This window comes from Cavia porcellus, unplaced genomic scaffold, assembly GCF_034190915.1.
Source record: "Cavia porcellus strain 051 isolate PalLab524CR breed Dunkin Hartley unplaced genomic scaffold, mCavPor4.1 scaffold_16, whole genome shotgun sequence".
NCBI lineage: Eukaryota > Metazoa > Chordata > Mammalia > Rodentia > Caviidae > Cavia > Cavia porcellus.
In genome coordinates this window covers 63,472,346-63,544,434 of record NW_026947499.1, presented here as the reverse complement: position 1 = coordinate 63,544,434, position 72,089 = coordinate 63,472,346, and the positions used below count along the sequence as shown (strand labels likewise).

The 72,089-nt window shown below is 35.5% G+C and overlaps 1 protein-coding gene and 1 long non-coding RNA gene across 2 annotated transcripts; one reads left to right on the top strand and one right to left on the bottom strand.

Annotated features, from left to right (window-relative positions):
- Window positions 1-16,248: 16,248 nt before the first annotated feature.
- On the bottom strand, window positions 16,249-32,162 carry LOC134470762 (uncharacterized). Its single transcript, XR_010039923.1, has 2 exons — window positions 32,094-32,162; window positions 16,249-19,429 (listed from the first exon to the last, which is right to left on the bottom strand). It is a non-coding gene; the product is annotated as an uncharacterized LOC134470762 (long non-coding RNA).
- Lca5 (lebercilin LCA5) lies at window positions 19,297-71,644 on the top strand. The gene is made up of 7 exons (XM_023560791.2): window positions 19,297-19,492; window positions 24,552-25,081; window positions 56,656-56,793; window positions 57,714-57,810; window positions 58,919-59,061; window positions 61,021-61,144; window positions 63,008-71,644. The coding sequence occupies exons 1-7, from the start codon at window positions 19,297-19,299 to the stop codon at window positions 63,871-63,873; spliced, it is 2,094 nt and encodes a 697-aa protein (XP_023416559.1). The 3' UTR covers window positions 63,874-71,644.
- Window positions 71,645-72,089: the final 445 nt, after the last annotated feature.

The window sequence follows — 72,089 nt, the reverse complement described above, 5'->3', positions numbered from 1 at the left end:
AAGCCCGCCCTTGCTCGGAGCAAACAGAAGTTCGGTTGGGAACATTAAACACGAGGTGCAAGTCTGTAGGCCTCGCAGAGAGGCTTGAAGACTTCAGCTGCTGACCTCTCAGTAACCTTCTTAGCCAGAAACAGACACCCAGGGAGGCTCGCTCACTCTGCCCTAGTGGCTATTCTGATGCTTTCGCCTTCTTTTTTTCCTTTCTTCTTATTTGGTGCTCTGGCTCTAATTTTAAATAATTTAAAACATGTATAATTTTAAATTTTTAAAAATGACATTCTCCTGCTTCACCAAATATTAAAAATCAATCCCCATATAGCTGAGTAGAGCAAATAATAGCTTGAGAGACTTGCAGGAATCAGAATCCAGTGGACTATAGGAAGTGCTAAATACTTGCGAGGAAAAATGCTATTTTAGGTGTTAATTCATGACAATACGATTTCTATTTGGGTTTATTTTTAATTTGTTTTTGTTTTTTGAGACAGAGCCTTGAATCACTATATAGCCCAGGTTGGCCTCAAACTCGCCATGACTCTACTCCCTCAGGCTCCCTGTCCCGGGGTTATAGGCACGCACCACAAGGCCTGACAAATCTTTTAAAGCATAGGAACCACTTCTCTGTTGAAGGGGTATAACATGGAAGGAAGATGGTGTAAAAATGGATTGTAACCCAGTTAGCCTACACCTGTAACTATACCTACACACAGAGAGGCATCCTCTGAGAGTGCTCTGATGAACCCTTTGTACATATCTGAGAATCCTTGGAAGAAATTATCTCTAAGACCCTTCCCATTTTATTATGCAAACCTGTGATTCTGTGGATAGTACTTCATTCACATATGGTTGTCTCTTTCAGCCATTTTTTAAGTAAACTTAAATCCAGTACCACAGGGATTAGTACACTGCTGTTTGAGTCAATTTTTATTTCATAGCATCATCAGCTTATATATAAATATGTATCACTCTTGAAGTTATTCAAGTGGTTTTCTAATGCCTTTTTTCTTTAGTAAAATAGAGCTTTGTCTTCAAACAATATACAGAAATCTAAAGTATTTGATGATTAAAATCAGTTAAAATCAGACTGTCTTACAGAATTGACAACAATGAAGCATCTCCCAGACACCTCCTTCCATAAATGACTCCCAAGAATTTCTCTCAAATCACTTAAACCAAACCACCGCACAATTTAACAACCAAAGATAAAGTCCAGCTCCTACCCTTTTATCAAGCAAGGGAAGAGAAGCTTGACCTGGTGCTCAAAGTTTAATACCCAGATGGCATCCAGAGCTGGACTCAGACCCCAGCAGTGAGCTGCCAAAGCCAGCCACTATGGCTGGCAAGCCTGTGTTACATTGTCAGGAGTTCTGCAAGCCAGGTGAGGTCACACTGTTCCAAATCAGCTGTGGTGAAAATACTTACACTACTGAAATCAGCAAAGGCCACAAATCAGGAAGTTGTTAAGCTTTCATCAGAACACCTCTGGCTTCTGAATGCCGAGGTTTATGTTTTGCACAACCACCTGAGGAAAGATGCAGTGAATTTTGACAGGAAACAAAAAGTTAAGTTAATTTTAAATATGCCTCTGATATTTTAAGTATGGGGTTTCCAAATAGGATTTCATCTGAAAATGGATCAAGTGGTTGGGGGAGGAGATAAAGACAACTGATTAATGCCATTTACTTCAAACTTGCAATTGGACAAAAATTCCAGAGACCAAGCTTTACAGAACAAGCTTCATTCACTGCTTCACAACTAGTAAAAGGCAAAGTTGTGTGTTGAATTAAGATCTCTAGGTTTCCGGTCCAGCCTTATTTATCTGGGACCACTTGTTCCCATTATATACCTCTGAGGGCATAATCTAAATTTGTGTTGTCACATTAAGTATCACTAGTCACATATGACTAGTGATAACTTCAAATATGGCTACTCTGAGTTGAAATCTGTTGTACATAACTGTAAAAGGCAAACTAAATATTAAAATCTTAGTAGAAAAAAAGAATAAAATATTTCACAAAAACTTAAAAATATTGATTACAAGTTGAAGTGATAATAATTTGAGTATTTTACATTAAAATAAATTTTGAAACCCAATTTTACTTTTAAAAATCTTATTTTAATATGACTACCAGAAAAATTTAAGTTAAATATGTGGCTCACATCCTATTTCTATTAGCTAAACATGCTGTAGCCACAGGGTCAGTTTTCTCATAGTTTTAAAAAGCAGAAAATGTTCCTTCCCATATTCCAGGGCTGTGTGGAATCATATAATCTTCATTAAAGTACCACCCTGCAGAGTGCAACATAAATGTGATCCCAAACTTCAAAACATTTTAATATTTGAATGGTCACTATGTTTGTTATTCCCTGTAAAGCTGTAAAAGTTTTGTGTGTCTTTTTCTTGACTTGGTTTATGTGGCCTTGTTTGTTTCTTTCACTAAGGAGCAGGAGGGAGGAAGTAATAGCATAGGATAAAACATTAGAGCAAACATTCATTCAGTCTCTCTACGTATATACCATGAGCAAAAAAAGAAATGTTAGAGTCACCTGGTGCTGGATAGAAGTAGTGACATCAGGAACCCTTTACCCTGCTTTCCAGCCTCTCCTCAGTGCTTGCTTTTGACACAACCCACCAACAAGCCAATCAGGGAGTCTGGGAAACATAGTTTGCTATCTTAGCTCCAGCATCACGTACTGGAATATCGAAGGCCAGGCTAGGATCTGGGAAGTGATAGACATACAACTGGCTCAATTACAGGGCAGTTTTGGCCTTGATATAGGTGGTGGCACTTAGTGACTCAGTGGCAGGAACCAGTAGAAATGTCTAAGTTCTGGAGAGAAGAAAAATAGAACATTTTATGCTAGAGCAGAGGTCCTGCTACCTACCTTACAGTGAAGAGAGCCATCTTCATAGTTATGAGACACTTTCTGGGAGGTCCAGAAATTATTGGTTGGGAAGTCTTTTGGAAATGGAATACTAAAAGGCAGAGAGAGTCAAAAGATGACAAAATTTCATTGAATTTAGATCCTTATTTACAGACTGGGGAACTCATAGACCCATGATTCATAAATTTGAAAATAGGCCCCATCAACCTGGTCTGTGAAAACATTTGAACAAAATTACATCACTTTTGGAGACACATGAGATTGGTCAAGTTCTTCTAGTAAGTCTTTCTGTTTTCCTTCGGAGAACCCTCTCTCAGCTGTTTCTGGAGAACATGAAAATTACGCTGACTCATTCTCACGCTTACCTCTCCTCCTAGCAAGCAACTACATGGCTCCAGCAATTAGTTCATGTTTGAATAGAGGCAGAGTTTGTACAAGTATTTTTTCTGAACGAATTAGAAATATACATTCTTTTTCTATTGGAATTCCTAGGTGAATTCAGTGTAAATTTGGAGGCCAGGGACTATAGCTAGAATGGAAAAGTTTACCTGAAATCAAACTAATACATAAGCAAATATATTTAAAAGATCAAAAGAGGACAAAATTTTAATAACATTGAGCATTTGGATCCAACCATATTTAGAGCTAGTATACTTGCAGACTTCTCTATTGTGTAAGCCAATATAGTCTCTTTTAAAAAAAAATCAATTTTTAAAAAACACAGTAAAGGTTGTATATAGCAGAAAGCACATATACTAAGGGTATATTTTGTTGAGTTTGGATAAAAGAACTTTGTTTTAACCACCATCTCAATCTAGATACAGCAATTTTATATCATGTCAGAAGTCTTTCACACTTTTTCTAGTTGATCATGCTGACTTTACCAGGATAGGTTAATTTTATCAGTTTTTGAATCACTTGTTAATGGAACTAAATATGTTCTTTTTAAATTGAAACATGATAATCATACAAATATCGGGGTACAGTGTGATATTTCATTAGAATATATTCTTTTGTGTCTGACTTCTATTCAATATCATATCTTAATTCATGCACATTTGTGAGTAGTTGACTATGAGCAGCATTATGTTGTAATATTATATTTTAAAAATCTATTTTCATTTTTGAGTGATACTTAGTCAAATTTACTTAAAGATGTAACTGTGGAATATCAAACTCTGTAATAGGCATTTAAAAATAGCTTAAATCAACTTTTGGTTTAATTCTTTTTAGGTAAGATAAAGCAAAAATAAACTACATGAAGTAAAGATATTATAAGTGATTCATTCTCCAATTATAAAAGAAGAGAATCACTAGTATCCATCTTGATGGTTTATTTTTTACACTAATGAAACAATTTACTTGTAAAGTTCATTAAGTATTCAAAAAATCCTTAAAACAAAAAAATCAAGGTTTATTGTTTTTGTAACAAGGAAAATAATAATAATCAGATTAGACTGTTTGCTTTTATAATAATGGCCACTTTCTAGGTCTTCAGTGAAGCTGCAACTCAAATCAATTTTTCCCTAAGCAATACAATTTCTTTTAAAAATTTTGCAATTTAGATACTACTCACAAGTTAATATGTGTTAACAACTTACTATCTGCTTAGAATCTATTAACAAAATTCAAAGCAATATGGATGCCAAGAAGTTAGATTTTAACTTGTTGAATTTTGTTATTTAACATATATTGGGTAAAATATATAAAATTGTGACAGTGCTTCTTTTTAAAAAAAGACCGACGTTAAACTGACAACTGAATTTTAGCTAACACTAAATATACATGTATGCATTTATATATGTATAAACAAAAACTTGTTTTGAAGTTATTGCAATTTGTGGATTGTCTATTAAGTAGAAAGACTACTTTTTACTCTCTGAATTTGATGAAACTCCTGACTGTTCAAATGGTTCAAATAGTTTCCTATAAGAAACACAGGAGCAACCCTATTGGTAAACATTTGTAGGAAGATTTTATGTTATCTGTATATTGTATGTAATCTACCACATAACATTGAATAAGACAAAGTCCTGCAGAACATCAACATTCATTGAGGAATAAAGCAAATTTCAAGTTATTGCAGTATCAATAAGCTCAGGAACATTAAAAATAAAACTTCAAAGAACCCAGTGCTTGTTAGTAATATGATAGACAGCTAAGTTAGAAATTAATACGCATTCATAGAGGTATTGCACCCTTAGGGAAGTCAGCACAGAAAGTGGGACACAAGAATTGTTGCTGGAGGGCTGGAGATTTAGCTCAGCGGCATAAGCGCCTGCCTTGCAAGCAGGCAGTCGTGAGTTCGATCCCCGGTACCGATAAAAAGGAAAAAGACAAAAAAAAAAAAAAAAAAAAAGAAGAATTGTTGCTGGAGACAAATCTGAAGAGCACCAGACCTCAGGATGTGAACCTTCCAAGAGTTAAACAGCAAATTAAGATTATTCTGAAATTAGCACCACCTGGTCCAGCAAGCCCAGTCAGGTATCAGACACACAGGTGGGTGACCAGAGCATTTGGACTCATCCCTTTGTAAGAATGTCTTTGTTCTTTCTCTATACTCTTGCAACATGACTCCTGTCCCTATTAGCTAAGCTGTATATATACTTGTAATCCGATAGGTTGACTGTAGTTTTATCCATGTTGTACCCATGTTGTGATTTTGGTGTATAAATCACCTCTGACAAAAAGCCTCCATGGCAAACCACTTTTGGGAATCCCGTCTCTCGAGAGCTTTCTCCCACTAAACTTTTCCTACTTTTAACATTCTGTGGGTCTCAAAATTCATTCTGCAGTATTTGGGAGACATAAACTTGGCACAGTGGCTATCTAATAGGTTGGAATTATTTTCCCTTCACAGAATTTACTCCTTAAATATAATTTTTTTAAAAAGACTGATCCCTGTTAAATATAATCTCAAATGGCAGAACTATTAAAAGGTCGTTTTGTTATCTTTGTTTTCTCTTTTCCCTGAAAAGTAGAATCTTACATAATACCTAATGAAATGAAAGGCAAATCTGAGAAAATTCTAGTCCTTCCAAAAATGCTTTTTATAAAAATCATATATTACCATGTAAAAACTTTTGAAATTGTAATATTTTGGCCTAACATTTTTAGAATTATTAACTAAACTTATTTTTAATTCTGGAGGCTTACAACTTCTTTTGATTTTTTTCAAGTTCAAATAAAGTCATTGTTTTGAATATGATAGGGTGGATAAATTGCACATTGTAAGGATAGTAAATATGTTGCACATAATTAGACTTTTTTTGTTTTTGAGATTCTTGGCCTTTTAAATATTTTCTTACCACTTTATTAACATGTATTTGAAACTTACTAAAGGTGCTAAATTTAATAGTGTTGTGCTTATATCTTGGTTTTCCACTATTTAATATTTACTGATTGATTCATTAACCTTTTAATTGCTCTAAATATAAATGATGACTAACAAAAGCTAGAGTCATGCATGAAGGTGAAATGAGATCACACTGCCTGGAGCATCCTGAACACTGAATAAGTATTAGTTTCAGCCCCCACTGTCCTTGAGGGCCTGTCTTCTAGTGAGAGGCATTTGTCCACAGATGCTGTGTCCTTGAGTTTTCCTCACACCTTCCTTTAAAAGCAATCTACTACTATATTTATTAAACTACATAGTATTTACTCTATCAGAGTCAATAATAACAAAACAGTAGACTATAGACTAATTAATGCAAAGTACTTCTGTGCAATTTTTTCTTTTCACTAACAGATAATTACTGGTGTCTACTGGTAAATTGTATGTATAGAAAATTGCACTTAATTACAATATGGCTTACGTGGATTGGAACAACATGTTGACAGGGTACAGCAAAAGCTTTGACTAGTTCTCAGGTGATAAACATTGAAAGCGTGAATAGGTGGAAAAACGAGGTGAAGTGAGAAACAGCAATGCCACAGTTAATGGTCAGAAGATGGATTTCAACGCACTTGCATTCAACATTAGGTTCTCTGCAGAATAGAGGTAAAAATCCAGTGGCGAGAGCGCAGAGTAAAATGTGAGACCATCTTGCTGAGAAGGCTCAGAGAGGTTTAAAAGCCCCATGGCAAAGAGGATTTTCTTTCCCCCTTCCGTCTCCTGCAATCAATGCTGTTTAACGCGCTGATAATTTTTACAAGGGAAAAAGCACCTGATAGCAGCTCGTCAGCACTTTCCTTTAAGACACTGGTGTGCAAACGTTTCAAAGACTTCTTCATCCCAAACCCATGGCACAGCCTAAATTTCAGGCCAAAAGAAGAAGACTGCTTCACCTGAAAGTCAGCAACGTCTGTTCTTTGCAAGCCATTTATCATTTCTTCATAGTTTATAACCAACTGATAAGAGGGCGACACTTTCCAATGTTTTAATGTTCAGGGTGGACCATTTTATTAATTTTAGTTGTCCCCTTGCCCCACCCGCATCCTTCTCCTCCATCAGGCCAGGATCAGCTTCCGAGCCGGCCACAGTTGCCCGCCTCTTGTTCCCCTGTGGCCAATAAAAACAATCACTTGGATACAGCGACCAATAGGAGACAGGGTAGGGGCGTCATTGGCTGAGGCTAACCCGTGGTGCAGTCTGGACCTCCGCCTCCGTTTCCAGGGTTACTGAAGTCGCCCAGGCCCCAAGCTGTCTGGGGTTCAAACTTCCACGGTCTGCCTCTGCGCGCCCGCCTGCCCGCCCGCCGCTCCTGCCTGAGCCTTTCGCCGGGTCCCGGAGGGCAGGCAAGGGGGCCGCGGCGGGCTGCAGGGGGCTCGGGGTGGGCGTGGGGGACGGAGCGGGGATGCGGCTGGGCGAGCGGTGCGGTTATTGAAGGCCGGAGGATGAAGGGATTAGGGAATGCAAGGATTTAAGACTCTCGACTACTGTCCAGGGGAAATCAGCCCGGCGCACCCGGGGGAGGGTCGCAAGGAGGTGGAGGCTGGCCCGCCCTCGCGTGGGGAGGGGAGTTGTTAGGAGGGCTAGGAAGGGGCTGTTGGTAGAGATCTGGAACAGAAAGGAAGGAGACAGTGCAGGAGATTTGAAAAGGGGCCGAAATTACTAAAAACAAACAAAAGTCTAGGAGAGATCAAGGTAAGGAAGGTTTTGGTAGCTTAGGGATAATTATTGGCTGTGATTAAACCGAAAGGCACTTTTGTCCAGCCTTTTTTTTTCCCCTGGTAGCACACCTTTCAGAGATAGGATGAAAGAAAGAAAGAAAGAAAATTAGCAGGAAACATGCTTTTAAAAAATCAGATTCATTAGTATGTTGTATTGGTATATAATGATCACATTAATCATAGAGAATTTGTACCTGTACGTGATTTAACTTGATTTTTTTCTCACTCTTCTCCCCATTTACAAAACCTTTGTTTCCATGTTTTATTTTTCTTTTTTCCCCCTCTTCTTTCCTTTTTCCCTCCCCATTTGAACATTTTCCTCCTATTTCGTAATACCTGTTACACATTTTGGTCCTTATTTACACTTCCAGTTTCTCACACCAGAGAAACAGTGCGGTATTTACACATGTGTGTCTGATTTATTTCAGTGACTAGTATGTCTCAAGGTGCCTTATTTACCTAGGAATGTCTCAAGCGAAATGTACTTTATTGACTTATGATGGAGCAAGTACTCAAGTACCTGTTTCACCTTCGGTGAACCAGGTGAAAGTGTTTAACAGTGATGAATTAAACCCCACTTGTTCACTTTATGGTCTTGAACAAAATATAGGCATCAATAGCAAGTTACTAGTATCATTTTTTAAAAACGTGGAAATAGTGAGTTGGTTGGGAATTAATTTTATCAAAATATATCTATATGTAGATAAATGAAAAGTGTTGGACAGTTTGATTAAAGTGGGTTTGGTTTGTGGGAGGTGTTCACTGGGCTGCATTGACTGGCAGTTTTCTTAAACTTTCGTCTTGGAAACTTCCCATGAAAGTTTGATGATTTGGGTTCCTCTCCCTAGGAAATACACTTGGGCACATACATGTTTATGCTCACCTCTGAGATCTAAAGTTATTTACATAACTTTGAGGTGAAGGGTTTCATACAATATGAAAAAAGGTGAGCCCATAGTTTTAGTCTTCTCTGGCTTTGTGAGTTGTATGTTGACTAGTAAGTTTATTCAAACTTAAAATAGCAAGTAATTGTTTTGATCCTACAAGTTGATAGTGTAACTGCAAATATCGAAAGGCAATTGGAGCCTTTAAAAAAGAGTTATTTCGTATCAATGTTGTAGCTCTCGTGTTAAGCCAGAAAGCTGTTCTTCAAGACATAGTCGGAACCCATTAAAATAAAGATGCTACTCTCTCTCCTGTTGCTTCTTTCACCTGTCTTCTGTGTGAGATCACTTCTGCCCACAATTTAATGTTTCTTCTCATAATCTTTCTTCTATTTTTTCACTCTGTGTACTTTTCTTAGGCTGAGTTCTATTGGGTCCTGACCTAGATCTCCAATCTCCCAAACGAGTGTATGGCAAAGGCTTAAATAAAATGGGACAAGTGGTAAGATTCTAGGGCTCTAGGAGGGTCAAAACCCTTCAGCTGAGTTGGAGACTCTGAGGGCTAAGACTTCTTTGGACCACCCATCTTTATTAGGTCCAAAGCAGAGTGGGGAAACTGAGGAAAGGGCAGGCAAGGAACAAGACCTTGGCAGTCACTGAATTAGTAGTAGAATTAAAGTAGTAAATCATGTCAAGTTAGGAGAACCATCTTATCTTCATGATGACATGGTAAAAGTGAGACTGTAAGAGTAATTCCTGCAGCTGCTGTCTCTATCTACTTAATTGATGTTTGAGCCAAGTGTCCACAGCTGTCGCTTTTTGTCGCTGGTCGATAGGCCTCAGCCAGGACCAGTGATTCATAGAGGTTCACTTACTATGAATCAGTTCCTGTCACCAGGCAAGGGGCCTAGGTGTAGGACAGACACAGATAAATGTAAAAAGCCAATTAGTTGATTTTAAATCCTGCTCAGAGCAACTTTGTAGTGGTCTCCAACATTGTTCATCCTCTCCTTGGGCTCCAACCATCTATATTTTAACATTCTGAATTGTGTGTCACTGTCCTGAAACTGTTAAATTGTCTTTAAACAGTCTAATTTTTGATATTTCCAATGTAGATTTCCCAGAAGTGTCCCAAACTTAATATGTCTGAATAGATTACCTTTCTCTACCAAACTAACATATTCATCTGGTTTTGCAAGTCCAAATCTTTGGAATGCATTCAGGTTCTTCTCTCTTGCCATACTCTGCATTTAATGTCACCAAGTCCATTTTACTTGATTTGATAAAACATTTCTACAATCAGTTTTGTATTCTGTATCTCTGGTTACACTGCCTCAAATCTCTGTTACGTATCTGTCTCTATTGTCTTCTAATTCTTGGGTTACAGGTGGATCTCTGTCTGTTAACTTTAACTTTCTTGAAGAAATTTGTTTCCAACCAGCTTCTTAGTATGACATAAAGCTCTTCATGTGATTGTCTGTTCCACCTGATCCAGCCTTCAATATTACTTTGTCACTCTCCCCCAGCAATGGCACTCATTCTAAATGAGTGCTGTCCAATGGAAATATATATATGTCCTTTCCGTGGCCACAAAAGAATATACAAATAAGTGCAACTGATTTTAAAATCTATTTTATTGAACTCATATCCAAAAATATTATTTCAGCATATCAATATAGAAAACATTATTAAAGAAATATGTTGTGTACTAAAATTTCAAATCCCACATATGCTTTACACTTGCAGAGTATGTCAATTTTTCTTTCTTTTTTTGGTACTGGGGATCAAACTTAGGACCTCACAGTTGCCAGGCAGGCGCTTTCTACTGAGCTATATCCCCAGCCCAGTGTATGTCAGTTCTGACTACATTTCAAGTGCTTAGCAGCTCCTGTGTTGGACAGCACAATGGTAAGCCACTGTGCAGAATGAAGCCATGCCATTCCTTTGTTATACCTGTACTTTTACATTGAAAGTATTGAAGCAAAGACCTCCCTCACCAACTGCATTCTTTTACTAACCTCATTTACACCCTTCATCCAAAATGTATACTCCCCCACCCTAAAACTATACTTTTGCTTAAAATTGCACTTAACTTAGCGTCTGAGTGACTTAGTTTAAGCATTATCCCTCTGGGAAACCTTCCCAAACTCCTGTCTGTCCTCTAATCTTAGTTTTGAGTTTATTTAGCCTCTAAGTATGTTAGAAGTCAAAAGAAAGAAAACCTCTCTTTTTGTTATTGGTGCGTATAGTCTATTGATTCATTTTTCTTGGCTGGGGGTTTCTTAACAGTAGAGAATCAGTGCTATCTTACTGTTTTTTTTGTGATCCCAGTTTCATATTTATTTCAATTCCCAACAGTAAGCGTTTAGCAAATGTCCTAGGAATCAGTGAAGGCTCTGTGCGATTTACATTTGACTCACTAAACTTTTGGAATGTTGTACTGCAGTTAAGATGTTTTCATTTGACCTCATGTTTTGAATTGTTTGAAAAAAAATTGATTATGCCTTAAATTTTAAGGCTAGCATTTAGGTGTAATCTGACCAATCTGTATTTAAACTTACCCTTAAAAACCAAACATAGTTTTTAAAATTAAAAAAGTTAATTTTTATTTTGCACATAGTTTGATTAATATGGGTAGGTAGTATGCAAATAAATTTAGTAGGATAAGAAAATTGTTTAGGCCAGGCATCGTGGTGCATGCCTCTAAGCCCAGCACCTGGAAGGCTGACACAGGAGCATAGCTGTGAGTTCAAGGCCAGCCTGAACTGTGTAGGGAAACCTTACCTCAAAAAGATGGAAAAAAATTGTTACGTGTTTAGGGACATGTAGTAGAGGAGAAAATTTTACTTAGGTTGTTTTCTTCATCACTTTTCCTTAACAGTTGTAGTTTTAATATAGCAATACAGTTTTTACCTTTATTTTGTCGTTAGCAGCTTATTTTTGTTTAAAGAAAAGAGGCCATATATGTATTTTTCGATTTATTTGACTTGCTTCTCTACCTGTTCTGTGAACACCCTACCAGCAGCACAGGTAGGCAGGAAGCAGTGTTTTATACAAGAAAGCTCTGAGCACAGGGCTGTGTAACGAACTGGACAGTTCTTTGGTCATATAGGGTTTGTTTGTTTGTTTGTTTGTTTGTTTCCAACTGAAAGCCTTTCTTCCAGATGGTCATCATGAGACAGTGGTTTTTATTGGGTAAGATTTACTTTATGATTCATTTGAAACATTATAAAGGAAACATTCCAGCACTGAGGGAATTTATAATAATTATAGTAATCTTTTTTCTGTTGTTTGCTGTTTGTGTGTTTTTAAGGAGTTTAGTTTTGATTTAAAATGATGTTTTAGATCTGATCATTTTGTAAGAACTCTTGGCCACCTTTCAAAAAGAAATAGTGCTTAGGAGTTAAAATTGAACTAGATTAATAATTTTCTTTTTTTCCTGTAGCTAATTTTTGCATATCATTGATAGCTAATGAAATATGTACCCCCTCACACACATCACTAGAGAATATAGATGAATACCTACTTTATTCTTGGTCACAATGAATTAAATTAGCTGGAAAACCATACATGGAATCTTCACTATTTTGCTATCTAGATAACTGTTTTCCTTTTAAGAGAAAGTAGTATTCATTTAACAAGAATGTTCAGTAACATGTATTGATTGTATTATTTTTGATTTGCTAATTTTCCCTCTTAGGTATTTTAGAGATTGAAGTGAGTCTTATGTTATTATTTTGAGAGAGGAAAGATTTAACATTGCCTTTCAAACAAAAAGATATTATATAAATTGAAACTGTTACTGTTTTGTTTGGGAAACACTATAATCATTCATTTCACAAATAATGAAAGAATAGTGCTTTCATTACCTGATGAACTAGACAGACAAAATTTCTATTCTCGTGGGTCTTAAATTTAGTAAAAGAAGTACGACATAAAAGTCAGATTTTTTTCCCAGTGGCAACACAGTCTTTGAAATGAATAAAGGACTTAAAGGATAGCATGGCTGAGCTCACTTTAATAGAATTATGAAGTGAGCCATCTTGAGGAGATGTGATTTCTGCTGACCGAGAACTGAAGGAACAGATGTAGCCAACTCTGTGAAGCTCTGGCTAGAGGGTGGAGCAAGTACAAGTCTTGACATCTTGGAAGCACAAAAGAAGGCGAGTTCGCCTGCAAAACATGCCATGAGATAAGACTGCAGAAGGAAGCAGAGGTGCTGGATTTTCTCTTCAGGTTTTCTAACTTAAGGAATTAGATGGTTTTAGAATTTTGAAGTAAATTAAACAGGAAGCCAGTGCTCTCTGATATCTGTTTCAAGTTAACTTTTGTTGCATGAAGAACTGGCAGTGGGAAAGTAAGTGAAAAAGCAGAATACAAGGAGACTACTGCAGAAATCCAAGTAGAACAGCTTGTGGCTTGGACGGGGCAGAGGGTAAAATATGGTCAGATGTGGACTATAGTTTGGAGATTAAACCATCAGGTTTTGTAGATGATTTGGATGTGGGACATGAGGAAAAAAGGACTCCACGATGATCGTAGATTTGTGACATAATTAGTTTAGTAGATGAAGATGCCACTTAAGATCAGAAAGGTAGAAGAGAGAAAAAATAGAAAGGAGACAGATTGTGATTTCAGTTTTGAACATGTAAATGTGAAATTATTTGTCAGGTGGGAAAGTAATATCTGAGTCAGACTTAGATGAGATCACCCTAGAGTGTAAGTAAAGGAAAGAGGACCAGCACGTGTGCCCTGGTATTCTGACACAGACATCAGGGAGAGGAGGCAGGTTCATTGAAATGACGGTGAGAAGACACAGTCAGCAGAGGAGAAAGAAAACAGAAAAGCCTATGGCTGTGGACACTGAGTAAGAGGAGAGAGGATGTCTTAGGACAAAGGGACCCATTAGCTGTGTCAAACACTGCTGTGAGATCAGGTTGGCATAGGATAGAAAGTTGGCTGTGGATGTAGGAAGATGAACATCATTGGTAATCTTGCCAAAAGCTATTTCAGTGGGATGGTGGGTATGAAAACTCAGCTAGTTTGAATGCCAAAAAAAATGATTGGAAAAGAAGTGCCGGTAGCATTCTAGAGTATAGATTATTCTTTCAAACTTTTGCAATTATAAAATCAAAGTAGTTGGGTTGTAGATACAGTGAGACAGAGTCAGACAGCAGCTTCATTAAAGCCCCCTTTGCGGATAGGAATGGTCCTGGAGAGAGGACTCAGTGGCAGGAGCTTTGTCTTTGATATGGAGAGAGAGTGTGAGAAAGAAGGCATGTAAAAGGTTTAGGTTTCAAAAGGACCAAAACTCCTTCAGTTTTACCAGAGTTGGTAGGACAGAGGGTGTGTGTGGACTTTAAAGATGAATGTAGGTCTTGTCAGATTGTTGTTCTCGACAGCTGAATATTGGAAGGGAGGGTTCATTGGAAAGCTATATAATGAAACCGGTGCCACCTTTTCCACCCAGGCCCATGTACCGTTGCCATGGTGTCCCTGCTGCTTTTCTGACCCTTCTTTCCCAGAAAATGTACAGACGTTATTTCTTCTGGAGATAACATAGACAGTGTAAAGAAAAGTAGTAGCCCATTTTGGACATTTGAAGTGGTGATAAGCCCTCCTCATTGTGGCTTTTAAGGAGTTCCCTATGTAATGATTCATTGTTTAATCCTAGAGCAAAATGTGCTGAGCCCTGCCAGCACACGGCTTCAGTCCACCCTTTTTCTTTCTTTCTTGTTTGTTTTGTTTTTGAGACAGAGTTTTGATGTGTAGTTCAGTCTGGCCTTAAATTCACTATGTGGCCCAGGCTGGCATCAAATTCATGGCAATCCTCCTGTTTCAACCATCCAAGTGCTGGGATTATAGATATGTGCCGTCATGCCTGGCCTCCTTTTTCTTCCTTTTTTTTTCTTTTAAATTTTATTTTGAAGGTAGTAAAAAATACAACAGAATAAGACAGAACAAAGCCAATCGAGACAATGCAGTGAAATTGGTACAGAACTTCACAGCAGGATACTAGGATAACAGTAATGGGTACCATAGTGAATTTCGTTATCTTCACAATGGTTGCCCATTGAGTTAGGTATAGGGAGATCAAACCAAAAACAGAACATTATAAAGCCAATTGAAAGAGAATATTGAATAGAGCAAAACAATTAATCACAACAAAACAAAACAGTGAAAACAACATTTGTCTTCAAACAGAAGATAGAAGGAAATCCCCTATATTTGCTATATTGCATATGATCATCCTCCCAAGATCCTTTTTCTTTCTTAAGATCAATATTCAACCAAAATTTATTTTTAAGGAAAATTAGCATATAAATAAAAAGGCTAAGATAAATAGAAAAAATTGACACCATATGAAACATAAGTAATTCTTGGATCAGAAGAAATCTTAAACAGAAAATGTACATTTAATATTCTCAGAGAAGTGCAAATATGTTGCCCCAGTAAGGTAAGAACAGAATAATCATTTTAAAAATCAGAAAAGAAAGAGTTTGTGGAAATTAAGATGTTGACACAACTTTTAAAAATTGATTGTTTAGAGGATAAATCAAATAAAATTCTGAAAATAGAACAAAAAGACAGGAAATGTTATTTAGCAGAAGTTTCAGGAAGAGAATGGAATTCAATTATTAGAAACGTAATATAAGAAAAGTTCTAGTGCTTAAAGATCCGTTTTCAGATTAAAATGAGAGAAGCCCCAAGACAGTGATAAAATACACACACACACACACACACACACACACACACACACACACACACATACTCATACTATTGTGAAATCTTAGTATAAAGGAAGTTCTTGTAACAAAAGAATCTTGTAAAGGAATGAGAATTATGTGACCATAATTAGAATAAGAATACTTCAAAGGCAGACGATTTTTGTTGTTCATTACTGTTACATAGTGAGGGCTCAAAGAATCTTTTTAATATAAAAAACTACAACAAATGTCTTACAAGCAACATGGAGGGTTTAAAAGATCATGGGACAGTATACTCAAAAGTTCTGAGAGAAAAGGACTTGGGGTAGAACTTACAGCCTATGAAAATGAAAGTTAATGTAATCCTCTCAAATATCTCATATGAGTTCTTAGCATAAAGGTTTTTTTTCTTTTTTCATTAAAGAAAATGATTTCTTTTGGACATGTCCAAATTTCTTCATCTTTATTTATGTATTACTGAGCCATGCAATGTGAAAATACAGGTTACTTAACCTTAAGCAGTGCGGTACTGCTACAGTTGATCTGTTAACCAAGACAGCTGTTAAGTGACTTACGGGCAAGTAGTATATGTATACAGTGTGAGTTTACTGGAAAAAGGGGTGGCTCACATCCCTGGTGGAACACAGTAGAATGTCGTGTGATTTAGAACTTATCAATTGTTTATTTTTGGAATCTTTCATTTAGTATTTTCAGGTCTAGTTGACCGTAGATAACTGAAACCATGCAAAACAAACATTATAGACAAAGGGGAATTACTGTGACCCTAAAGGTACATGCCACTAAAATGCTTCTCTTACAGAGGAGGACCTGGTGGTGGATAGCACGGTAGGTAATTTTGTTTGTAGATACATTTGGGAGGAGGAGAGACAGTGCTGTTTGGCTTCTTTCCCTTCGCCATCATCAGTAGATTGACATCTCTGACTAGACGCCATGGGTCCCAGGAAGTTACTTCTCTCATGCAGATGTAACCAGAAGGAATCTTCATCTTTACCGTGTAACCACCTTTTAACTTAATTGTGTGATAGTTATCAAGTTGTCCCATTTAATCCTCACAATAATTCCCTAAGGTAGTTGATAGTTCCCTAGGATATTGACAGTTCTGTTTACAGATATAAAAACAGTGAGATAGAGATTCAGATTGCAAGGTTGAGTAAACTTCAGATTTCCACAGTTAATGTGTGGTGGAGCAAGACTTACTTGCTCTTTCTATTGTCCTTTAGTCTCTACATTTTTTCATTTGTAAGTATTATCTTTTGTGATTATAGTGGAAGATTCAGGCTGATTTATATTTACTTTTAAAATATTAGTATAGTAGTTAAAATATTCCACTGGCCATTAAAATTGCTGACTTCAGATCCATTAGCAAATTTTAATAGTCAGATTGCTAGACATTACTACGTCAGAAGTCAAGATCAGAGTTCTGAGTTTCAGCTGGTGATGTAGCTCAGTAGTAGAAGTGTACAGCATGTGCAAGTTTGGGGGGTTTTTTTGTTTTGTTTTGTTTTGTTTGCCATTATAGTTTTTTTCTTTGGCAGGGGAGATCAAACCCAGTGCTTTGTTGTATCCCCAGCCAAATGTTTGTGTGTGTGTGTGTGTGTGTGTGTGTGTGTATTTAAATTTTTTGAGAATCTTAACTAATACATTAAGTTGCTCAGGCTGGGTTTGAATTTATGAGCTTCCTGCTTTAGCCTCCCAGAGTGTGGGACTGCAGGTGTATGCCGTCATGTGCAGCTAAGAAATGTCTTTTTTACTCAGAAAAATATCAAATCAATATGAGACATATCAGAGTAATGAAGCCTTTAGTCATTACCCAGTTTACAATGTTGTCAACTCATAGCCTTTCTTCTTTCATCTGTCCTTCCTTCTACCTGAGTTATCTTGGTTTACTTAGAAAAAAACAAAGTTCAGGCATTGTTTAATTTTATCTGTATATGAGTAAATATGCTTAATGGACAAACACTTTTAACAGAAAATAAACCACATATTATTGCCTTGCCAAAAGCAGTGGTAATTCCTTAATATAAAGTATCCAGTCACTGCTTAAATTTTCTTGACTATCTCGATTTTTAATGTAATTTGTTTGAATCAGAATCAAATAAGGTTCATAGGCTGCAATTTTTTTTTGTTAAGACTTCTTAATATTATAGGCATCCTGTTTCTCTTTTGTTCTACTTAGGATTTATTTTTTAAAGCAGTGTTTTTCTTATAGCATTTGCCTTGCCTCAGTCTGCATTTTGCTGATAACTTTCTTATATTGTATCTCTGCCCTTCATATATTCTTTAAATTGACGTTTATATTTAGAGGCTTGATCAGATTTAGATTTATTTTTGGGGAGGAGGGCATATTACTTCAGAGATATTGTGTCCTATCAGGAGGCACAATAATACCTGGTTCTTTTTTGTGGTGTTACAGCCATTAGTGATCATTATGTAGCTTCATGATTTCATTAATGTTTTCAATATTCAAATTCTTTCATTTTAATATTTCATTTATCACCTAAAGTAATTTTATAAAGAAATATATACTTTCATCTCAATTTTGTTGATAGAGCTTATAGCAGTATGGTTAATACTGCTATAGGTATTACATACCTAATCAGGTAATACATACCTGATGTTTCCTCTTTATGTTCAGTTTCAAATTATTGAGTTGGTTCCCTAGCATCTACAAAGAGCACTAGTTGCTTTAAAAAAAAGACAAAAAACAAAAAACGTGCATTTGTAGATTTAAATATGTTGGATACATGTTATCTTTTGCTGATGTAGATGGGATTGTCTGTCCTTGACTAGCAGGATCTCCTTCACTTGGCACCTGAACCCTTTGACACTCCATCAGTGCATCTGATAGCTTTCTTGCTGATACCATGATAGTGTTAAAATGTACCTGAGGTTTAATATTTATATGAGTCTGTCATTTACATTGCCTTTTTGAGGTCTTATCAGGTATTTAAGTTTTCATTTCATGTTTTTCTTGTGGGATGGTGTGACATACTTGTTCAGGATGATCATCAGTATTCTCTCATGTCTGCAAATGTCTTTATTTGCAGACATTTGCAAATGTTTTCCTTTCATTTTTAGAATTCTTTAGTTTTACATTTTTGTAGTCAATCCGAGGTATTTTTTTCCTTTGTTCTTACCAGAACATTATTCCCTATCACCACCATTACTTTTACCTTTTCCCACCATAAAAAAATCTAGCAACTTGATTGTTATTATCCTGTTAAAATTTGGCATTTGCGTGTATTGTAACTCTTACGATTCAAGATTAGTTAACATTCAGAAGTAGTTATATGTCAGGTACTTCCCATGTTATCCTCTTAAGAGGTCATGATAGAAACTGTCTTTTCTCCTAAATTGTATTAATTTATGTATAAAAATATAGATAAATTATAGCCTATTCTTAAAAATTTAAGTTGTTCATTATTTAGCTTTTGGTATTTTTAATTATAGCTCATTGTAGAATTTTGTTTCATGATTATATGATAAGTCCTCCCTCCTGCTTTCCTTAATTATAGAAAATAAAGTGGATCTTCCATTGGTTGATATGAATTGTGGACTACAGATCTTTTGTGGAGAAATAAATTGTGCAGAAATAAATATTATCACCAATATATGAAGACTAGGAAAATGCTCTTCAGTATTGTCATGAATGTGTGAAATTATGTGAATAGAGATAATTTTTCAAAATAATGGGGGAAAGAGCAAGAAGTTCAGATAGCGATCAAGAAAGTAAAACAGGCAAACGTCATTCCTGTTACTATTCATCTGATTTTGGAACGACACCACAGTCTTCTGGCCAGTCGTCGCCAGTCGATCCTTCACCTGTAAATATTAGGGAGAAAAATCCTAAAATACAAGTATCAGATAATCAAGTGCATCACCAAGGTGAGTATTCTTTTGAGAGTCCAGTGGAGTAGACTTACATTTTGGGTAGGCTGTATTTTTATAAATTTATGTAAGTATTGTTTATAGGTATAACACCGTTTTTATATTCAAAGTCATACAGTTTACAGAAGAAGGTAACATAAGGTTGCTCATTCATCTCCTTCCCAAATAAATGTCTTGGCATGTCTGAGGTACTTACTGTAAAGGTAAAACCAAAACAAAACCTATAAAACAATTCTATTTGTTTTTTTAAAAGCCTTGAAAGACATAAAGTGGTTAAGGGGATTTTTGTGGATTAAGTAAAATTTCTACCCAACACCGTGCTTATTGTTAACATACAAATAAATTATTACAATAACAAAAAACATTTCTTTGAAGCCTTTCTCCACAACCCTATACTATGGATTCCATAATGTTGTAATAGACTTACGTTATGAAGCCTCAAAGCATCAGAACTAAATTAGTATGATATTTTTCAACTTGGAAAAACTGCCTAATAGAATGCTGTTGTAGGATGAATTTTAATTCATCTGTAAAGCTAAAGGAAAAATGTGCAATACTTGATACAAGCCTCAAAAGGTGAACTGTGAATCTTCATTTCTAACATTAACATAACTTTCTGTATTGGATCAATGTGATACTGAAAATGGTAACCTACTTAATTTAAATGTTAAAATTTTAAATTATGAGGTTTACATTAAAACCAACATTTCACAATGCACTTTTTTAATGCATAAAAAAGGTTTATATTCTAGATAATGTAATGCTTTCTTAGCATCCATAATGCAAGTAATAATTCAGAAATAAGAATGTTACTGCTATATGGGAATTATATTTAAATTTAAAGACATTTTTCATTAAGCCAAATACAGACCTAGTAGGTTTGACATATTCCTTCAGCTGTCTTTATATTTCTTCTGAAAAAATACAGATCATGTTTGTATCAATGATAATAAATTTTATATAGACCCTTAGTCTAATTGCATTTAAAAATATGTTCTATTATTATTACATAGTAACACAAAATTAATTATCACTCTGAAAACTTGCTTTACCCTAAGTTCTGGCTAGATAAAGCACTTCAGAAGATTTTACCATGGATTATTTCTATAAAACTGCCATTGCTTCTAGTGTTTTTAAAAATTTTTTCTGTACTGTGTCTTAAGAAAAGTAGTCCCTCCATAATTATGAGATTGCTGAGGTAGTGTTTGGAATTCTCCATGTGAGCCAGTGAATATATAGGGGTGTGTGTGTGTGTGTGTGTGTGTATACATATATATACATAATATATGGAGTTGTAAACAGTAACCCAGTGAGGCCTGAAGCCTGAGTCTACCTGAAAAGGATGTAACCAATTTCAATATCATGTTACAGATAAATAAGCATTGAAAAATAAACCAAAGAATCATGGCATAGTCTACCTTTAAGTTTTTGTAAACCATATTTTGTGAATAACTTAAGTTTTACTGGAAGGCTGATATATTTCAATATTTTAAACTTCCATTATGTTTGGTACAAAAGATATACCTTTTAATAAAATTTTTAAAATGCAAAAAAAAGTTAAATCTAGGAATGAAATTTGGGACTTGGGATTACCAGTCTAATTTGTTTTCTATTAAGCCATATTATAATGCAGAGTTCGTTATTAAATGTTACTATTCTGGAGCATATTTGGCTATATAATACTCTAAGTCTCTTGTCATTTTAATAAATCTCCATTCCAGAAAGCCCTATCATGCTGAGAAATACAGCATGAAAGTTTATAAAAACAGTGTGGGAAGAGGAGGGAAGGCAAACGGATGATTTTAGTGTCCTTTCATAAAGGCTGTGCGGTTGTCAGGGCAGTGGCTGTGACCGGTAAGAATAGACTACAGGGCTGTGAGTGGTAAAGTCAGGGCCGAAAGGAAATGGACTAAACACTTCTCATCCTGTGCTAATATAGTGTATTGACTGTTTCCCTGAGGGATGATCATTTAAGCAGAGGTACAGTATAATTAAATTTGCCTTTATAAAGATTTACTTTAAAAAGTAATATTTGCATATTAAAAACTGCAAAGAATATATGTAATAAATGTGCAAAATCTATGCAAATTTTAAAGTAAAAATTTATAAAGGGAAATTTGTATATATCTATATAACAATTGAGTCTTTCTTTTCTTCTCATTTTCCAGGAATGATTTCTCTCTCCCTTCTCTCTTTCTCTCTCCCTTCCCATTCCCCCTCTCCCTCTGTCTCTCCTTCTCTTTTGCCCTCCCTCTCCTCCTCCTCTTCTCTGTCTTGGACCTTCCCCCCCAGATATCACTGAATGTGTCTTTCTACAGTTTTTTAGTTGACAGCATGATTTTAAGCTTTTTAAGACCGAGCCTTTGAATATGTCTATTGTTTATGCAAAAGTAATGTGTGTACCTAGTATTTTACTGGTAAAGGAATACTTTTAAGTTTTTTCTACCTTCCCCCAAAGTAGTAAGTGGCCACTTTGTTAAGGAATCAGAACCATGTAAGCCTTACTTCATTGGTGAATACAATTGAGAGAGGACTTTGGAAAAGATTCAGCATTGACCACAAAATTAATTTACTGTCTTTTCTCTGACTTACACTGTTTTTTGCTGTGCACTTCTTTTGAGTGAATTAAAATCTATGGTAATTTGTCTGTTTTGACCAAACAATAGGACTGAATTGATATCTTTCTTTGAACACTAATTTCTCTCAGTTAAAATCCCATCACCAGTGTAAACTGGAAAAAATAAATGTGAGTAAAAGCAGCATTTTGGACTCTTGATTCTGAGGATTTGTATTTTTAAGAGCAAATCTGGCTTCTCTCTTCATATTTTCAGTATATTTTATTTTTCAAATAAAATTGATGCTCTAACAAAATTTCTGCGTATAATAGCAAAATATAATGAGGACTTTTGGTTACATTTTTATATATTATATATTTATTCATTTGTTTTTTAAATCAGCAATATGAGCTTTTCTTGATTCTTTTTGTTAGATGCATACTTGATTTTTAGTACATTAAAAATAAATCATTTTATTTTTAACACTTGAAGTAAAATAAAATGTTTTCACCCAATTATTGATGGTGACTTAAGGGGGAGATTAAGAATAAGACAGGGAACTATCTTTCATCTATTAACACAACTTTTTTTTTGATAGTTTCAAAAATAAAAATGAAAAGTTATGAAAATTTTTTTGATTTTAGGTTAATGATCAGTTTGTAGTCATAATAATAAAACTTGCTAAAAATAAGCATTCAGATTTTTAGAGTGTTAAAATGTTGGTTGTAGAAACCCTTTGTATCTAACTAAATAGTTGAATAAAGTATCAGTGAAGAACTTTTACCCTGATTATTAGGATTTTTAATTAAGCTGTAGTTCTACAAATGAAATAAATTACTATTTCTATGAAATCTTATTTTCTGAGCAATGTAATTTTATACATAAAAATCAGACATTTATTAGCATGCATGAGGCTCGGGTTCAATCCCCAGCATAAAAAAATCAGAGATTTAATTAATTGCTACCCATCTTCATATATAATCATTTTATATATGAATATAGTTTCAGTCAAAAATATGTCCATATGATTTAATGTTTTCTAATTATATTTAAATAAAGAAAAAAGTGAAATTGTTTTAATTTGTTCAGCCTAACCTATCCAATACTTTATCATTTCTGCATTTAGGCAGTAAAATCATTGTGAACTTCTTTGCATTTTTAAAATCAACTACTCAAAATGTAGCATGTTTCACAGTTACAGCATTATCTCAATTTGGAATATCCACATTTCAAGGCTTGCAGCCGTATGTGGCTAATGGCTACCATAATGGATTACATACTTCATAGTCTCAATTAGGCATTCCCTCATTTCTTTTGATCACACTTCAAGTATTCAAGCATTTATGGAACTGGAAATGCAAATCACTGGATGGTCAAAACAGTATCTATAAATTTTTTTATCTTTTTAATGAAGCTTTGTAATGTTACATTGTAAAAATGGTTATTTTCTTGTAAATTTTTACATAGCAAGCCAGGCAATCAAAATAGGGAGGGAAGGTTGCATCTTACTTTCTTCTTTTTCTTTTTTTCTTCCTCTGCAACTCTTCCTTGATAAAATGCAATGACCTTGGAGATTTAAGTTCTTTATACTTAACTGTGACAGACTTTCAGGTGCCTCTTTTTAACGCTGATGCTCTACATGTTGTGGCTTAACTTTAATGAACTTTTAGTAAAACTAAAAATGTTGCAAATATTTGAGGACTATTGCGATTTGAATGTACACTTTAAATGTTTCATATATTTTTAGGATGTGATTTTTTTTTTCTTTTTCTTACATTATATCAGATACTGATTTGAACAAAACACAAAAAAATTCTCTGTAAAAGCATTAGAAACACACCTGTACTGCTGTGTTCCATTTTCAGTTAGCTTTCACAAAACCTACTTACATATGCAGTGTTATCCTCATTCTGTGAATCAGGAGAATAAAATGGGAAAACCATTATTAATTGAATTGTCTAATGAGTTGCTAAGTGAGAAATCTGAGTCCAAAATCTTTTTACTATATAATATGCTGTCATCCTGTTTCCCAAATAAAGAAAAAACTGAAGTAAATTTAGGAGAAACATATTGTTTAAATTTCAAATACTGATCCCAGCTATTTAGGCACAAATGACTTGACTACTGTCACAGTGCTTTTCCAGTGTTTATTATGCAGCTTGCTGATGTTGCTCATGTTTGAATTCTGATTTGTCACCTTATTTATAAAGTGGCTAAAATCTGATACTGCTATCTTTTAAAGCACTGTAGAATGATTTCATATTAACTACAGGATATCACTTTTGATGGATCATAATATTCTCAACCTTTCTTAGAAAATCCCAAAAGCTTCTCAGTAGAAACATACTAAAAATTTTAATGAAACTATGGGTAATGAAATATTATTAAATCTCTTTTTTTAAAGAACAAAATTAAACCATGTTATAGACCCACTTGTGTTTGGATAAATAAAAATTACACCTTATGATTTTCATTGTATCATATTGCTGTTTCTTTTTTAGCTCCTAGGAAGCCAAGCCCTAAGGGTACACCAAACAAAAAGGGAGTTCGAGTGGGATTTCGTTCTCAAAGTCTCAACAGAGAGCCACTTTGGAAAGATCCTGATCTTGTGACAAAACGGGTTCTTTCTGCAAGACTGCTAAAAATCAATGCACTACAGAATGAAGTATCTGAACTCCAGGTCAAGTTAGCTGACCTGCTGAAAGAAAATAAGGCTTTGAAAAGGGTTCAGTACCGACAGGAGAAAGTCCTGAATAAGTTTGGAGATGCGGAAAATGAAATCTCACAACTTATAGTTCGTCATAATAATGAGATTACAGCTCTCAAAGAACGCTTGAGAAAGTCTCAAGAAAAAGAACGAGCAACTGAGAAAAGAGTGAAAGATACAGAAAGTGAACTATTTAGGACGAAATTTTCCTTACAGAAATTGAAAAAGATCTCTGAAGCTAGACACCTACCTGAAAGAGATGATTTGGCAAAGAAATTAGTTTCGGCAGAGTCAAAGTTAGATGACACTGAAAGAAGAATCAAGGTAAAATTTTGGTGCCTTCTAATTGTGCTGTCGTGGGTAGTTTCTACTGGGTGTTTGTTGTGCTCTTATTAAACAGCTCTTGTCATTTGGCCTTTACTTAGAAATGAAAAATACCATTAGTATTAACTTTCTGAATATGAAATTAGGGAAAATTTAAGATTATAAGTTTAAGAGCAGGTTGCTAAAGATCATATATATTAATGAGCCATGTGTTGATAAGAGGAATGCTTAATTGTATAGATCTTAGTTATTTAGGGAGAATGTATTTGGTTATTTTGATTGTTTCTCTGACATTGAAAATGATACTGTGGTAGTCATAGTATATAACACTGACCTTTTGGGGCCACTGTATGAGAAATCCCATGTAAATAAGCCCCCCTTTTTCATTGGCACACTTGTGGCAAGCTAGTTAGAATACACCTGGGGAAGGATGTGATCTTACTTTGCAAAGTAAAAACTGATAAAAAGTGGGTAGGAGAACATTGAATAACCAGTCTAGGAATACAGAATAGCTTTTTAAAATATTTTTTTCCTGTGGAGAGCAGAAGGAACAATCCTACTTCATTTCTTTTACACAGGAAAAATATATTAGATACTACTTGCTGTCTAACGAACAAAAGACCTGAGTCAGATTGTGTTGCTTAGAACTGATAAGTAGTTTGGAAAGCAAAGGTTGGGGGAAGGGATGGAAATAATGCTTGTTGTGAGAGCTTTCTGAACACAGTTGAAACCTATAAATAAATTGAGTTTATGCACAATATTAGATGTTTTTAACATATAACAGATTATGCTACTTACTTTGTATATATGCCATACCAAATATACCAGTGCCATACATACAAATCATGGCCCTGTTCTAAGGCTGTTGCTTATTAACTATGTTGAAGTACTTTAATAACCAGGAGAAGAGTCTACTTTATTCTCCAAATTTTGCAATTGTTGTTTTGTATTTCATTTCATAGAAGATAATGCTAGTATATAGGTTCTGCCATCAGTGACCTCAAAGTAAAAAGCATAAGGGTCACTTAACCCGTGAAATGGGATAGGAATGGCTACTGGAAGCAGTTATCACCATAAACAACAAATAACGGACATTATAATTATTTTTAAAAGGACGTATAAAACTTGCCACATAGTACATTTTAAAATTAGAAACAAAGAGTCCAGAATACTAAGTAATACATATGGTAAATTACTGAGAGGGCAATATAAAGCTAAATGTACACTGATAGCTCACAAGCTTTCCACAATTCTGGTCACAAACCAAATTGGATGATAGCTCACTGATATAAAGCTAAATGTACACTGATAGCTCACAATTCTGGTCACAAACCAAATTGGATGATAACCAGATTAAATTCAGTGGTTAGTCTTAATGTTGACCTTAGGAGGAAATATGGTTTGATTCTCATCCAATTCAGTTTGCAACCAGAATCATAGAAAGAATTAAGTTCATGAACTGAGGTACTACTATATCAAGAGAACATGAAATTGCAGTGCCTTCACATATAAACACACAGGTACTACAGTTTCCTTTTATCTCATTTAGAACAGGGCCACAATTTGTATGTCTTGCTGCTACCCAGCTCTTATTTAAATTTGGTTTTCTGATGTTATACAGCTAACACAAGTGTACAGGTCACCTGTGGGACAGTCAGGCTGACAGGAACTTGTATAGCCAGTTATAAATGAGTTGACAGGTTGTTGCAGAGGGGAGAAGATAAAATTAGAGGCAAGCCTGTGGATTCAATTGTAGATGGATGTCCGTGGCTGCTCACTTGGGGGCCTGGAAGTCAGTCATCTGTAATGATGTGTTTGAAATAGCCATATAATGTCTTACATATTTTTCTGTATTAGATTTATATATGTTTGTTGTTGTTATTGTTTTTGAGTTTATTGTAGATAGACACAAAGGTGTAAGGAAATTATATAAAAGGTCCCATATATCTTTTATTTAATTTCTCCCAGTGGTAACATGTTGTGTAACTGTAATGCAATATTATAACCAATAATTTACTTTTGATACATTGATACAATTCATCAGACTTAGCTTTCATTAGTTTTTGGTGTACCTGTATATATGTAGTAGGCAATTTTTTTTCTGTTCTTTTTGAGACAAGATCTCATGCTGTGTAGCCCAGGCTAGCTTTAAATGTGTGATCCTTCTGCTTTAGCCTCCTGCTGAGAGCTAGGATTATATGTGATACCATGCCAAGCTAGTTATATGCAGTTTTATCACACATGTAGATTCATGTGACCATGACCACATTCAAGATACTGAGTAGTTTCATCATGAGGTTCCTTTGTGTTATGTTTCTATAGCCACTTTTACTACCCTACCTTTCTTTAACTTTTGACATCCACTAATCTGTTTACTGTCCCCCAAATTTTTTCATTTTGACAGTGTTATATAAGTGGAGTCATACAATATATATCCTTTTGGGTGTTGGCATATTTCACTTAAACATTCAGCCAAGTCCTTGCATATGTTAGCAGTTTCTTTTTGTCTACTACATAGCAAAAAACAAAACAAAACAAAAGAAGCCAAAACCAAAGCAAAACAAAAATAACCTAACAACAAAATTTTGGCTATTCTAGGTCCTCTGCCTTTCCATATAAATTTTAAAATACACTTTTCTATCTACAAATGCCTTCTTGTAATTTGGATAGGGACTGTATGAAATGTAGGTTGATTTGTGGAGAATTGACATCTTTTATTATGTTTAATCTTCCAATTTTTAGTATGCCTCTTTGATTTCTAAATGTTCTCAGTTCTTTCTGAGTTAGATTACCTTTAAAGTTTTATTTTCAATTTTCAAAGCTTCTGTTGTAAAAAATTGTTTATGCAAAGGGTTGTGAATATTTTATGCTCACAGAATGACTGATTTTAGAAGTTTACTCTAAATGTAAGAATACTGGCTTTACAAACTCTATACTTCAAAGTTTGATTGATAGATCCAAACTGCCTTCTTTTGTAACTGACAGTTATATTGGGATCAATGTTTACTATTCAATTATTAAGATACTTTAATCAGTAATTTCACTTCTGCTATCATACACTATTAAGGACAGTGGTAGGGTGTGACAGGTACAACCCAAATGAGGATAATTATTCTCTACTCTTGAGCTTTCATACTTTTAAAGCTTTGGCTTTTAGGAAGCCACATTATGTATAATTTTAATCTTCATAATCTCAGTAATCCAGAATTTGAGATATGTACTATTTCCCTTATTTCACTGTGGAATTTAGCTCTTTTTGTGTTTTATTCAGTTTTTTAAATACACCTAACTAGGCTATACTGTCACTGATTGGTTAAGGGAGGAAGATAAGAGCTTGATAGTGGTGTTCAATTTTCCAAATTAATGAAAACCCGAGGAGTATCCTGGATGTATCTTGAAATTGCTACAGTGTCCCGGCAGCACCCTACATCTTGTGCGGTCCAGGCCAAGAAGGCACTTCACTGTGGGTATTATCTGCCTTGTTGTAGTTAGGGTTTGTGAGGAGAACAATTAAAATCAGAACATGGAATTTATAATATTATTTTATGATGGCCCCCCAGAGTTAACACAATAAAGTGCATGAAATCTATCCACAACACCAAAGACATAGAATATTCAATCAAGGGCCTGAACCCCACAGCAATGTCCTGCATGAGTTCAGACGAAGAGCCAGAACTTATGACAGTGCTTCCCACAAGTCCAGCTGAAGGGACTCATGCCAGTCTCTTTCATGGATCTGTGCTGGGAAAGACCAAAGGTCAGTGATGGAAGCTAGAAAGTCTATGCCAGCAGGATGAAAGAGCTGTGCTGATAGGTTGAGCATTCTACACTGAAGCCAAGAAGTCACACTCAAAGACTAGGGCTATCCTGAAAAGCACAGCCATCCTCAGCGACACAAAGGCCCCAACCTCCCCCGACATAAGCACAGCTGACTATGTGCCAGGAAGCCAGCATGATGAGTTCATCTTGAAGATTAAACAGCTCACATCTTCCTCTCTGGAGCCAGGAAACAGTGCTCAATGTGAGGATCAGAGCTTCTCCAGGAGAACCAACAGCTCAAACAGCAACCCGTAGAAGAACCCACAATGCCTCCATGCCTCCACGCCTTTTTTCCTTCTCCACGTGTCTATTTATGCTGGCAACTTTCCTCAGGGGGAACATCTATGCCCAGCACCATGGTGATTTACTTCAGCTGGCATTAAATTGACCACCAGTTTTCAATATATAACATGCCTGTTATTTCAGATTAACTTGATTAGGGAATCACTGAGCCCTGCTCACCTTTCCTAGCCTCGCCTCTCCTCTTTGAGCCCCCTTGGGCCCCCAGGGGGGCTGTGGGGTCACAGCCAGAGCCGGTGGCTGGTTGGCTTCTCAGGCACAAAAGGCTGAGACTGTTGAGATCCCCAGAGATGCTGCTCAAACTCGAATCACATAGGAGATTCGACGCTGCTCAAATTGTAGTCACTGGTGAACAAACTGGTGAACCCTTGGACTATCACTGGTGGAGTTGCCACTGTGGTATGTCAGCCAAATGAATTCATAATTGCTGATGGTGGGGTTGTAAGGGATGTCCTTGTGCTAACCAAACCCTTAGGGACTCAGGTTGTGGTCAGTGCCCACCAGTGGTTGGATAATCCTGAGAGGTGGGATAAAATAAACATGGGGGCTGGGGATTTAGCTCAGCGGCATAAGCACCTGCCTTGGAAGCAGGTGGTCGTGAGTTCGATCCCTGGTAATGATAAAAAGTTAAAAAACTATATATCATGGCATAAAATAAACATGGTAGTCTCCAGAGAAGAAGTGGAGCTGGCTGTGTTTAACGTGGCTACCCTAAATTGAACTGCTTGCTGGGTTGATGCACATATTCAGTGCCCATGTGGCTGCAGATAGCATGGCCTTGGACATTTTAGGACATTTTCAAAAGCTCGCAGACAACAAAGAAATGAGGTGTCATTTGTCATTGCCAAGGTGGCTGCCCATCAGCAAGACCAGGGCAGTTTGGTTTCCTTCAAGGAACCTCACTAGCCAAAACCTCTGGGGGATTGCTGGTCTGTCTGCCAAATATGGTGTCACTAAGTATAGATTGTCTGCATTGTGAAAGAGGGAAACCAGATGGTCCAAATCATTGACAAGCCTCAAGTTAAAGAGGTTCTACTTCCTGAGGCCACCACTCTTGTTCTGGCTTCTGATAGTTCCAGTGCCTTTTCTAAGCCTACCTCATGAATTGGAATAGAAGTTGGAATTAGAACCTTTGTACCCAATCATGAATGATGCCAAAGAGTTGATTTTAAGAAATTTTCAAAGAAGACTGCCTGCATAGTAATTACAAGTACCCTCTTGAGAGAATTTAAAGGAACTCATCTGAAGCTGCCTGTATGTACATTCCAAGATCAAAAGTAACATTTTGAATTGGGGGGAGGGGCATGTGTTTATCTCTTGGGTGAATGAGGAGCAGGAACATCCATTTGCAAAGCATCTTTGCATTTTTTTAAAGCAAGATGAGGCTATTACAGTTTGAGGGGATTTTCATTGCACTTGATTGATTGACTTCTGCACAGGGAGCGAAATTATTGTATTTACCTACACAAGTAAAATTTTAAAAAGCAAGCAAATTTGGATCAATATTGTTGATAAACTTGAATGGGTTCTTTGTGTGTGTGTGTGTTTTGTTTTTGAGACAGGGTCTCACTATGTAGTTCAGGCTGGTTTCAAACTTGCAAACGATTCTCCTGCCTTCCAAGTGCTGGGATCACAGGACTGTGCCACCACACCTGGCTAAATTTGAATTGTTAAGAGAGTTCTCACAGTGTAGTGCCAAAATCGCTTGTTAGATTTTTCTGAGGAACTGGCTTTTTTCTGCACTGAACAAAAATTGAGCAACTTGTCCAATGACTGGGAAAGAAGGACCGGCAGCCTTCTGACTTGGTCTCTGTTTCTGTCTCTCCTTCTAAACCCCCTTAAGAATGAAGAGAGCCAGAACATGCCCAGAGCTCATGCCTTGGTGATCATTAAGATGTTAAATCTTGTGCTGAAAAAATCCTGCTCATTTAATTCATCAAATTAAAAGAGTGCTTTCTAGTTAAATAAAAGGAACTTTGTTGAAAACCTAAAAATAATAGAAAAAATAGAGGTGCTATCTGCTTTAGAAAGTGGCAAGAACAATGAGATAACTGTGTTGGAAATGAGGGGGAGTGATCTGACAAAGAGTAATGGTAGTGTGTCTTTTACTTTAATAATTTTAAAAATTTAAAGACCATCTTTTTCAGTAACACCTCATACATTGTGTAATGTTTAAATCAGGTTAACTATGTTAATCTCAAATATTTCTTTGTGGTGAAACTTTTCAGAAGCATTTCTTCTAGCTTTTGGAAAGGAATATTGTATTACTGTAGTTACCCTAGTATATGAATAGTACCTCTCCAGATTTATTGAAGAGTTGTCAAATCAGTGTCCTTTGAATACATTTTTATATTAATACTTCTCCATATTACTGATTTGATACTGAATACTTACATCAAACTGGAGCATATCCACAACCTAACCTTTCAAGCTGAAATAGTTTTTTGGTATATATTGTAGTGTTTTTCAGACTTTTGTCTTACGACCTATTTATGTCCTTAAAAGTTATTGCGGACCCCCTATATTTGATGTTTACATCAAAAATAAAATTTAAGAAATTGAGAGCATTTTAATATTTTTTTAATTTTAAAAAGCAAAACAAAGGATAGAAATTATGCAGAATTTCAAGAAATACAAGGAAATTAATACTAGTTAATATATTGCATATTGTTATTTTATGAGTAGTTATTCAGGTAACAAGATCTAGGCATAAAAAATGACCAAACAATCAAATGATGACAGTGCAAACTGTTCTTTTTGGTGAACTAACAGAGATAGTAGTATAGTTATCTATCTTGCATACATATATATATACATACATTTGTATATGTATGCCTACTTACATATAAAAACAACTGGGCCAGGGATTTAGTTCAGCGGCATAAACACTCACCTGGCAAGCACAAGGTCGTGAGTTTGATTCCCAGCACCAAAAAAAAAAAAAAAAAAAAAAAAAAAAAACTGTGATAGGGGAAAGGAGAAAAGGAAAAAAGGAAAACATTTTAATATATTTAATTCCTTAAAATAGTATAGAATCTATTAATACAGATAACTACATATTATAAAGTATTTTAATAAAAATGCGTGTATTTCTCAATCAAAAATAAATGAGGACAAGAGTGGCATGCTCCCTCACTCTGTCTTGCTACACATACACACACATTTCCTGAACATGATTTAATAGAAAAGGCAGGCTTCTCATCTGCATCTGTATCCAATGTGTTGCAATATGTTATGCTGGGCACAAATGTCTACAGTGTAGTTAGAAAATAAAGAAATGTTTTCAGATACCTACTTTCAGATAGGTATTTTTTGATACTATGTACACTAGATTTTAATAAGTGATATTTCTTCACAGATAGTTACAAAGTAGAACTTAAAACCATACTGCTAAGCATTTTGCATTTAGTTACATTAAAAACTATTGGTCTGTTATCTTTGAGTGTTTCACCTGTGCATGATTTTGTAGCATGCATTGATCATTTGGGAGATACTGGTTTTTGGGTTACAGCAATGTCCTATCTTACTGTTTTTCACTCCATGATTCCATATCTCATGTAACTTCTACCACACACATATCATAAAAGCATCCTGTAAATGCATGACACAATGAGTGAAAATAGCAAAAAGTATCTTAATATTCTAAATTCTAAAACAGGGTTAGCCTTGGGAAATCCTAAAAAATCAGACACTTTCAGAATCAGAGACACTGATTCCCATACCATCTTTGAGATTTACTAATTTAACGTAAGCAGCTCTTTGTTAGCGATGTCAGTGATGATTTCCCAATATGTAGTTTATTTTAGTGACTATCCAACTGCGCCATTTTTTTTTTTTTAACTAGACCTGTACTGGCTCCAAATAGGGGCTCAAAGTAAAGGTATCAATTCTCTCTTAACCCTTAAGAAGAAAGACTTTGGTGGTGTCCCTCTTCTGGTCAAGGATGCAAGAATTAATCATAACTATTACCAACAGAATGATCATAGATTAAATATTATGAATTGTAATTAAGAATCTATAACCATTAAGTAGAAATTATGAAAAGGTCAGGAAGTATATATAATTGCATGTACACAATTATTAAAAGAACTTCAATAAACTATAGAGTATAGATTTAATACATGAAAAATCCAACTTTTTTTAACATCAGGTTGGCACAGAATGACTTGCCTTGTTAAAAAAAAAATACATAATGTCACTACTAAGACACCTCACCTTCTTTTTTAGAAATTTGTAAGGATTTTGGGAATTGTTTTGCATATCATAGAGTTCAGTATAGTAAAGCATTTGCAGGAATTTAGAATAGACTTCCTTTTGGTGATATTCCTATAAGAAACTGGCATTCAAATTCCCTTCACTCCCAAGTGTACACATGTGTATAAGCATATATGTCATTTCTTATTGACAGAACAGTATTGTTCCTTACCACAAACCATTTTTAAAAATAAGGGTTGATTCAGCATTATCTTCATTTTACTCATTGGGCCTGGTAGGTCTATTTCTCTTCATCTTTCCCTGCCATGTCTTACTGCAGTGCCTGGGTAGCTACTCTGAAAGGTGTTACGCTCTTTCATCTGTCAGAAACTCAAATTCAGAAGCCCTGCTTTTGCCTCACCTGCCTATGCTGTGTTGTTTCTAACAAGAGAGCTAATTAGGACAGAATAATGGAGGTTAAACCAGCAGGTCAGCTCTGTTCTCATCCTGCTGTGACTTTGTAAAACCCTCTTAACCTCCAGGTTTCAGTTGCTTCATCTGAGGAATGAAATGGAATGGTTTCTGAGGTGCTTTTCAGTTCTAAAGTATGAGAAGTCTAAAGCCATTCTTTTAAACCTTTCATATGCCAGAAGTGTTTTTAGCATGGCAAGCCTTTATTCTCGCCCCCCACCAAAATTAAGTCCCCATTACATATATTTTTGAATGTTAGAGAGATGAAAATATCATAGGGTTTAAAGAATGCATTGCTTATAAAACACTGTCACGCACTGACATACTCCTAATCTTTAATAATAATCCAATGAATTGATTATACATTATTATAAATATATTTTTCCAGCTTCTTAGAAATTAATTTTGTGGGTATATTTTAGGCATACATAATGATGATCATATTTAACATAGGTAATTTGTACCACCTGTACATGATATATCTTTTTTTTTTTTTTGTCTTTTTTTTATCGGTACCAGGGATCAAACTCACAACCGCACACTTTCAAGGCAGGCGCTTATGCCACTAAGCTAAATCCCCAGCCCCTACATGATATAGCTTGATTTTCCTTTTTCCCCCAGTTCCTTCTCTCTTCAACTTTGCTTCCTCTCCTTATTTACAAAAGCTTTATTTCCATTTTTAGCTTTTATTCTTTTTTCTTACCCCTTCATCTACACCTCACCCTCTCCCCCTCAATTCTTCTTCCTATTTTAATATTTTCTGCCCATTTCCCAATATCTGTTATACATTTTGGTCCTTTCAGTTTCCCTGTCAGTTTCTCATACTAGAGAAATTGATATTTAAACATGTGTCCAATTTATTTCACTTAAAAATACAGTCTCAAGGTGCATTCATTTAATTGCATTCATTCAATGTCCTCTCTTATTTATTGTAGATTACTACTCCATCATATGAAAAAAACGCATCTTCTTTCTTTATTGGTTGATGGGCTTTGGGCTGTTTCTAAGATTTAGTTATTACACATTGTGCTGCTATAAACATGGGTATGCATATGTCACTGTGATATGATGGTTTTAATTTTTTCAGGAAGATACCAAGAAGGGACATAGCTGGATCAAAAGGAACCTCTACTGTTAGTTTTTGAGAAACCTCTACACTGATTTCCACAGTGATTGCACCAGTCTACCCTCCAGCAGTATGGAAGGGTTCCCTTTTCTCCACAACTCTGCCAACGTTGGTTATTGGTTGATTTTTTGATAATAGCCATTCTCTCAGGAGTGAGATGGAGTCTGTGTTGTTTTAATTTGTGTCTCTTGAATTAAGAAAAACATTGAGCACACTGGAGTCACCAGTAGTCACCGTGCCTTTGCAGGTGTGAGACACCCCTCCCACACCATGAACCAGAGCTCGGAAGAAAAAGCACTGCTTGGTATCTCTGTCTTCTGCATTGAGGTGCTTCTCTTTGCTCCTCTTGTGGGCTCCAATTCTTACTTCATAGCCTTGCTGGATCCTAGAGACCCACTGTCCTCCTCCTTCTCTTCCCATTATGGCTAAATTGCACCATATAGATTCCAAATCTTGATGAGGCTGTTTCTCTGCTGCTCACCACTCTGCCATCTTCCTACAAGTCCTCTAAATATATTTTATAAGATTTTTTTTTCAATTTCTGGAGAGGAGATTTACAATGAAACTGAAAGTTCTGGTTGAGGAGTAAAGTTTAAAATGTTTTCAAAAATTACAACATTCACTGTAGAAGGCTTCCACATCTTTGGTTAGGTTAATTCCTAAGTATTTCATTTTTATGAATGCTAATGTGAAAGTGTTGTTTCCTTAATTTCTTGCAGTGAGTTTGATATTGGTGTATAGGAACACCATTGATTTTTGAGTGTTGACTTTTTATTCTGCTATGCTGCCAAGTTAGATTATTCTAGGAGTCTTTGGGAGGGGGTCTTCTGTGAAGAGAATCATATATTCAGCAAGTAATGATAATTTAAGTTCTTCCTTTCCTATCTGTTCTTTTTTGTGTTTTTCTGTTGTATAATTGTTTTGGGTGTTGTTTCCAGCACTGTATTGAACAGAAGAGGTGATAGTGGATATCTTTGTCTTGATCCTGATTTTAGAGTTAAAAGCTTTCAGGTTTTCTTCATTTAGTATGATGTTGGCTGTTGGTTTTTTATAGATGGCTTTTATCAAATTGAGACAAAGACCTTCTATTCCAATTTTATTTGATTTTTATCATGAATGGATGTTGGACTCTGTCTGCATCTATTGAGATGATTGTGTGGTGTTTATTCTTAATTCTGTTAATATGGTATAGTTACATTTATTGGTTTGCATGTGTTGAACCACCTCTGCATCTCTGGGATGAATCCTACTTGATCATGGTGCATAATCTTTTTGATGATTTGCTGCATTTATCAGTATCTTACTGAGGATTTCTACATTTGTGTTTATTGAAGAGATTGGCCTGTCGTTCTCTTTATTTGATTGAGTTCTTTTTGATATCAATATCAGGGTAATGTTTGTTTGAGGAATGACTTTGGGAGTACTGTTTCCCTTTCATTTTCTTTAACGAGTTTAGATCTTCTCTAAAGTTCTTACAGAATTCAGCCGTGAATCCCTTAGGACTTGGGCTTTTCTTAGTTGGTAGTTTTTTAAATTACCTTCTCAATTTCATTGATTGATATTGGATTATTTAGAATTTTTATATTTTCTTCATTCAGCTTTGTTAATTCATATGTGTCTAGAAATCTGTCCACTTCTTTTGAATTTTCCATTTTATTAAAATATAGGTTCACAAAATAGGTACTGAAGATCTTCTGAATTTCTAAGGATATATTGTAATTTTGCTTTCTTTATTCTTAATTACACGAATTTGGGTCTTGTTTTGATGAGGTTGGTTGTCTTATTTACTCTTATCTCATTGCTGAGACAGACTAGACTCAAAGGAGGAAAGGTTTATTATAGCTTATGGTTTACAGAGGTTTCAGTTTATAGTTGACTGGTTTCAAGGTAGGATGGTATGGCGGAGGGGCATCATAGAGGAGAAACGCTTGTGGTGAACAGAAGTTAGCAAAGCAAAAATGTAGTGACAAGCAACAGCAAATGATTATAGCAGCCTTTCTGTCCCTAATATTCTGCCCTAGGCTACACACTCTTAGTATAAGCAGCACTCACACCCAGAGTGGGCCTTCCCATTATTCACACCCAGAACTATGCCAAACGAATCAGTGGACTAATTTAGAAATCGCACACCCATAGTCCTAGCATAAACACTCTAGATCGAGCCCCCTGTGAAAACCCCCAGCTGTGACCGTATGAGACTTTAGGGGCACATCCAGACAAGCCATAATAGTTGGCTTTAGGTTTATCTATTGTATTGAATCTTTCAGTGAACCAACTCTTCAATTCATTGGTTCTTTATAATTTTTTTAGTCTCAATTTCATTAATTTTTGCTCTGACCTTTATATAATTTTCTTCTTTGTACTAGCTTTGGGTTTACATTGTTCTTGTTTTTCTAGAACCTTGAGGGTCATCTTTAGGTAATTTATTTAAGCTTGCTCTGTTTTTCTGACGTGAGAATTCACCATTATCAACTTCCCTAGTAGTACTGCTTTCATTGCATTCCATAAGTTCCAATATGTTGCCCTGCATTATGATTTAGTTGTAAAACGGTCTTAATTTCCTCTTTAATTTCATGTGGGACTTATTGGTTATTCAAGAGGTTATTATTTAATTCCATATGTTTTCTGTATTTATATAGACTATAATTCCATATATTCATTGCACTATGTTCTAGTAATATGCATGGAACAATTTCAGTCCCTCTGCATCTAGTTAAGCAAGCTCTGTGAGCTAGAATGTGTTCTGTTATGGAGAAAGCCCCGTATACTGGGAAGAATGTGTATTCTGTTGGTGGAGGTGGAACACACTGTAGATATCTATTAAACCCATTTGTTCAAAGGGTTGGTCCAACTCGGATATTTGTTTATATTTTTGTCTAGGTGATCTGTCCATTTATGACAATGGGATGTTGAGGTTCTCCATTATAATTGTATTAATACTTACCTGCTTTTTCATATCCATTGGTGTTTATGCAGTTGGTTGCACCAGTATTTGGTGCATACATATTTTCCATTGTTATCTCTTCCTGTTAAGTTGTTTCCTTTCCTGGTATGTAGTAGCCTTCTTTGTCTCTTCTGATCAGTCTTGGCTTGAAATCCACTTTGTCTGTGATTAGATAGCTACTTCTTTTTTTTTTTTCAGGTTCCTGTTGCATGGAGTTTTATTTTCCATTCTTTGACTTTCAGTCAGTGAATTTGTTTTTAAATTAAATGTGTTTCTTATATGCAGCATGTCTTGTTTCTTAATCTTGTTTCTTGATCCATTCTGTCAATCTGTCCTTTTTGATTGTTAACTGAGACTATTTACATTGATTATTATAACTAATAGTTACTGACTGATTCTTGTCATTATTTTATTTTCCTGTTATTGGTTCCCTTTCTTTCCATTCCGTTTGCTTGCCTTACCTGAAAGGGGGATTCATTCTATTGGAATTTTTGGAATTACTATGTTTGCTTTGTTTCTCTAGAATATTCTTGAGAATTTCTGAAGTGCTAGTTTGGTGGTTATGAATTTCTTTGGATGTTATTTATCATAGAATTATTGAAAGATAATTTTGTGGGGAACATCAGTCTGGGTTGGAGGTGGTTTTTGGTTAGAACTTGAAACATGTCCCTCTCAGTTCTTGACTTAAGGGTTTGTATTGAGAAGTCTGCTGTAATTCTGCTGGTTATTTGCAGGTCATTTGTTTCTTTTCTCTAATAGATTTCAATATTTATTTTGTTGAATTTCTGGAATTTTGAAAATTATATGCCTTGATGTGTTTTATTTTCTGATCATGGCTATTCAAAATTCTTATGGCTCATTTATCTATTTATCAAGTTCTTTTTCCATGCTCAGCAAGTTTTGTGCTCTTCTGTAAAGAAATAAGGTTTTTTTATACCTTTCATGCTATCTTCTGATTTTCATTAATTTCAATTAATCTTAGTCTTATTTGCCTCATCTCACAGCTACTGAATTGATATTTCATGGTCCCTTGCTATTTTTAAGGAATCTCATTTGCTGATCACCAATACTCTGTCTTGTGGGTCTGATTTTCTTTCCTCACATTGGCTTATTCTGCTGCATGTACAGTACGGGCCTATCTATGAAGATTCAAGTTGTGAACTTTCACAGGTGTACTCTATAAGGTTCATTTTATCAGCTAATGAATGGATTGACTTATCAGCAATTCTGGCACAGAAGTCATTTGTAAATCAGAGACTTTCTGCACTTTCAATACAATTTTTGAAGTGCTGGATTTCTGTTTGAGACTGATGGAATACAGTTTTTTTGTATTCATGGTTTCCATGGGGTTTTTTTTAGCTCCTCTTTTTTCTATATTTAGATTCACTATTCATTTCTAGATTCACTGTTCATTTCCTTTGTTATGGTCCTCAAATCTTTAATTAACTGTGAAGTTACATCTGTTTTAAATTTGTCAAGAGTCTTACCTGTTTTGTTATTTTGGAAATTGGAAATTTTGGCTGTGTAGCTTTTGATTTCTTCCTCTTTAATATCTGCTGGATTTGTTTTATGGGGTGTTAGGAGCTTGTGGAGGCCATTTTGCTTCTGTATTGTCTCATTTCTCTTTCTTTTCTATTTGTTTCTCTGTTGCTATTGGAAATTGCTTATGGTAGCCAGCTTTATTGATCGTATCAAAACCTTTTTAGGTGTAATAACTATTTTTCAGATACATCTTCTAGGCATAACTAGCTATTGGCCTTGGATCTATTGCAGAACCCAACCACCATTTTACTATGGGTGAAAGGTTGTAGCCTGTTTGGCCTAGTACCATTTCTTTGGTAATGGACTATACTATTGTTTATGACCCCCAGACAATCTAGATATTTGCACTCAAGGAAAACCAACTGATCATAACAACCATGTCACCTTGGTTAAAGTAGTATAATCAGCAGTAACAATAACAAGTACAGACTATATAATGACAAAGTATAATAATCAGTGCTCTTCCACCTTGGATAACAAACCAAAGGTTAAAATCAGTAGTTATAGGACAAACTCAGATAAATCAGATAATTATATACAGTGAATATCTACTCAGTAGAGCAGTTTTATCCCCTTTCACAATAGAGCAGTTTACAATGGTTGTAAGATCTAGTTAACTACTTATAGACTCATAAGGGTAAATGGTATAGGTATGGAAGCATGAAGAAAAATAATAAGTAGATTAGGAAAAATCAAGTGATGGAAGATGTGAAGAAGGTGGTAAGATTGATGTGAAAGGTCTGGTTAAGGAGTTAATTGATAGTACTAGATAATAGTAACAAACAACTGGAAAAAGAAATACTAACAGTGGAGATTAGAGGAAAAGAAAATAAAACAAAATACTAAGGGAGAGTTTAATTCGCGATACCCTCCTCCCAAAATACTAAGGGAACAAATTGAAAGAGAGGCAGCAAGTAAAGACAGACAGAGGAAAAAACAAGACATTCAAACAAATGAAACAAGGTAACCTTCAAAAAGATTGGGGAGGGTGAAAAAATAGGTGGTAAAACTTCAGTATTTACCAAAGAAAAATATAAAAATCAAAATTATACCAATAAAGGGGGAAAAGTGGGTTAAATGGAGAATAAAAAGAACACAAAAAAGAAAGAAAAAAGTTCCTTTGTATTTCCAGAAGAGTGTTTTCTCCCAGGGCCTGCAGTCTTTAATCTTACAAGTCACATTCCTTTGTCCCCTCTTTATAGTTTGGGCTTATGTAGAGGTTTTTCAGTTCAAGGAGACCCTTCTCCATAAATTCTTGTTGATTGCAACTGTCCAAGCTGGAGCATTGGCCCAGGAAAGGTTGGGGCATTGGATTCTGGGGCTCCTGGCGTGGATTCCTGCTGGTTGGGGACCAATGCTGGATTCCTGATGTGTATTCTAGCGTCCATGGGCCCAGTTCCAGCAACCAGGTAAAAGCTCGTGTTGCCTCGGAACACCCAGAAAAGGCCCAGATATGCCCAGGACTAATGTAGGGAGATTCTGGTCAGCTCAGTGAGGGCGTAGGGTATGTGGCTGTATCTCAGGGGTATCAAGAGCACAGGGCACGTCAACAGATCTTTAAGCCTTGCTGCTAACCAGGCAGAGGCCTTCCTACTGTGTACGGTAGAGTCCCCATCATTCCCAGGGTGGGGGCAGCGCACCTGGTGCCAAATGGAGTGCTCATGCACACAAGGTTAGAACTCCCTGTGGAAAGCCAGGTTGCCCAGGACTGGCGATGGATGTCAGAAAGTTTTCAACTGGCCTCTGAATTGTGCGGGGCCATAAAGAGTACTTTAGGGAGTGAGAATGACTAAAAGAGGTAAAAATATGGTGGAAGGTATGTACCAGTGTTTCCAAAGTAGGCAGTGGGAAATGTTAGAAATTTTGAATTAGTAAGCTTGATGCCAGTCTATACTAGTTTTTGAACATGTTTCAGGAAATAGTGCTCATTTGTAACTCTTCAGTGTCGCTAGAGTAATAAATGAAGGTAAGTTTTATTTAAATATTCTGTGTATATATACTTTGTACGGTATACATCTATTCTAAACAATATATTCATGCCATAATATGTCACATGCATAGTATATACTCTGTTGTAAATACAGTAAATCTCTCACGATTGTTTTCTGATGACAAAATGTAGACTAGTTGAAAATAAAAGCTTTACAATTGGATCTATAACTGTACTCAAAGGGTACAGATAAATAAACAGCTGTCAACTTGGAGAGAAAGTTTCTACATGTTTGCTCTGGGGTGTATCTTAAGCCCTGTCCTTTTTAGTTTATCGCTGGATTTTACCAGGCTCCTAGAAGGCAAGAACAAGTCTTCCTTGGTTTTTGTATTTGCAAGGCTTGACGCTCCATCTAACATAGAATTAGTGCGTCTTTAAATGATGAATGGATGGATGGTTGGATGAAATGTAGTGGCATTCATGACAGGTTCAGAAATAGGAACAGATAATTTGATGGATGATGATATCAAGACTGAAGTGATCTTCTTAGACTCAAAGTCTGGCCCCAAATGAGCAAGATAAAATTTTATCAAGTTAGGAGTAAAGTCCTTATTTTTTTTTTTACAACTCCTGGCTTAAAAATAATTCAAGGTTTAAAAAGTCTTAACAGTTTATGATCATAAAATTCTGCTTTTTAAAATTTAACACAATAGGAAAACAGTTGCAAGTGGTAGCATCTTTTTCTAGGAACTAATAACCAGCTTCACTGATCAGATCAAGTCTAATACACCAAAAGCATCCTTTCTACCCAGACATCACCACTCTTAGCATCTTACTATGTACACTCTTTATTAGTTTGTGTGTGTAATACAGATAGACAGCTATGTGATATATAAAGAAATTTCCTTCTGTTGTTGCTGAGATTTTGTTTTAAATTATGCTGTTTCATCAAATGCTCACTTTTTAATGAAATGATTAAATATTAAAAATTTAGTTAATATGGCATATTAACACTTAGATGTTTTAAATGTTAAACTACCCTTTACCCTACCTTTTTTGGGATTGATAGTACTTAGTTTGATGGATTTTTATACATTGCATAATTTCTTTTGCTAGTATTTGTAATTTTTATGGAATGTTCATGTATAAAAATAGTCTATGGCTTTATTTTTAAAGTGCTTCTTAGGTACTTTTGACATCAAGATCATAAAAATTCTCACCAAGAATGTACTTTTTCCTGGTTTTTAAAAATGCCTTGTAAAAGACAGATGTATTGGTCTCTTAAAATGTGTTAATCTGGTTTTAAAATTAGTTGGTAGTTGAATTCATGTCTAAAGCTTTGTGTATTCAGTGCTTATTTGCAAGTTTTTTCTTACCTGTCCATTTTATATTGTCTTACATTTCATTTTTATTTGAACTGATTTATATTCATTGCATCTCAGATTTTGCATTTGATGTCATTAACTTTTTAAATTTCTATTAACATATGAATTGTACATATTAAGACTCACTGTGGTATTTTCATATATGCATGCAAATTACGATCCTACCCACCTACTCTCATTCCATCCTGTGTGCACTCACCTTTCCCAGTCCCTGCTAATCACTATTAGCTTGACTTTTTTCTTTTAGTTTCCACATGAGAAAGAATGCATACCACTTGTTTTTCTTTGTTGGATTTATTTCTCTCAAACATTTCCAACATTTTGTTGGAAATGACAGTTCATTTTGTTGTGATGTGTCTTACTTAGGCTGTCATCTGCTGATGAACACCTAGGCTGATCTGTGTCTTAGTGACTGGCATTGGCACTATGGCACCTGTTGTAAATAGGTGCATGTGGGCCTTTTTGTATGCAGACTTTGTTTCCTTTGGATGTATCCTTTGGATAAATACCCATGAAAGGGATGTCTGGATTGTATGGTTCTATTGCTAGTTTTTGAGAAACCAGTTTCCAATACTGGCTGTATGAATTTACATTCCTACCAACAGTCTATAAGGCTTCCTTTTTCTTTGTATCCTTAGCAACATTTTGTTGTTTTTGACAGTAGCTTTTCTAACTGAGGTGAGATGGTGCCTCCTTATAGTTTTGATTTGGATTTCCCTGCTAGATCTGTTTCCCACTCAGTTGTTGGCTGTGGATTTTTCATACATAGTTTATTATGTTGAACAATCCTTGCATACCTAATTTACTAATTTTATTATGAGGATGTCCAATTTTATCAAATGTTTTTTTTCTCTATAAAATATTTGTGTAGTTTGCATCTTTTTTTAATGTATACATTTATTGATTTGGGTATGTTACACCATCCTTGTATTCCTGGAATGAAAACAGCTTGAATCATTGTAGATGATTTTTTTGATGTGCTGTTGAAACTGATTTGCTAGTACTTTGTTTAGAATTTTTGCATTTCTGCTCATCAGGAAGACTAAGGTATAGTTTTGTTTGTTTGTTCATTTTTTATGTTGTATCCTTTTCATGTTCTGGTAACAAGGTAATGCTACCCTTAGAGAATGAGTTTGGAAGGATTCCCTCCTTTTGAATTCTGTGGAGCAGTTTGGGAGCCTTGGTCATCTCCTTAAAAGTCCGGTAAAATTGAGCAATGAAGCTGTCTGGTCCTGGGCTATTGTTTATTACTGAGTCAGTCTTATTACCTGTTGGTAGGTCTATTCTGGTTTTGAAAATCCTTTTGGTAGATAATATGTATCCAGAAATTTGTCCATTTCTCCTAGATTTTCCAGTCTGTTAGTATATAGTTTTTCAAAATAGTCCCTAATAATACTTCAAATTTCTGTAATATCAGTTTTTATATCTCCTTTTCCACATCCAGTTTTATTTATTGAGATCAATCGATTGGTATCTTTCCCCGCTCCTCCATCCTTCCCTCCCTCTGGCTAAAGGTAGCTAAAAGTTTATCAATGTTTTAAATGACCAACTCTTCATTTCATTGATCCTTCGTATTTTTTAGACTCGTATTTCATTTGTTTCTGTTCTGATCTTTATATTTCTTTTTCCCTGCTACCTTTGGATGTTTTGTTTTTCTATTTCTGAGACTTCAAGATGTATCATTATTTTAAATGTTTCTTTTATTTCGAATGGGCATTTATTGCTATAAAATTCCTTTATAATAATTGCTTTACTTTTTGGATCCCATAGATTTTTATATGTTGTTTCCATTTTCATTCATTTCAAGAAATTTTGAAATTTTCCTTCTAACTTTCTCAGTGGCCCTCTATTCATTTTTTATGTTTTTGTATTTGTATAAATAGCTAAAGTTCCTCTTGCTGTTGATTTGTAGTTTCATCCCATTGTTATCAGAAAAGATAATATTCAGTTTTTAAAAATTTATTAAGACTCGCTTTATAGTGATGAAAAAGAATGTGTATTGTAAGTCTGTTGGATGAAATATCCAGTAAATGTCTTAATAAGCTTATTTGATGTCCAGTCTAGTCTAATTTAACTCTGATGTTTCTTTGTTTTTCCATGGATGATCTATCCATTAGTGAGAGTATGGTATTGAAATCCCCCACTATTATTTATTGAAGTCTCTCTCTTTAGGTTTAATAGTGAGTGCTCTATAAAATTGAATATTTCATTATTAAGTGTGTATGGATTTATCATCATTATACTGTATCTTTTTCATGAATTGATCCCTTAATCATACTGTAGGGGCTGTCTTTGTCTTTCTTAAAGCCTGTTTTGTCAGATACAACTACTCATGTTTGTTTTCAGATTTCATTATCTTGGAATATCATTTTTTATCTTTTCACTCCCACCACTCTGTATATGTTTTACTAGTGACGTGAGTTTCATGTAAGCAGAATATTGTTGGGAATAACTCTTTAATGCATTCAGCCAGTCTGTTCTATTATCTGAAGAATTAAGATCATTTTCAGGTAGTTATTAATGAAAGAGACAGACTTGTGCCTGTATCTTTTGTTGATTTTTTTCTAGATAGTATTTTGAATATTCCTTGTTCATTACTTCCTCTCTTATTAATCTTAACTTACTTTGATAGATTTTTTTTTCTATTTTTCATTTGTATGTCTATCTTTCTAGTGGGATTTATAACTTCAAATATTGTCATGATAGTGACTTAACTTTCTTTCACTTTTGGGTGTCCGTGTTCCTTAAGTATTTATAGGATCAAGAATCTCTTAGTTTTTGCTTATCTTTATGGGTATAGTAATATCATAGGGCAGTTAGTTTGAGAACTCAAAATATATCATTCTGTGCCCTTTGCTGTAGGGTTTCTGCTCAAAAATCTATTAGTTTCATGGGGTTGTCTTTAAATGTAACTTGGTGCTTTTTATCTTAGAGATTTAAAAAAATATTTTTGGCCTTTACTTTTGATAATTTAACTATAATTTACTGTGAAGAGAGGATCTTGTCTGGTCAAGTCTATATGTGATTTTATAAACTTTGTCTTGCTGGTTGTCTGTGTCTTTTCCAACATTAACAATATGTTCTGCTGTCAGTGCATTAGGTAGATTTTTTTGTCCTTGACTTTTAATTCTTCCCCTCAGGTTTGCTGGTGACATGGACTTTTGATCATTTAGTGTTTTCCCATGAACCTTATGTTTTCTCCTTTCTCATTTTTTTCTTTATTTCTGTCTGAATGTAAATAGTTCAAAAGACTCATTTTCAAGCTTTCATATTACTTTATTGTTTGATTGTAGGAATTGGAACTTTTTTATCTGACTTAACTGAACTCTTCATATTGGTTTTAGTTGGTGCTTTTTCACAATCTGTATCCCTTTGCACATTTCTTATTCATATCCTGCATTGCCTTCCAAATTTGTCTTTTTATTTGCTTATCTTGGATTCTGTTGAGCTTTTAGAAGATAATTCTTTTGAATTATTTTATCAGGCATTTCACTGACCTTGTCATCATCTTTGGAAGCTTTTATGAGCCTTTGGAGGTGTTACATTACCCTGTTTTTCATATTTTTTTGTGTTTCTGTTTTGAGACTTGTGCATCTGGTAAAGTGAGTGTTGTTACTACTTTTATGGAATACCTCCATAGTAAATGCTTTCTCCTAAAGATGTATCTAGGGTGTCAGCTTGTTATGTAACACTAAGTTTATGTTCTGCGGGTCCTGTAGTGTAATGGCCCTGTAGCTTCCCTGTCTGGGATTCATAAGTAGGTACAGTGTGCACTATATGAGTCATGTAAACTACTGTCTCCCGATATGCATGAGTGAGAGAGCGCCAACCGTTCAGACAGTAAAGTACGCAGGATCATTCTGTGGAGGCACACCTGTGGCCGCCCGGCAGCCCCCTGTGATGATGGAAGTTTCCTCAGGCTCTCTTGCTCATTGTGTCTTTCACTCAGAGAGTCTCTGACATGGGCTATGCCAGTATTATTTAGGGACTGGAAAGATGTGTCCTCTTTTTCTTTTTTTTATTTAAAAGGAAAAAGAGGAAAAAAAACAGTGTAAGGGTACAAGTAATACAGAACTACAAAAAAAAAAAAAAGTAAGAAATCACCAGTTAATAGATTACACATTGTCATCTTAGAAATAGTTGCTCAAGTCACAGGATCAAAGCATACAAAGTGGACATTCAAACAGTGAGACTACAAACAGTTGTATTCAGTGATCCAACCGAAAACATTAATATGGTCAGCTATTTAACAGCCCTAAACGCACTTGCAGTTGTACCCTTTAGAGCACTTTTTTTCCCTCTCTTATTTACAAAAAAATTTATACATTTTGGGTTTTATTACTCCTTAGTTCTTACTACTTTTTTTTGGAAGAGAATAAAGTCAAATATGGCAAAACAAAGCTGTCAGTCAAAATCAAGGATAGACATAGCACATAATGTAAAAACAGACTATAAGGTTATCAACAATGGTTACCATAATGCCTCTTGCTTCCTTAAAAACAATTGTCTATCTCATTAGGTATTATAAACTTGAGCAAAACAGAACAGAACAAGACCAATAAAACCTAAACCTTGTAAACATTACAGGACTTCAAAAGAAGATAATAGTCAAACCAGAATGGGCGTCATAGTGAATCTTATTGCCTTCCAAGTGGTTGCCTATACCCTCGAACTTGATACTATCATACAGAATGGAACAGAGTCTAATCAGTCAAAACAAGATAGTGGGAGTATTACAGGACTTCAAAACAAGTTAATAGGAAATCAAAAATTTACTATAATATATCCTGCTAACTTTTCAAATTTTCCCCCTTAGTTAAAAAAATCATAAAAAATAACTAATTTTTTTAATGAATAAGGGAGAGGTTGAGATAAAAGAGGACATAATAACATAACCATACAGATCAAAGCATGACTATTTCAGCAAAATAGTGCTTCACCACCAAATAACCCGACTTAATAGTAGTCACCTTAGTGTCTTTTTCCTTGAAATATTTGAATATAACTTCATATACTATAGCATCAAACATATCAAGTCAGTGTAAAACCATTCAAGTAGATGAAAGCATTGTAGGGTATTTAGAACCAGCTAACAGAAAACAAACAATGGTTTCTATATTATCTCTTTGCCTATAACAATTTTTGTTTATACTATCACATATAATAAAATCCAGCAAGATACATCCTGATAAAACTGATGGAGACAGAAGAGCCATAGTTTGGTGGGGCTTCAAAACAAGATGATAGTAAACCAGCAGTAACTATTATGATAACTTGTTTTCTTCAAAATAGCTGTTCATTTCATCACAGGCCATAATATCAAGCAGCCCAGAATAAAGCCATTCCAATTAGTAAGATGAAAACTTTATAAGGCTTCAAGTCTACATAATGGGGAATCATGATTACCACACACATTTATATATTTGAATCATTTCTTATATTAACGAAACTATTCGGTATTCACACATGTGAGACTGATTTATTTCACTTATGAGTATGGTCTCAAGTTGCGCCCATTTATTGATAAATATCTCAATGTGATCCTTCTTTATAGCTGAGTAGTACTCCATTGTATAGAAATACCACAACTTTTTTATCCATTCTTCAGTTGATGGACACTTGGGTTGTTTCCAAGACCTGGTGATTACAAATTGTGCTGCAATAAACATAGGTGCACATATATCACTGTGGTATGATGCTTTCAGTTCTTCTGAGAATATGCCTAGAAGTGGAATAGCTGGAACAAATAGGACTTCCAATCCCAGCTTTTTGAGAAATCTCCAGACTGACCTCCACAAAGGTTGTACCAGTCTACACTCCCACCAACAGTGTAGGAGAGTTCCGTTTTCCCCACAGCCTCTCCAGCATTTGTTGTTGTTGGTTTTCTTGATCCTGACCATTGATCAGGAGTGAGATGAAATCTCAGTGTGGTTTTAATTTGCATTTCTTTAATGACCAATGATGATGAACATTTTTGCAAGTATTTATTTGCCATTTGTATTTCTTCATCTGAGAAGTGCGTATTCATCTCAGATGCCCATTTTTGGATTAGATCTTTGAATTTTGGGGGTCTGAGTTTTTTTAATTCTTTATATGTTTTAGACAAAAGTCCCTTGTCTGAGGGGGAGTTCACTAAGATCTTTTCCCAGTTTGTGGGTTTTCTTTTCACTATGCTGGAGATTTCTTTTGACATACAGAAACTTTTTAATAAAAGGTGGTCCCAGTTATTGATTCTAGGAAGTATTTCCTGTGCAGTTTGAGTCCTGTTCATGAATTCTCTACCTACCCCTATTTCTTCAAGGTTTCTACCCAATTTGTCTTCTAAAGATTTAGTGTTTCTGTTTTAATATTCAGATCTTTGATCCATTTAGATTTTAGTTTAGTACATGGTGATAGGCATAGGTATAGTTGTGGTTTTTGGCAAATGGAGAGCCAGTTTTTCCAACACCATTTATTAACGAGACTGTCATTGTTCCAGTGAACCTGCTTGGCTCCTTTATCAAAGGTAAGGTGGTTGAGTGTATTTGTAGTTGTGGTTGTATCTTCTAATCTATTCCATTGATCTTCGGCTCTGTTTTGATTCCAGTACCATGTTGGTTTTACTATAGTTGCTTTGTAGTATAACTTCAAGTCAGGGATTGTGATGCCTCCTGCTTTGTCTTTGCTGCTTAGAATTGCCTTTGCTATTCTAGGTCTCTTCTGGTTCCAGATGAATTTTAGGAGTGATTTCTCTAGATCTATAAGGTATGTTGATGATATTTTTATTGGATTGCATTGAATCTGTGTAACAGTTTTGGGAGAATGGCCATCTTCACAATGTTTGTTCTTCCTATCCATGAGCAAGAGATGTCTTTCCATTTTCTGAGATCATCTTCAATTTTTTTTTCAGTATAATTTTCCCTGTATAGGTTTTTCACTTCTTTTGTAAGAGTAATTCCTAAATATTTCACTTTTTTGCTTGCTAGTGTGAAGAGTGTGGCTTCTCTTATTTCTCTCTCTGTGTTTTTGTTGTTAGTGTATAGGAATGCTATTGATTTCTGAGTATTGATTTTGTATCCAGCCACATTACTGAATTTATTTATTATATCTAAGAGTCTTTCAATGAACTTTAGGGTATCTTCTATGTAGAGGATCATGTCATCTGCAAACAATGATAATTTAACTTCTTCTTTTCCGATCTTTACCCCTTTTATTTCTCTCTCTTGTCTAATTGCTCTGGCTAGTACTTCCAGTAGTATATTAAATAGGAGTGGTGATAAAGGACATCCTTGTCTTGCGCCTGATTTTAAAGTAAAGGCTTTCAAATTTTGGCCATTTAGTATGATACTGGCTGTTGGTTTCTCATAGATGGCCTTTATTATATTGAGGTAAAGACCATCTATTCCAACTTTCTGTAAAGTTCTTATGAATGAATGTTGGATCTTATCGAAGGCTTTTTTTGTCAGCTCTAGAAATGATCATGTGATTCTTACCTTTGCTTTATTGATATGGTGGATTACATTTATTGATTTACTTACATTGAACCAACCCTGCATGCCTGGGATGAAACCCCCTTGGTCATGGTGCATAATCTTCTTGATGATTTGCTGCATCCTATTTGCCAATATTTTATTGAGGATTTTTGCATCTGTGTTCATTAGGAGATTGGTCTATAGTTCTCTTTTTCAGTTGGGTCTTTCTCAGGTTTTGGTACTAGAGTAATATTTGCTTCCAGAAATGACTTAGGAAGGGTTACTTCCCTTTCAATTTCATTGAATAGTTTGAGGAGTGTCAGCATTAGGTCTTCTTTGTATTTCTTGTAGAATTCTGCAGTGAATCCATCTAGGCCTGGGCTCTTCTTTGTAGCTAAGGACTTAATTACATTTTCAATTTCATTAATAGAGATTGGGTTATTCAGCAGTTTTACATCCTCTTGATCTAGCTTTGGTACTTCATATTTTTCTAGGAATCTATTTCTTCTGTGTTATCAAACCTTTGAGAGTAGAGATTTTCGAAATAGGTGTTGATGATCTTCTGTATTTCTGTAGAGTCTGTAGTAATTTCACCTTTTTCATTTCTTATTGCATGAATTTGAGCTTTTTCTTCCCTTTTTAAAGTAAGATTGGCTAGGGGCTTATCGATTTTATTTATTCTTTCAAAGAACCAACTCTTTGATTCGTTGAGTCTTTGGATTGTTTTCTTAGCCTCTATTGCATTGAATTCTGCTCTGATTTTTATAATTCCCTCTCTTCTTTTGGCTTTGGGCTTGACTTGTTCTTTTTTTTCTAGCTGTTTGAGGTACAGCATCAGGTTATTTATTTGTATTCATTCTGTTTTCCTGATGTGGGAACTCAGTGCAATAAATTTTCCTCTGAGGACAGCTTTCATTGGATCCCACAGATTCTGGTAAGTTTTCTCTGTATTTTCATTTTCTTATAGATATTGTTTAATTTCTTCTTTGATTTCCTCTTTGACCCACTGATTATTGAAGAGTGTGTTATTCAGTTTCCATATGTTTGTGAGATTTTTGCAGTATTTTTTATCATTAATTTCTAATTTCAAAGTGCTATGATCCAATAACATGCAAGGGATGATTTCAACTCTTTTGCATTTTGTTTAAATATGTTCTGTGAGCTAATATATGGTCTTATTTTAGAGAATTACCCATGTACTGCTGAGAAGAATGTGTATTCTGATGTTGGGTGGAACATTCTGTATATGTCTATCAAGTCCATTTGTTCACAGGTGTGATTCAGTTCTGTTATTTCTTTGCTCATTTTCTGTCTGGTTGATCTGTTCCTTGGTGTCAATGGTGTGTTAAGGTCTCCTGTTACAATTGTGTTACTGATAATTTGATTTTTTATTTCTGTTAATAGTTGTTTTATATAACTGGGTGCTCTGGAGTTTGTGCGTATATATTTAAGATAGTTATCTCTTCTTCTTGGAGTTTTCCCCTAATGAGTATGTAGTGACCTTCTTTGTCCTTTATGGTCATTGTTGGTTTAAAGTTCATGATGTCTGCAAACAGAATGGCTACTGCTGCTTTTTTTTTTTTTTTTGGATTCCTGTTGCATGAAGTATTGTTTTTCATCCTTTGACTTTCAGTCTGTGAGTATCCTTCTGGGTTAGATGGGTTTCCTGTAAACAGCATATGGTTGGATTTTGTTTCTTGATCCATTCTGCTAGTCTGTTTCTTTTGATTGGTGCATTGAGACCATTTACATTAATGGTTATAACTGTTATATGCTGGTTTATTGTTGACCTGTTATCTTTCTGCTGTCACATCTTTATCTTTCTGTTCTGTAACTGTCTCTCAATATTTTTTGCAGGGTTGGCTTGATGTTTTTGAAGTTCTTCAGCTGTTGTTTGTCATGGAAGTATCGTATTTCACCATTCATTTTGAATAATAGTTTTGCAGGGTACATCAGTCTAGGTTGGAAATCATTTTGCTTTAGGATCTGGAATACTTCACTCCATGCTCTTCTTGACTTTATTGTTTTTGCTGAGAAGTCTGCTGAGATTCTGATAGGTTTTCCTTTATAAATGATCTGTCTTTTCTCTCTGACTGCTTTTAAGAATCTATTCTTGTGTTGGATTTCTGGGATGGTGATTATTATATGTCTGGGTGTAGTTTTATTTTGGTTATGACCATTTGGGGTTCTATAGGCTTCACTGAATCTGATGTTTGTTTCTGATCTCATGCTTGGGAAATTTTCAGCTATTACTTCTCTAAATATCCTTTTGACATCCTCTGTGTTGTCCCCTTCTTTTTCATTTATCCCTATCAATCTTATGTTGTTTTTCTTTGCATCATCTTTCAGTTGTTGAATTGTTATTTCCTGATTCCTTGTTATTTTTAAAAGATCTTTCCTTTTCTGTTCACTGGCTGCAATCCTGTCCTCAAGGTCTGAAATTCTATCTTCACTTTCATTGAGGTGGTTTTTACAGCTTTCAGTGGAGTTTTTGATTTCCTGGGTATCTCTGGGCATCGGCTTTATGTGTTCTGTTTGTTTTTTATATTGCTCATCTAGGGATTCTATCTTTTTGTTTAGTTCCTCCAATTTTTAACTGTGTTTTCTTTAGATATATTCAGAATCTCTTTCATTTCTTTTATCATTTCTTCTTTTACCTGGGAGATTATTTCGATTTTGAGTTCTTTTAAAGCTTCCCGGAGTTACTTGTTTATTTCAGTAGCTATTAGGTCCAATATTTGAGGTGTATGGCATATATTTTCTTCTATATACATCGCTCCTAGGGTTTCTTGAGATGGGCTGGAGGTTTGAGGTTGTAGTTCGGTCTTTCGTTTTGTCATTTTCCTATGTTTTTGTGTTTCAAGTGTTATTTGAAAGCTTCCTCAGGGTCTGTTGGAAATCCACTTCTATGTTCCCAGCTCCTGGGATGCTGGCACCCAGTTCCCCCAGGCTGCTGGGCCTCTGGAACCAGTGGCAGTCTTCTGCCTGCTTAGAACTCTGTAGTTCCAGACAGGCTGGGCTCTAGGAACAGTGTGCACCCACCTGCTTGCTTGGAACTCCCCAGTTCTCAGAGCGCAGCCAGAATGGGGAGGCGGATGTAGACACCTCGGGCCCACTTAGCCACTTCTCTGCACCTGGAAGGCTTGAGGGTCCCGAACAGGCTGGGCTTGGGGCAGAGTACACTGGGCACTTAACACAGGTCACAGGGCCTCTGGAATTGGTGATGCTCGCCTGCTTGCTTATAATTCCACAGTCCTCCAGACACACAAGAAGGTAGATGTAGGCGCCTCCAACCCACTTAGCCAAGATGTGTCTTCTGATTAGAGAGTATTTAAGATGCATGTGCTTCACAAGGAGAGGTGGAGGCAAGAATCACGATACCTCTTTTATGGTGCTCACTCCCAATCTTGTAAGAAGTTGGTGATCTCACAAGAGGCGGGTGTGATCTATGCCCTGAGTAAAGTGCAGGGGAAGCAAAAGTTGTGTTATTCCTCTCTGCTCGACTGTGGGCATTACAGAAGCAGGACCTCAGACTCCTGGCTGTATGCTCCTCAGGGCAGAGCACTGCTGAGGGCTGTTCTCTCCCACTGCTTTCTGTGGTAGTTCCCACCAGGGGTTAAACGGAAGTAGTTTAAGGCTGATCTGGGCAAAGTTCCTGCCAGCTGAGGTACTCTCAGGAGATGGTGTTACCCAGGACTGGGTAACATCCATCTTCCGACCTTTACAGGCTGTGCCCAGAGGACAGAAGGAGGGCTGGGAGCCTTCCTTGTCCCCATTTTCTACTCGTGTCTTCAGTAGGTTCAGTGAGAAAGCATCAGACCCACAGGGGCTGTTTGGAAATTGTACCAGCAGGAATCTCTAGTGACTTCTCTGCCTGATCTAGGAAAGGTGAGAGAGTTGTGTGGAACCACCCGAGCCTGGCCACCCCCTGGGCCCAGAGAGCAGGCTCCCTGCTCCCCAGTGTGGCACTCTCAGGGCATTTGTGTCAGTTGCTTCTTGGAGATGGGTCTGACTAATGAGATCGCTACCTGCCAGCCAGTGCTGTGGGCTGCCTCGGTGCCAGGCAGGAGTGTGTAGAGGTTTTTGACTCCTAAAACAGACAAAAATTCAGAAAATTTATCCCTCCTCAAGATGACTCCTGGCTATTGCACCCTGAGGTTTTCTGCAATGAAGTGAATTGCTCCCTCAAAGCTGGGCTACTGTTGCAGATTTCATGACTCTTACTTTTGTAGTCCCGTAGCCTGCAAGGGTGTGAAATTTTCCAACAGCTAGAATTGTGCTTACTTATGCTGAAGGGTTTTACTTTTACCCTTTGGGAGGGGAGATGCCCTTCCCTTGGCTGTGGAGCCAGAGTAGCAGATGATAGGATATTTTGTTTCTCTTGCTACTTTTCTGGCTTTATTAAGTATCACTTTTCTACTGTTGATTGCAGTATTTTCCCAGTCCATCTCCTCAGTACCCCGGCTGCTTTGTGAAGTTCCAGGCCATCTTGCCCTCTCCCTATTTCCTGCTTAAGATAGCACTAGAGGCACATGGTGCTCACCTGGCCTTCACTGGTGATGTTTATCACCTCACCAATGCATTCCATGATTTTTCTGCCATATGTACAGTGACTGTTCTTCCCCTTCCATTTAAACCAGTAAAGAGTTTGTGGTTGGCTGCTCTGAGCATATGTAAATTACCTCATTCATTAAAATTGGCATCCATTGATTTTTTTCCGTATCCAGTAATTATCATGATGTTTCCAATCCTATCCTTTTTGTCATATCTTTAGTTTTAGAAATTTCTTAGCTTTTTCCTGCCAATTACTTTTCTCACATTTTTGTTTTTCAATTTACTTTCCCCATATTTTGTCATTATTTTAGATTCCTATTACATTGTAAAATAACAATAGGCCAAGACTATAGGTGACTGATTATGAAAATTAACCTCAGCAGTAATCAAAGAAATGCAAATTAATTATACATTTTTTCTTGGAAGGATAATCTGATAAAGAATTAGGATATCTTATTAAGAATGTGATGAAATAAAGGCTGTTAGACTTTGAAGGCAATAAATTGTTAAAACATTCCCTGAGGACATTTTGGTAATGCTTTCCAAAAGTCTTAAAATTGTACAAATGTCTGTCAACCATGAAACTCCAATTTTTGAACTTTTACAATTTTATAGTTTTTTTATGTATGGCTTTCTAATTCCTTTGTGTTCCTACCTTCTTTTCCATCCCTGCATGCCAATCCTCAACTGATCTACTTTTTGTTCCTATGAACTAGTTTGCATTTTTAACAATAAATAGAGTCATCATCATACAGTATGTATTTTTTAATACCTGGCTTCAAATTGAGACTTAACCATCTTATTGCAGATATTGCCTAGTTGTTGAAGTTTTAGACATTGTAATACATGTCTAATTTCTCATTATGGCTTTAATTTGCATTTCCTTTATGGCTAATGATATTGAAGCATCATTCTTTGTGCCTAATTATAAGTCTATCTTCTTTGGTGAAATATCTGTTCAAATGTTTCCTCTTTTTTACTGAGCAGTTTATTATTGAATTATGGTATACATGTATATATATTTTTTTCTCACACTGGCTTATCTTCTTTTCACAATTTCAAAGACTAGGAATTCATCATTTCAGTAAGGTTCAAGGAACTATATTTCTTAACATTTACCTTGAGGATATAATAAAAAATATGAGTAAAATTGTCTGTAGTAGGATTCACTATAAGAAAATTGGAAAACACCCTGATGTTGAACAGCAGAATTTGCTTAAGTATGTTATAACAATCTAAAGATAGACTACTATTTCATTTTAAAATATATTAGTGTAAAGGTCTATTGTCTTAGACATTTATGATATTTAATTAGAAAAATTTATAAAAGTCTCATATACACTAAAATGTTGGCACACTAAAATGTTGGCAGTGATAATCACAGAGTAATGGAATTATAACTATTTCATTGTGATTTTGTAATATCTTTATACGTAAAAGGCATTTTTCTTTCATCTAGAATTTAGAAATGGTATCATGACAATATAGTCTAAAAGAAAATATTTTAACTTACATATTTTCATAAACTTCATGGAACAGGCTTGAATGCATGGCAGTAGCTGATATTTTTCTCTATAGAGATGCTTTTCATGTAATCTCTGTATCTTTTAATAGCACAGTATATTTAACTATTTGCCCAAGCAATGATTTCTGAAAGCGTGTGTTTTTCATCACACCCTTTGATTGTCTTTTGCTCCAAATTTAACTGACCGTGTGTGTGTGCACACAAGGAAATCCATAACCCTGATTTGTCTTATATTGTACTACTACTAAAATCATCATTTTGACACTGTGCGTGGCTGTGTTTTACTCTTGGATTCTTTTGAAATACTGTTTACGACTGTGTGTGTACACACAGGAACTGTCAAAAAACCTCGAGCTGAGTACTAACAGTTTCCAGCGACAGTTGCTTGCTGAAAGGAAAAGAACCTTTGAGGCTCATGATGAAAATAAAGTTCTTCAAAAGGAGCTACAACAACTTTATCACAAATTAAAGGTAAGCACTTTATTTCAAATAGTATGTTTCTCTTACAATATGTTAGATTAAAATCTAATATTTTAAAACACGTTTTAAATATGTTTATAAGATATAATCTATAAAATTCTACAAAGAAAAAGTTTATTGACATAATCACTTTAACAAGGTAAAATTTAGTTACAATAGGAGCAGTGTGGTTAAAATAAGTAAATTCCTAGTGGAAAATTATGTGAGTTAGCGTTTGTGTTAATGGTTAAATAGTCTAATATTCTTCAGATTAACCCCATCATTGATTCTTCTTAAAGCTGTTTCCAATAATGCCTTCATTTTCACAGTGTTTAGATGTAGCATTCAAATTATGATTTTGTTAAAGCAGATTTTTAAATTTTACCATTGATGAGTTGAAATTTTGTGCAGAATTGTGCAGAATTATGCATTATTTTACATGGTTTCATTTCTTAGAGAAAGTGCTGTGACAGACAGTCGAGAATACCTCTGTTTAAAAGAATGGTTAGTTTATTTATTTATTTTGGTACTAGGGATTGAACTCACAACCTCGCACTTGCCAGGCAGGCACTGTGCTGCTGATGATATATTCCCAGCCCCAGATGGTCAAATTTTTGTTAGTAACTCAGAAACTATATTTAAAAGATTCTGAGTGCTTTGTCTCTATGACTGGGTGACAGTTAAGGAACTACTATCTCCATCCGGTAGAAGTTACAAAATAAAGATTGCCTTATTCACCTTTTTTTTGTAACCTATCAGGATACATTGGAATTTTTAGGGAGAATCATTGCTCTTCCCTGGCCTAAATGTTCTAGAAATGTTTGATTGGTTCAGTTCAATGTGTAAGGAAAATGCCAATTGACAAAGTGAAGACACTTGTTTTGTTTTAAACTGAGACTTTACTTCCTTAATTGTGTTGCGTTTGCTTTCAGGAAAAAGAGAGAGAACTGGATATAAAAAACATATATTCTAACCGTATGCCAAAGTGCTCTCCAAAGAAGGAAGAGAAAAATTCATCAAGAAAAAATGGTATAGTAGCTATTGTTGTTCAGAAATTGATATGACAGTTATTAATAGTAAAATACATTCTGAAGTAGAAGGAGAGGGGAGGAAAGAACCTCACTATGGTGCCTTGCAATTTAATTTTCAGAAATCCTTTTTCTGTTTATCATTATTACATGTTTGTAGTACATAATGATTACGTTCCTTGTGGGGAGTTGGTACACATATATAACATATCTTAATTCTTTTTTCATCTCTTTCCCCCATCTCTTGATCTCTTTCCCACCTGAGAAAGATTTTTCTACTCCCTATTATCTTTTATTTTGCTCTTAATTTATAGTTTGGGCTTCTCATGTAAGAAACCATGAAAGTGTCGGAGATGCAGCTCAGTGGCACAGTGCCTGCCTGGTAGGTGTGAGGTCCTGAGTTTGATTCCTTGTACCAAAAAAGAAAGAAAGAATGCAATATTTAAGCTAGTGTCTGATTTATTTCACTTAATATTATGGTCTCAAGCTACATTCACGTTCTGATAAGTGACTCAAGTTTATCCTTTATACAAGGCAGAGTAGTACTGCATTGTGGGTAAATACCACATTTTCTTTCTCCATTCACAGGTGGATGGACATATAGGTTATTTAGAAGTTATGAATTGTGTTGGAATTCAACTTTGGCCAGGTTATTCCATCTGAAGTCATTAAGATTGTTTTACATATTTTTTAAGATGTCCTCAGAATAGAAAAGATGGGAAATGAAGCTTTACACATCACCCTAACTTTCCCCAGCTTTATTTCATCTCCTTTTCCTACTTTTTCTAGAATATTTTAAAACAAATTCCAAATATCATTTAATTTCACTGGTAAATATTTTGATGTGGTTTCACTTTTCAAAAAGTATAATTTTATGAATTTCAAATATTCAGAACAAACTTTGTAAAGTGTTAGTAGCATTTACAGTCAGAATTTCCCCAAATCACATAATTTCCAGTTAAATCCTTTAAAAATTTTAATAAGCTACACTCATTAAACTAGTGTAACTCAGTTATCTTACTTGAATTAGGACTATATACCAGTGGAATTCCATATATCTTATCATTCCAATGGCCTTAGAAAAAAATCTTTTATACTTTTAATGGTAGCTGCATGCCAGAGTGATTTTACAGACCTGTGTACCAAAGGAGTACAAACCACCGAAGAGTCTGAAGCAGAAGAATTTCCTGTAACACCAGAAATAACTCTGTGTTATGAAAACAAGTGGGAAGAACCAGAGCATCTTACCTTGGTGAGTACAGCCATATGATTGTGTTCCAAACTGTAGATTTGAAGTTATTCTTAAAAACGTGGACGCTTCAGCAAGGGAGCTAGTGCTACACGTGAACAAACACTTAATTAGCCTTTTAAAGAGCAAGAGAGACATCTGTACTTCATTAAGTCCCTGCAGATTAACTCGCTGCATTGCAGGTACTTCAGAGACTGAACGTACCTTCTGGGTTGGAAGTAAAAGAATATGTTTTCAGAATATATCTTTTATACACCCAGATGGTCTTAGAAAACCCTAAATGTTTTTGTGTTTAACAGCAAACTACAGTAGTTTTCAAATTGTTAGAATTTAACTAGAATAAATTGTTTTGCCTCTTTGTAAGAGACATTTGTACGTTAACCGAATGCTGAACATGGCTGGAATCTGATTTTATACTACTGAATTTAGAAGGGATTCAGGAAATCAGTACTAGGCCTTCACATAAAAGGTCTTTCATTCTGAATCGCTGGCGGGTCCTTTTTTAATATTTACAGTCTAAATTCCAATGAATTCATATGTTTATGTAACTTATAAATTTTCCTGGGAGCATATATGAGAGCTCTTCTTATGGTATAAAACAGAAAGGACGGACTGATTTGATCTCTCTGTGTATTTTAGTGTTTGTTTTATTTCAAAGTTAGACATGTTAGTTGTATCTGTTTGTTCCCCCTGTGTTTGTAGCATCAAGACAAGCTCATGTTGAATTGTATCTTTGAAATGAGAGAGCTTAGAATATTTTAACTTTAAAACATTTTGGTCTCTATAAGATTTAGCAGGAGGAACAGCAGTTTGATAATAGGAAAAGAATATAGCTCTATAGGAAAAGAATATAGCTTTATAGTTAGGGCTGCTAGCACTGCTTTTTAATTAAATTTTATCTATTTGGAGCCTCAGTTTCCTCATCTAAAAAATGGGGGTGGATTAATTGTCAGGGTGGTGATGACTAATCAAAGTTTCTCAAGCACTGCTAGCTTAGTACATAGATATTTGCTATTAGAGAGACTCAATACAGTAGTTGACATAAGTTACAGGTTTCTGTCTCACACAGTAGACCAAAGTCAGTGGTTAGTGCAGAGCTGTATTTGATTTTTATGGTAGTCATTCTCCGTCTTATTGATCTTCCATTTTAGAGTGAGTCCACTTCTATCTGGCTGTAAATGGCTCCCGATTCCTGTGAAAAAGAAGAAAGCTAGCTGTTTCTATAACTGTGATCAGGGTTATACGTGTTTATACTTTTTCCTCTTTGGTCTTACCTATGTGCAAGGGAGGCGAGCAAATGAGCAGTCAGTTCTGTTAGATGGCTTACTTTTCTAAAAGGAGACATAGGAAACAAAGGAGTTTTAAGTTCATACCATTCTCTTACTTGCTTTAAATATTGTTGAATTTATTACATGGACATAGCAAGCACTTGAAACATTCAGTAAACTACCTGTGTTATATTTCAGCAACACCTCAGGTAGCTACCATAGTTGGTTAACAGTCATTTCTTGTTAACTGAATTAATCACATTTCATTGTGAAATGTACAAAGCAAGTATACTTCTGTAACTTTAGAATTTTACAGATGTTGTTAGCTTTACCTCCATTCTATTGGTTTTGACATAACTACTTTGAAATTTTGCTAAAGTAATTCTGTGTGGCTTTGAAGCGTGATGATAACTTGTGATTTGATTTATTTAATGCAAATTTGTTTTAATTTCTAACTAGTCATCATGCTTTATGAAAGATTTAAAAATACATTTTTTTGATCTTTTTGAGACAAGGTCTCTCTATGCAGTTCAGGCTGGCCTTGAACTAACTTTGTAGCCAAGGCTGGCCTCAAGCTTGCAGTGATCCTCCTGCCTCAGCTTCCTGAGTGCTGGAATTACTGGCATGCACTAGCACACCCGGCTGGAAGATAAATTTTCCTCTTTTAAATTTGCATTATAAAAATCTGTCGTAGGACCTGGAATCTCCAGAGCAAGATGAGCACAAAGAAGCACGGATTCTAAGCCCAATGGTGGAAAAAGACGAAAAACACTTTAAAGATCAAGGACTGCATACAGGGGCTGAGAAGCTGGAGGATGGTAAGAGGAATATTTGCTTGAGCAAGTAACAAGTTCTTTCCTCTGGGAAAAGGGTCCCTTAGTATCTCCCAGCAGAACTGAGACTTGGTAATATAGAATAAGAAACGGTGTAGTAAGAGTCATAAATATTTGAATGAAGTTATTAAAGAAAGAAAAAAGTTGAAGACTGAATTGTTTCGGGGTGGCTAGGAAATAAAAGGAAAAGTTACCTTCAGAAAATGTAGATGAAGCAGGATTCAGATGAAAGAAAAAGACATTTATTGTGTATTAATGAAAATTGATGAAGAGACAAGTGAAAATCACTCCCTTGGCTTGAATTTGAGATTCTCTAGTCCTTATGAGTTTAAGCATAAACAATCAATGAATTATGAGGCCCGAATATTTTCCATTAGTTTTTCCTTGATTTTAAGTTATAAAATAAACTTAATGTGTTTAACCATTAATATGAAAAGTTAATGAGCCAACTCACATAAGTTCAGACACTGGAGATAACTTTAGAAATAAGTTCATTTTTATTTGGATAAAGTGCCATAAAGATGTGAGCAGGAGGGATCCCAGACTACTCTTCTCAACATATCCTCTTAGTTATTACAGTATCTGCTTAAAGAAAAACCCTTTTATTTTTTTGAGCTGGACCTCATGGAACATAAAGTCATGACTCAATTGTCACTTGTATCCGTATGTATAAACGCAGTATGGCTGTTGACATAGCAACTGCATGTCCACCACTGTTGGCCAAGAGCCAGCTGCTTTCATATGTTAAAGTACAAAATAGAAAGTTCAGTATTGTGGTCAACCCCATCTACAAGGAAAGAAATAAAATAGCAGAAGACCGTTATTCGCCTTTATTCTTCAGACTGTTTTATCCTCCCGGAGTCTATCTGAAATGATCTCTAACATCAGTGAGAATGTATGTCATTTATTGAAATTATCAGACCAGTGGTATTCTTACATATTTTAATATTTTCATTTGGAAATAATTTCAAACTTAAAGAAAAGTGGTAAGAATAATAAAAGACTATTTAAGAGTGAATCGAATACTTCGTATTTATCCCTTAAATACTTTTGTGTGTATTTCCCCCAAACAAGGACATTCTCCTACATCATTCCAGTGTAGTTTTCAGCCTCAGGAAATTTAGCTAATAATAAAGCATTCATTAATCTTTTGTCCATATTTGGATTCTGTCAGTGAAGACAATATAGTATTCTTCTTTCAAAACATAATCATAGGGGCTGGGGATTTAGCTCAGCGGCATAAGCGCCTGCCTTGTAAGCAGGCAGTCGTGAGTTTGATCCCCGGTACTGATAAAAAGGAAAAAGACAAAAAAAAAAAAAAAAAAAAAACATAAACATGAATTAACTTAGTTTTTATATCTCCTCCTTTATTCTAGAACAGCTCCTTTGTGAGATTAACAACATTTTTAGGAATCCATTTTTAAAAGCTGAATATTCTTCATTTGGGCTTTGTCCCTTGTGTCTTTATGCATGTGCTATCAGAATAAGTGATGTATCTTGTTAAGCATATGGCACCAAAGGGCTTATTTTTAAATGCAAATGTCTTTACTCCATCCACGCTTTCCACCAACTTGCCATGAAATATACAGCATATGTTGTAAAAATAACTTTCCCTATTCACACCTTGAAGACAAAATATTTTCCCTAAATGTAAATCTTAAAATCAGTCTATATCAAATATATTGTTCCTAATCCCAACTATCTAGTATAGAGATGAAATTTTATGATGTTCATCTTCACTGTAATAATACCTAAATTATTGCTTTGTAGAAGATGGTAATTGAATTTTCCTATTTAAAAATATTACCTGCTATAAAAATCTCATTTTCAAAATTTGATTTCATACAGAATGGAAAAGAGAAGAACTTGATAAAAAGCAAAAAGAAAAGACATCTTTATTTGAGAGAGAAGAAAAGCCAGAGTTGGAAACTGGAAGGCACCAAATGGGAATGTATCAAATTCAAAATAATGATAAATTGAAAGAAGAGGAAGAAGAGAGACTCAAGACTAAAATGCTGCTTGCTAAACTGAATGAGATCGACAGAGAGTTCCAAGATCCCCAGAAACTAAAATATCCTCCTTTACCATTAATACCTGATTTGGAATCAAAACTGCACTCAGAGAAAAGCCCCAAAACACAAATGTTCTCTGACTCCTCAGAGAAATTACCTAATGGGCATCATTTGGAAGATACCAGTTTTTTACTTCCAAAGGGGGAGAGCCAGAAACCAGGAAATTTTAGAAGTACAGCTTCTCCACATGAGTTTTCATTTGGTAGCTACATACCTTCATTTGCAAAAGCATCAGGGAAGTCAAATCCACTTAGGCAAAAAAGTGGCCTTTGTGATTTTACAAAAACCAGTGTGGACAATTTTGGTAAAGACACTGTAGATATAACTGCAAGAAAAGAGAAAAAAGCCAACCTGATGGAACAACTATTTGGTACCAGTGGCAGCAGTACCATTTCCTCTAAAAGCAGTGACCCAGATTCTCTGGCTGACAGCAAAGGAGACTTCGATCCTCCAAATTTTCTGCCTAGCGATAAGGGTAAGAGCAGTAGAGACAGGGAATGTGACGAGGATGAAGACTTTTTCCTTGCTGAAGGAAGAAGTGTGAATCCAAATAGACAGCAATTAAAACAGGCAAACAACAAAGCAGCAGTAAAAGCGGTTGAGTCTGTAGAAGATGACATTGAAGAAGTAGCACTGAGATGACTGGCTAGAGTTTACATTCTTCTCAGATTGTAAATATTAAAATATACATTTATCATAAATTTATCATAAAAATTTACTTTTTAATATTAAAAAGTCCTTATTAAAGAATGATTTTTAGTAGCTCCATTAAAAAGAAACAGCATATCCACACTGTATAGCTAGTTTGTCAAGAATGAAGCAGGCTTTTTTAAAAAATGAAATATAAAGAATATTAGTCAACTTTCTGGTGCTGGGACGTATTACCAACATTCACAACCTAGACAACAAAAAGGTTTAAATTGGCTCATGGCCTACAGTTCAGGGGGTTCAGTTCATGGTTAGTAAGGTAGAAGGACATGGCGGAATAGCTGCTTCCTTCACGGTTAGGGAAACAGGTCCGGAGGGAGGGTGAGAGAATCAGATAGAGACCCCAGTGTCACGCTTCCACAGCCCAGCCAGACACTCCGAAGAGCTGGACTCGCCAATCCTCTGGGAGGTTGCCAAGCCAGTCAAACTTAATTAACACAGCTGTCTTTTACTTTGCTTTGATCTTTTAGTTACTAACTTCTTACATGAGGAAGCTTTACTTCACTGGTTGTCACATTTATTTCTTTTATTCCTATTTGGAAAATTTAATATGTACTTTTAAGATTTGAATTTGTGCTCCCCACTAAAGAGACAATAGGATAATACTATTGAACTTAAAGGACTACTTCTAAAGCAAGTTTTTTAGAATGGAACTTCTGCCTTGCTGAGTAGGGTGGATAGATTTCTGTTAAAATGCACTGGTTTTCTTTTAGATGTCTGTAGTTCACCTCAGTTGCAAAGGAGTATGCTGGGTGTGCTTGTTCTTTGAGAATCTATAATGCATCATCAACCAAGGGGAAAATGCCGTGAAAATAGAGGAAATAGTGTATCTGGAAGAATAAAAACTTTAGATAGGCACTTATTCTAAACTGAGGGGTGTTTTTCAAGAATCCACTATATATTTGTTCATTGTATGATTTCTGATGTCAAGCATACATACTGATGAGAGGAAAGAATTCTTATAAAAGTTTATTCGTGAATGTCATTTCATGACTATTTGATGAGACTTATTTGGCTAGGTCTTTTAAAAAATGTATTACCGGGGCTGGGGATTTAGCTCAGCGACATAAGTGCCTGCCTTGCAAGCGGGCAGTCATGAGTTCGACCGATAAAAACGAAAAAGACAAAAAAAAAAAAATGTACTACCTATCATCGTCTAAATTGTGTTACTTATTATTGGGAATAATCTCCCAAAACTGCTAACTTGTACTGATTTTCTTAAAGAGATTTTTATATGTTACAAATCATTCTAATATATATAAAACATTATTTGTAACGCAGTTTTTTATAAAATATGTAATGTTTCATTTATAACTGCTACTTTTTGGTCAAAACTATTCTGTTTAGGTTTAAATGTTTTAATAAAACTTTATAGAAAATTTTTTATTCAGGATATTTAGTCTGTTACTTTTTTCTACCTGATGGCGTCTTTATTTAGAAGCAACAGAATTATTAAAAGCTAAAATTCAGTTATAGGCTTAAAAACATGATGTACAGAACAGTTTTTTTATGAACAAACCTTAGTGAATCATTTTTTCTAAAAATTTAAATTTATTTGTATTTCGAACTCATTAATAAAAATTTTAAAACACTATGACTTTATTTGAGTAATACTCGGATTTCTTAGAAAAATGTTGTGGAAACAGGATCTGTAGGGTAAATTTTTGTGTAATTATTCACCTTTTTTGTATCTGGTATTCTTAGCTGAATTAAATAAATCTGCCCTAAATCAGCTCAGACAGTATGCTAATCTTATCAGATAATTACAGTTTTAATTAATCTTTTCTCCCTTAGTAACACCCATCATAATGGTATATATTGCTCATAATAAAAATAATGGAAAGACAGATTAAACTGAGCAACAAACACGAACTTACTGTGTGACTCACTGTTTTTCCGACCATCCTCTCCTTTTCACTTTCAGCCACAGTCCTATGCGCTAGTGGCGCCCTCTGTTGTATAACCCCCACCCCCTGCCTGCTGACTGCTGAGTAGACAATGCAAATGTTCCTGAAGAAAAGAGAAAGGGAAATTTGTATCCTAGTGACAGTATGAATTTTTAGGATTAAAAGAGGTACCGTAAATTGTTAACGAGGAACACCTTTAAAAGCCTGCTTCCAAAAAAAAAAAGCCTGTTTCCCCTGCTACACAATACCTACCCTTCCCATAGGGAAGTTCTTTCATGCATTTTGAAAGTATTTTGTTCTTACTAAAGGCCTGAGTTCCCTGCTGTCAGAGTGGATGGGCTTCATCCCTGCCCTCCCACTGCTCCCTATGTGTCCAGCCAGATTACAGTTCCTCAGTTTGCACTGATCTTTCAGAATGCTTCTTAACGCCCGCTGTCAGCAAATGAAATGTATTTATGTTATTGCTTGGCAGGGTGCCTGGCATATTATAAGCACTCAACAAACATTCCAGTTATTACCATGGCTAATTGTCAATTATTTCTTAAAGTCATAAAGTAGAACATAAGTATATATAATACATGGACATAATACTTTTTGAAAGACAAATAGAACAAGTTTCTAAACCTCCATATTATCAAACGTCTGTACTAAGACCACTGTGCCACTGAGATCTGCATTACTCTCGCTGTAGTATTCAGTATTAAAGTGCTGTGAAATGGATAAGGCTTTTCCACGGAAGGATGGAGAAACTATAAACTTCGGAAGGATTTTCTGAAGACAGATTCAGTGACACAGGAAAGGTGTGAGAAGTTGACAGTAACGAGGAAACAAAATTCAGGAAAAACAGGACTTTAAAGTTATATAATGTGGTAATTCCGTCCCTACCTTTCAAGGAACATGTGTGTCTTCAGTTACACTGCAAACCTCTGTATGCCTCTTTTCCTCTAAGATGAGGCTGATGAGATAGCCCGTCTCGTAGCTGTCCATGCATTTAATTAGTTGATATACCAAGAATGAACAGGAAGCACTTAAATATCAGCTGCTTTGTTTTACTGGGGGAAAAAAATCAAGAAAGGTCAGTTACACCTGGTGGTCCCAGAATGGCAATTGTTGGTTTTCTATGTTTTAGCTTATTTCTCACAAACTTCCTTTAAAGTATCTGATACTTTATAACTCCTGTTTTGAAGTTGAAGTTGATCTATTGCATTACATAAATTGTGGATTTCATAAATTGCATTCAATAGTCTCTAAGAAAATACTGTATTTTGGAGTTTAGTGTTACTAGTTACATAAATTCAAACCGACTTCAGCAAAGCAGGGAAAGTTCAGGAGGTGGTTGAATCTGAATGCTGATTCTGTTTACCTCTCAGTCGTGCTGGTTCTCCTTTCCCAGTAAGCCTCGTTTTTGGCAAAAATATCACAATTGACAACCGAAAGCCTCCACCTTCCCTTCAGTGGGCACGCCCCACACAGAGGCTTAATCTTCGCTGTGGCAGAAGTCTAAGGCCAGCCGCCTGCTGTCAGGGCTGGCGGCCTTGTGCAGGGAAAGGACACAATGCTTACTCACCTTTCTTCATGAAATGGACAAGACTACTGTGGAATAGGGAAATACAGTGTGCTGAGAAAAGGAATTCTGAATTATTGGTTCTTATGAAAATACACCCGCAAACACTTTTACTAGTATAAGCATTAGTGACTTATCAATACACTTCATTCCCAGCAACAGGGCGCTTCCATGAGAAGACTGAATTACAAGTACGGGGTTTTGCTGTGGGATTCATTGGTTATTAAAAGTGAGCTACCTAAGCAGGAAGAGAAATATGCAAAGTATTTACATTTTAGAGTTCATATAAAAGGCTGAGAGACCCAGAAGCACATTCTCCCAAGCTAAATGTTACATCTGTGAAATATGTATTCATGCATAAATGAACATAATCGAAGTCTAAAACATTCAGAATAGGAATGGGCAGCCAAAGCAGGGTGGGAAACACCAGGCTTTGGGGTCAGGAGGTGGGTTCAAATGCGCCATATACTAATTACAACTTTGGTCCAATAACTAAACTTTTCTTAAGGTTTCTCAGATGTGAATGAGGCTGAACACACCTTATGAGTTATAAAGATTGAGGTTTTTTTTGAGAGATGAAAATAAGAGAATAACATACGGTATATCCATAGAGGGAGAACATTATTCAGCATTTAAAAATAAACTTCTGTAACACCCCAGACTTTTTCTTTCTTAACAGAACCTTGTCGATGTGCTATAAATATGTATTTTCTTACCCTGTTATCAGTTCTCTTTGACTGACGTGATTCTTGTCTACACACAGGCATAGGGTGCACTCTTGCACTGAATGCACGTTGCCTGCTGTTTGGGGGAACATGCAGCCTGTGGGAGGAGCGGTCTTCCACGCATAGCTGTGCTTCACTGGCTGTTTCCATGGAGGAGGAAAAGATACAAATCAGGGGCCAGGACTGTGGGTTGAAGGCCAGGTTTTAGCATTCAGGATGAAGCTCCCCACCCCTGCTAGGGCAAGGGGGCCTTTGTGAATACCGTGGTCAAAGGTCACTGTCTTTTTTTCTCTCTTTTAGTGACCTGAATATCAAATTTCAGATTTCCTTCCCAGTTGACATTGATTCTGGACAGGCATACTTTTCACACAATCTACAACAGCACATCATAGATGTCTGATTTTTTAACTCTGATAATAAAGCAAACCCAAGTTACTGTAATAGGCAATAATGGATATTGAAAACTTATCTATATGACTGGAAACAAAGGTTTGCTCTCCTCCTCCTCCTCCTCCTCCTTCTTCTTCTTTTTCATCTTCTTCTTCTTTCTTCTCTCTCCCGCAATCTTTTTTTAATTTTAAAAAGCAACACAGAAAAAAAAAAGGATAGAATTAATACAGAATTTCAAAAAAGGGAATTAACCCAGTCAATATATTGCACATTGTTATCTCAGAACTGGTTGTTCGGGTTACAAAATCTAGATACAAACATGATCAAACATTGACAGCACAAACTGTTCTTTTTGATGAACTAAGGGAGATTGGTAGTATAGTTATCTAACTAGCTTTCATGTGTAATCTTAAACTTAGCTTCAAAATTTGCTTCTAGTCCTGGCAATACCTGTAGGATTTACTCTCCTAAGCACTTACAGAGACACTTCTTCGAGTAATGAGTACAAACCTTCATATTCTTTACCTAAAATAATTTTTAATAGAGAAATAGAATCAGTGGAACCAAACAACATAGGAAGATGTTTGTACTAATTGGATCAAACACTGTGATCAAGGCTTTGAATATGGAACAGTGGAACCATGACTGAAGTCTAAGTTTTATTACAAGTAGGATGGACGCTGCACCCCAGGCAGGCAAGAAATCATGGCCTGGACAATACTGCCATTTTCTTGAAAAACAGGTTCAGTATCATTTAAGTAGACAATTTGCTACACATCCCTTTTAGGTGGTATTCTCAAACTGTCTCCCAGAGCTAGAGTAGCATTCCCTAAAAAAATAAAATGATAAAAATGTTAATTCTTAGGCTCCATCGTCCCAGACTCACTAAATCAGAAACTTTGTGGGCCTAGGTCAGCAATCACTTTATGAACAAGCGCCCCCAACACACACACACACACACACACACACACACACACACACACACACCAGCTTGAGTTGATGCAGCTCAAGTTTCAAAAGTACTTTCTAAAATAACACTAGTGAGATAAAGAATATTCTTTGTAGTATACAGGAAAGTTTATCTGTGGGATTTTGCATATTCAAATTTAGCACTCTTGGCTGCAGTCACAAAGGCAAGGGCGGCATGGACTTACTGTTGTCTTCTCAAACTGTACACTATAGAAGAAACTACTATCTTTTTAATGGCTACAACCAAGTTGGGGTCAGCAAAGGGCAATTTTTTTTCCTTTTTTTGGTACGAGGGATCAAACTCAAGACCTTGTGCTTGCCAGGCAGGCACTTATGCCACTGAGCTAAATCCCTAGTCCTGCAAATGGCAATTCTCTATGGCTGATGTCAGAAAATTTACGCTAGTCAAGAAAGAATAATTCCATCAAAACACCCAACACCAAGAAGGCCAGGTAGTTAATATAGCTTTCCCTCATTGTGGCCTATAATCCCCTAATTTTAAAAAAATGCAACACTTCAAAACATTATCCTTATAGTATGCCCTCAAAAACAACTCATTGATGGGTTTAAATTTGCGATTTCATGTATATGTTTTGTTTCAGCACTGACTCTTACAATTTCAGGTTTTTGAAAGTTGGAGAAGAAAGTAGTATATATGTATGTGTATACGCTTAATGTCCTGGGCAGAAATTTTCTGTGCTAGAGATTTAACAAATCTTAAAATTATCTATATGTATATGGGCAATACTTTAGATAAAAGTAAAACGGAACTAAGTGTTTACATTTCTCATGTATACACTGCTCAGCATCTGTGAGGACATGTGTGTAAATAAGAATTTGCATGTATACCCAGAGGGAGTATTTATTTACACACAAAGTCCATTATGTTCACACAAGTTTAGGTCTGGTTTGTAACACAAAGCTTCTGTATGTCTTTGGCTTCCTGAATTGTTGTGTCTATTATAAAATCAAACAAAAACTGATAAAGTATAGCTTGAACAAACCTGTTCTTGTGGATTCTGTTTGTATGGTGCCGAGTATCAGTCAACATGAAAGTGTAGTATTGACAATGGGCTGGTGGCAGTCATCATGAGAACAGCTATACTTCTAAATAGGTACTGAAGCATATTTCTTCAGGGCTCATTTCCCATAAAATACATCACCACTGGAAAGGTCAATGAAAATAAAGAGTCATACATTGTGAATATATCCATAAAACTGTGATTACCCCAGTGTAATTCTGGTCTGGGGCCTAGCAATCTCCTTGAGTAATTAATATATTTGTTCTGACACTTCCACTGAAATCATAACTTTGTCAACCTTCTTACGACTATGCATTATGTATAAACATGCTCTAAAAACTCATTTAGTTAGGAAATTTTTCCCTTTATCTCTCTCACCAGTAATTCTCATTTTAAGCTGTAGCTTAATTTCTGTTTCTGTTTTCCAGTATCTTTTTTATTAACTGCAAAGTTTGATGGAGTCCAGCAGCATAATTAAATCAGTGCACATTGTCAGTGGGGTTTTTCCTTCACTGCTGAGAGGTTGCTAGGATACCCTTAAAGATACAATTCTCTTGATTAACTGCAAAAGCCAGATTGCCCAAGTAATATGTTCATTCATTCATAGAAAAACAGGTCAGGATTAGATTTAAATTTATCACATGATGATGGCTATATATCTCTAAATACGCTTCATATTACAGAAATGTGCTTAAGTATGTTACAAAGAATGTGTTTTGAATAATTCAGTGAATAAGGATTAGTCATCTTTATGTTACAAAACTCATTTCTTTGAGTTGCTCAATGTATATGGATTTGAAGCTGAAAATTGTGAATTTTAGGATGTCACTGAGAAATGCACCTTCATTTTGATTGCTATGTTTTTATTTACTGGTATATTTTATTCCAAAACTGCATAGAAATTGGAACCATTGCCCTCTGGTTGATTTAATAAAAGAAAAATTTAAAAAGCTTACAATGCAAAATAGAACTTCATTTGTAATAGCTTGATTTGATGGGACTATTATTTTGACAGAACTGACGAAAGGCTTAACCTGGGTGGTGTTTCTTCTAACAATTATATTATGGCTAATGAGAAAGAACATAACTGTTTCTACAATAAAAAAGAAAAGTGTGAAGCAGTCATAATTTGTCTATTTGCTCATTCAACAAGAGTGTGTGTGTGTGTGTGTGTGTGTGTGTGTGTGTGTGTGGCAGTTACTAGATGTCATAAAGGAATTTTTAGATGACAGTGTGTTAAGATTTTCATTTTGGACAGTTGCTTCCAAACTAAAATGTGGGAAATAGATTGAATCATTTAGGAATTGCCAATAAGAAATAAAAAAGAACCAGCAGGACCATACTACATAAATGAATTGTAGAGTTATTTACAAGACAGAATTGACAGCCCTTAGTAATCAGTCGATTGGACGTGAGAGAGAGAGAGAGAGAGAGAGAGAGAGAGAGAGATACAGGCCCCCTTACCCAGGGAGATGACTGGGACACTGAAATGGAGACTCTAGTAGGTGGAAAATATTGAGCAGCTACAACTTAAAACATGTTGAGTTTGTTGTGGGACATATGTTGCTGGACA

Coding starts and splice junctions, on each gene's coding strand:
- Lca5 (XM_023560791.2), top strand. CDS start 19,297: ATGGGGGAAAGAGCAAGAAGTTCAGATAGCGATCAAGAAAGTAAAACA. Junction 19,493..24,551: donor TAATCAAGTGCATCACCAAG/GTGAGTATTCTT, acceptor TTTCTTTTTTAG/CTCCTAGGAAGCCAAGCCCT. Junction 56,794..57,713: donor AACTTTATCACAAATTAAAG/GTAAGCACTTTA, acceptor GTTTGCTTTCAG/GAAAAAGAGAGAGAACTGGA.